This window comes from Amborella trichopoda, chromosome 11 (genome assembly GCF_054954075.1).
Source record: "Amborella trichopoda isolate Santa Cruz 75 chromosome 11, AtrichopodaSantaCruz75HAP2 v2.0, whole genome shotgun sequence".
NCBI classification, from domain to species: domain Eukaryota; kingdom Viridiplantae; phylum Streptophyta; class Magnoliopsida; order Amborellales; family Amborellaceae; genus Amborella; species Amborella trichopoda.
In genome coordinates, this window is record NC_142346.1 from 31,053,398 (window position 1) to 31,125,486 (window position 72,089).

The 72,089-nt window shown below is 37.0% G+C and overlaps 1 protein-coding gene and 1 pseudogene across 7 annotated transcripts; both read right to left on the bottom strand.

Moving 5' to 3' along the window:
- Positions 1 to 16,084: 16,084 nt before the first annotated feature.
- LOC18449065 (transcription factor bHLH81) lies at positions 16,085 to 21,273 on the bottom strand. 7 transcript variants are annotated; one of them, XR_016044302.1, is made up of 8 exons: positions 20,413 to 21,273; positions 19,798 to 19,980; positions 19,623 to 19,688; positions 18,973 to 19,041; positions 18,605 to 18,857; positions 17,704 to 17,781; positions 16,715 to 16,865; positions 16,085 to 16,622 (listed from the first exon to the last, which is right to left on the bottom strand). XR_016044302.1 is itself a non-coding variant. In XM_088851743.1 (6 exons), exons 1-5 carry the CDS (start codon positions 20,950 to 20,952, stop codon positions 17,710 to 17,712), a joined length of 930 nt encoding a protein of 309 aa, XP_088707869.1. In that variant the 5' UTR covers positions 20,953 to 21,273; the 3' UTR covers positions 16,085 to 16,865; positions 17,704 to 17,709. The 7 variants fall into 7 exon arrangements, 3 of the variants coding, with proteins under 3 accessions (XP_088707869.1, XP_088707870.1, XP_006859176.2); XR_016044300.1 differs by lacking the exon at positions 18,605 to 18,857; XR_016044301.1 differs by lacking the exon at positions 17,704 to 17,781.
- Positions 21,274 to 32,353: 11,080 nt separating this feature from the next.
- Positions 32,354 to 34,260, bottom strand: LOC148779845 (uncharacterized; annotated as a pseudogene).
- Positions 34,261 to 72,089: the final 37,829 nt, after the last annotated feature.

Below are 72,089 nucleotides of genomic sequence, written 5' to 3' on the forward strand. Positions count from 1 at the left end.
AGCCCAGAAGTACCGACCCAAAAATTTCTCTCTCCTTCCTCTCTCTCTCCCAAGACGTGACCCAACAATAGGCAAGATAAAAATTTCATTAAGAAAATGAAGGGCTTGTGTACAATGTTAGTATGTGGTATATATAGAATTTGCCCCAAACATTGGTAGATGATCGAAAGCAACCCTAATTGCTGGAAATTAAGATTAAATTGAATTAAAAAAAATTAAAAAATAGGATGCAAAATGGCAGATTTATCCCTTCCTAACAAAATGTGGAATTTCAAAACAATCCCTGTGTTGCCCTAGAACTTCCGTGGTCTTTCATGTATGATCCGGGGTTGTTCTGATGCCTGTTGGATCCAAAGATGATTGTTTTCATGTAGGGCTCGGCATGAAAATCGATTTGATACCAACTTCGAGCCATGGATCATGTTTTTAGGGCATGATCAAGTGACTTGAAATTTTAATGAATCTTGAAACTTCGGATCGATAGTGTGCTTGTTCCTTGATGTTTTTCGGTGATTTCTTCATTAGATCACACTGAACATGCTGTCATGATCGCGGGGCAATAAACGCAGCTCGATTCTGTGCCCGGACGAAGATTTTGTAACTTTAGAGTTTTGATTGTGTATAGGCAGAAATACATGGCTCTTTGATCTACTTACTGCGCTTTATAGCTCATCCATTTGACTTTCTTCAATGTAGAGTGATAACTCACAGTTGAGGAAGGACCGTCGAGTGATCGAGGCTGACCATTGGAGCCCTGAGTTTGGAGAGGAAGCTTCTTTTGATTGTCGGTTTAGATTGCAGTTTGGCCATATAGTTGTTTTGTTTTGATGTTATGTAACTGTTGTTGGGCCTTTGGTGCCTTGGACATATTTATAATAACTTTAGAGCTCTTGTATATATATTTTGGTTTTAATTTATTCCTCTTTTGTTAAGGTTGTGTTAGGATATTTTGTTTTCTTTCGTAGTTTGCTTTGATTCCTTCTTTTCAAAAGCGTTGAGCCACTCCCACCTGAGTGGCATTCGCTACCTCTGGTCGCAGTTCTGCACCTTGTTACCCTCCGACAAGTACGGTATGGGGGCAGAGGGTGGGGCTGTGACACAGTCTTTAATGGTACTAGCTCAACCCAACAACAAGTGATGCATTTCATGTCCTCATGTCAAGAGTTGGCATCAGATACTAAAATCCTCCTCCATTAATTCGTAGAGACGTTGAATGGACCAGCTTTCAAGTGGTATGCTTGCTTGCCGCCAAACTCCATCCATTCCTGGGATGAAATGGAACACTTGTTTTATAAGCGCTTCTATGAAGTCGAGAGAGAGGTTCAAGCCATAGAACTTCTCACCATGATGCAAGGTCCAAATAAATCGGTGGATAGGTTTGTCAAAAGCTAGAAAGATTTGGTTGTATATCAGAGCAACCCCATGCCTGAGATGGATGTAGTCCAGACCTACATCCAAAACATGCGACCAAAGATCTCCCTGCATGTCGAATCATCAAACCATGCGACCAAAAATCTCCGTGCATGTCGAAGCATCAACCTCGTACCTTCCCCAAAATGATCTCCAAGGCACTATGCATTGAAAGCCTTTTTAAGCACCACGACAATGCTCTATCACAACCCTTGAGTGGAGGGGAAAACCAAAATGCTGAAATAACCACTCCAACCCTCAAGGCAACCAGCAAACGGATGTCATAAGTGCATCAGTCACCGCCACTCCAAACAATCCTAAGCCACCTGCTGGCTAAACAAACCTTAGACGTCTCATGAGACCCCAAGGAGTGCCTCCGCAAAGGTCACAACAACCTCAAGCTTATAACGGAGTGCCTCCACCTCCAAACCTTTATCAAAGGGATTACTTTGAAGAAAAGAAGAACAAGAAGTATATCTTTGACAAGGATTGGGTCCCTATGATCTTTCAGATGTTTTGGAACAAGGGATGATCACACTTCCTGAAGCAAGAATACTGATGAGGCTCGCCTCGCAAACAACAAGAGGTACTGCCTCTACCATCACATGTTAGGCCATGTGGTTCAATAATACTTCACCCTCAAGGATCATATTGAAGATTTTATCCAAACGGGACAAATTCATCTAAAAGCATTTGAGGCAGTCAAGGCATCCCATGAGATCACCGTCGAGGAAGAAAACCCATGGGGTATTCGTCTAAGAGATCTATTCCCTAAGCTCATCCCCATCTTGTTTGACATGCTGATCGACCATGAGATGATTCACCCACATCCATCCAGACAGTAAAGACATAGAGCTCAAGGATGTGAGAACCTTTGGTGTCCATATCACCTTATGAGAGGTCATGATATATCCCAATGCTAGGGTTTCAAGGCCATTTCGGAAGATCTGGTGGCAAAAGGGCAGGTGGTAGTGACAACATCAAAACCCACATGCGAAGAACCCATTTTGGTAACTCACTTGTCAGCCCCTGATACTAGTGAGGTAACTTCGCCAGGTGAGGGTCCACCTCTAGAAACCTCCAATTTAGGTGAACCTTCCACATCTCAGCCCTGACAAGTCTACCATGGGCGCAGCTGAAAGAAAGCCCTCAAAAGAGAGGCAGTTTGTCAAGAAAACATGGCACCAAGGCCACACAAGCCCTGTAAACATGTCCTCACCAATAAGAAAGGGAAGGGTAAGCGAGCTCCAAGGATCACCCTCCAAAAGAGGAAGATGCCCCAACCCTCTGTTGAAGCAGTGTTCTTCTCACCAATACCACCGTTTTCGACTCTTCATGATTTCCTCTCACGAAAAGTTCTGTTGCCCGAAGACAACCAAATCAAGGACACAAAAACAAGTCAAGAAGTCATCCCTGAGATAGTGCTCACTCAATCCATTCACCATTCCTTAGAGGTCTAATAAAGGTGAGGACTTTAAAAGTACCCCATAGCGGTCCATGTAGGGTAAAAACCTTAAAGATCCCTTACACACGTCCAACAAGGATTATGACATTAAAAGATCCTCACTCACATCCAATGAGAGTGAAGACGTTAAAAGCCTCTTTGAGTCCAATGCATGTGAGGACCCCAAAAGCTACCTGGCTTGGTCAAACTCAAGTGGTGACCCTAAAATCTCCCCCCCTTCTCCTTCTATCCATGATTCTCCAAACCTTCCTTCTCTCACATCACCTCTTTCAAAACTTACCCTCGAATGCCCGGACTTTGAGGCTCTCTCACTGATGGGCTCAAACAATGCAATACCAATAAGTGGCATTGAAAGCAGTTGAAAAAGATGGTGGCACAAGTAGTCGGTTTCTGGAGCGTTGGTGATGCTTTAGCCTTCACTGCTAAAAAGAAGAAACCCCCTCCCCACTCTTGAAGAGCTAATCGAGTGCTTCCGAAACTTGAAGCCTAAAAAGTCTCGATGGCTCGCTAAAACTGACTTGGAGCAGTAGCGGAAAGACGTGAGAGAAGAGGGCTCCTCTTCTCATGAGGGATGCCACATGGTGTGGGTCAACCATGAAACGACAAATGTTAACTAGATTGACTTGAGGTTTTGGAAGAAACTCCAACCACTGTCCCTAAAGCTAATGTAGCTAAGATTTTTTAAGTACCCTAGTCCACCACTGATTCCATATCCAAACCCTCCATCTTCCCTACCTAAACATATACCCCTACTCAAATACCCGGGGCAACCACTAGTCCCGTACTCAAACTCATCACCAACCTTCTTCAGAAACCCTGAACCTTCTCAACTTACATCAAATCCCATCTTGCTTACACCTACACCCAGGAGCACATGACCCAGAGGATGACAAAGTCAAATATGATGTGATTGGACAACTAAGGATACCTTCGACCCTCCTAAGCATCTATGATGCTCTTATGTTGTCAGGTGATTTCTACATGACATTGATTCAAGCTCTATCTCGGCCTGAACTGCATGAAACTAAAATCGAGCGGGTTGAAGTGGATTCGGTAATTCTCAATAACTGCATGGTTGTCATCTTCTCAGACGACGACCTTTAGTTAGGTGAAAAATTCCATAACTGGCCTCTATTTTCGACCGGAGAATTGCATGCTCACCCGATTAACCGGATAATGCTTGTTGGTGTTTCTGCAGTGAACCTCATCCCAAATAGAATTCTTACCCTTATAGAGTTGGGGGGCCAATACCTCAAACCTTCAAGCATTAAAGTTCAAGGCTTCAACCATCAGGCAAGAAACTGACTAGCACCATCTACCTCCGTCTCAAGATTGGCGGTATGAATGCCCATGCCCAATTTCATGTAATCAAGACGGATACTTCTTTTAACATATTGCTCGATCGTCCTTAGCTTCATGACCATGGGGTGGTTCCATCTACACTCCATCAATGTTTTAAATACAGTCGGAACAAAAGGCAATACACGGTCTATGCTGATAAGAGAATATTTCCCAGTGCCTGATCGCACTATACAGATGCGAAGCATTACATCACTAATCCAGTGCGGCACCAAGAGCCCGATCCACCTTCGAAAACTGAAACCAGTCGCACCTTGAAGAGGGTTCCCACGAGAATGCCGAAGATGTGGCAAGAACGCTCACCAGTATGTTTAAGGAACATGACAGGAGTGGAAAATACTCCCCTTGACCCCCATTGATGAATATCCCCTACTCCCCCTTGAAGGTGTTGTCGCAGCACCATCAGGAGCAAACCTCATATTTTTCTTCCCCGTCTCAAGAGCCACACCTTGCAAATACCCGAGCGATGTAGACCATGAAGCATGAGGAGGTTATGGATGTCAGTGCTCTTACGCCAAAGGTCACTTACACCCCTGGCCACCGAAGATTCCTCCACCATCCAATCCCCTTGTTAAAAGCAGATGTGGCATGGCGAGCCGCTGCTGTCAAGGAAACCAACCATAAAATCCTGAATATCCCAATGTCTTACACATCTTAGTCCCTCTATGGGAGGAGGATGATGCTTACTTTGTGCTTAGATCCGTTTCTATGACAAGGTCCTGCAAATCCATACCCCCTTGCCTAAGGTGGATGTGGCTCACCAAGCCACAATTGCTAGCCCCTCGCCTCCGGCCAAAGTCTTCAACGATATCCCTCTCCCCAATATGCTCCTCAGTCTCAAGACTCTTAGCAACCCTCTATTTCTGAGATAAAGAGGCAAGATTAAGATCTTTTCGATCAACTAGGGATCATAAGAAAAGGGAAAGCTAAAGCGGAAGAAACTCCACCACTAGTCATCCCTTTCAGACCGAAAAGTTTGGTGAGCTTAAATCTTCTCAAAGATTAGCCTATGCAAGCACAACAATCCCACCCAGATAAAACCTCTAAAGTCCTCAAGCCCACCAAATTATGAGGAAAATAGACTATGAACCCAAGGCTAACCAAGGATTGAAGGATGGAAAAGGAATGATGACACCTTTTGCAGTCATTGAATCTACAACCTCTCAACACGCTAGTAAGAAGGCTTAGGTACACGGGGACTTCTTACCTCACTCCCCAACCACACATAGCCAACCAAACAGTCCATATGGTGTCTTCCCAAGATCTGCCACCTTCACCTTCTCAATCCCCTCCTCTAGAAACAGATATTTCCCAAGCCACCTTGGCTTCCCAAGATCTACCACCTTCACCTTCTCAATCTCCTCCTCTAGAAACAGATCTTGCCCAAGCCATCCTAACTTCCCAAGATCTGCCACCTTCAACTTTTCAATCTCCTCCTCTAGAAACAGATCTTACCCAAACCACCTAAACTCCCCAAGATCTGTCTCTTGCACCTTCCAAACCCCCTCTTTTGGAAGTAGATCTTGCTCAAGCCACTCAGGCTTCCCAAGATTTGCCGATTGCACCTTCTCAACCATCTTTCTGGAAATAGACCCTTCCCAAGCTGCCTGAGAGACAAAAACCTTCCTCACTTCCCAATCTACCACGACTCTATAGATATGGGAAATGGAAAAAGACTTGCAAAACCTTCATCAAAAGGTGGAATCAATGAGGAATCTCCTGACCACCTGTCCTTTGAGGAAGAGGAGGTAAAAGAAGCACCAGAAGTGTTGGAAGATGGTGACAAGCCACAACTGATGATTTGGAAGTGATAAACTTGGGGGACGAAAACGACCCAAGGCCAATCTTCATCTCGGTCGTTATGTCACCTGAAGAAAAAGAGGAGTACGCTACCTTCCTTCAACAAGATGTCTTCGCTTGGTACTATCGTGAGATGCCCGGTCTTAACCCTCAAGTTGCGATGCATGAGCTTGGTATGGACCCATCCTTTAAACTCGTGAAACAGAAATCAAGAAGGTTTCGAGCTGATCTTGAAATTCAAATTGATGCTGAGGTAACCAAGCATAAGGCAACTGCCTTCATCAAAGAGGTCAAATACTCAAAGTGGTTGGCCAATGTCATGCCAGTCAAGAAGAAGAATGGGCAAATCAGGGTTTCCATTGACTTTTGAGATTTGAATGCAACATGTTTAAAAGACTATTTCCCTCTTCCCTTCACCGAAATGCTCATTGATTCGACAGCGAACTGCCAAGCCTTCTCCTTCATGGATGGTTATTCAAGGTATAACCAAATAATGATGCCATCCGAAGATGAGGAAGCTACAACCTTTTTGACTCCTAAAGGGGTATATTGTTATACGGTGATGCCATGCGGGTTGAAAAATGTGAGTGCAACCTACCAGCATGCCATGACCACTGTCTTCGAAGACATGCTGCATGAAGATGTGGAATGTTATGTAGATGACTTTGTAGTGAAATCATATGAGAGGGGCGCCCATATCCAAGATCTTGAGCGGGTCTTTGAATGTCTTAGGCTTCATCAACTCAAGATGAACCCCCTTAAAGCTTGCCTTTGCCGTGCAGTCGAGGAAATTTTTGGGATTCATTGTCAAGTATCGAGGCTTTAAGATCGAACCTGTCAAAATCAAAGCCATTCAAGACATGCCACCACCAAGAAACCTTCGAGATCTCAGATTGCTCCAAGGCAGGCTTGCTTATATTCAGAGGTTCATTTCTAACCTATCAGGTCGGTGTAAACCTTTTATCCGCTTGTTAAAGAAAGACATACCTTTCAAATGAAATGAAGCATGTCATTTGGCCTTTGAAGATATCAAGGCGTACTTGTTGAGCCCTCCTGTACTTTCAAACCCTATTCTGGGGAAACGCTTCATTCTATATATGACCACCCTCATTGACTCGCTTGGGGCCTTGCTCGCGCAAAGTAATGAATATGGGAAATAGATAGCCTTGTACTACCTCAGTCGGAGGATGCAAGGGACCGAGGAGAATTACTCCCTCATTGAGAAAATGTGTTTGGCCTTGATCTTTGCTGTTGGCACATGAAGTTCAGATTATTTCATGAGTCGACCCCATTAAGTTTCTCATGACACCTCCCTACCTATCGGGCCATCTTGCGAAATGCTCATTACTCCTCATGGAGTTTGATATCACCTATGTGCCGCAAAAAGCTGTCAAAGGCCAAGCGCTAGCAAAATTTCTGGCAGCACACCCCGTACTGGTAGACTTCCCCTATCCGACGAACTTCTTGATGAATAAGCATTCTGCATCGACGAGCCATATTATTGGAAGATGTACTTTGTTGGGGGTCTTCCAGTCAGAACAAGGAGGTTCCAAAGGAGTGTTCTTTAACCCTCAAAATGGTATAGTTCCATTGTCCTTCTCTCTCATGGGAGTAAGCTCTCATAATGAAGTCGAGTACAAAGCACTTGTCATAGGCCTTGAAATTGCTTCTCATATCGGCTAGGAATGCTTGGCAATTCTTGGCAATTCTGAGTTGGTGATAAGATAGCTCAAGGGTGTGTATGATGTAAGGAAGGACTGTCTCAAGGTCTATTACAACACTACAACACCGCCATGTCCCTCATGACAGAACTTGAAGAAGTCTCCCTCGAGCATGTTCCGCGAGGGCTCAACTTAGAAGCAGATGCTCTTGCCAACCTTGGCGCGACCATCCAGATCCCTTTAAAGGAACCCATGCCCATATGGGTTACCGAATGGAGGCACATCAAGTTGATATATGGGATCGATGTCGACGATGAGTGGTATTTGTATCTAGAATGCCCTCCTTATCTGTTCGTGGCATTACTCATGGAAAGGGATGCCCTCGAAGCTGCAAAAGACATCGAACGACATCCCTCTTTTTAGCTCAATGAGAAAGATTTATAATCACATGACCCATTTTGCGTCTAGATAGAGCAAGTCACAGATTGGCGAGAACCCATATTTGACTTCCTCAAGCACAGTCATCTCCCCGAAGACTAGGTACAACACAATAATATACGAAGGATCTCTTCTAAGCATGTATTGCTTGAAGGTGACATCTTATAACGATGTTCTTTCGACAACATCCTACTCATGTGTGTTGATTTGAAAGAGGCGATCAAAGTGCATAGATAAATCCATGATGGGATTGGGTTATACGGGCCATCCATGATTGAAGATTCTTGGGCCTATGCTAAGAGATGCCAAGTTTGTCGAATACATGCAAGCTTCATCTACCAGGCACCTGAACCTCTCCATCCCAATGTCGCATCATGGCCCTTCTCACATTGGGGCATGGATATTTTAGGGCCTATTGACCCTCCTTCGGCCATGGGGCACATCTTAATCCTTGCCACTACAAATCTCTTCTCTTAATGGGCTGAAGTAATTCCTCTCAAGAAAGTTCCAGGAGTTACAGTGGCTAACTTTGTTTGCCACCACATTATCTATAGGTTTGGTGTCCCAGATCGGATCACTTCAAATATTGGGCCTCAATTTCGAAACCATTACATACCATTTGGCTAACCAGTTTAGCTTCGAATGGAAATACTCGACTATGTACCATCCTCGAGCTAATGGCCTAGCTGAAGCATTCAATAGTTGCCTCTATGATCCTCTGTGAAAGTCAGTCTCCAAGACAAAAAGGAATTGGCATGAGAAGCTTCCAGAAGTACTATGGGCTTACCGGATCACTATGTGTGGCTTGACTCATACAATTCCCTATTCCTTGGTATATGTGAGCGAAGCATTCCTACCACTCGAAGTTTAACTTCTTTCACTTCGAATAGCTATTCATCATCGCATGATGAAGAAGCAATGAGAAACCCTTCGCTACTAAGAGCTAGATGACCTTGATGAAAAGAGATTCAAAGCCCAACAAAGCCTTGAAGTTTACCAAGGCCAAATGAAGCATGCTTTTGACAAAGTAGTCCGGGTTTGATCCTTTACGTGTGGACAACAGGTCTTGGCAATAAGACGGCCAATCGTAACTCATGGTCAGCATAAATTGAAATTCGAACGAAAATGGGAAGGATCATTTGTGGCAAAAAAAGCCTTCCCCAATGGAGCTTATGTACTGGTTCATCCCAATAGAGACGAAGCAATGTCGCCAATTAATGGGCGACACTGGAAGAGGTATTACCTATGATCATCGATCCAAGTCACAAGACCCTAAACCTGCATGACATCAGTCCAAGCTATATGACCCTAAACTATAACACATGTCCCTGTAGTACGACATTAAACTATGTGGCACTTCATCTTGGTAAAGGACCTTAAAACACACTAGCATTACGGTCTTGGTCGCATGACCTTCAACACACCTCCATTACGGTCTCAACGGCATGACATGAAAATTGCCTCCTTAAAATTACGCACATGGAAAAAACCCGCAAGGGTGTCATGGGTAAAATTTCAAAAAAAAAAAATGATGACGGACATGGCAAAAACCCGCAAGGGTGTCATGGGAAAAAAATGTCAAAAGAAATAAAAGAAAGAAGAAAAATGACGGGGGTGGTAGCATCATTAGCCATCGTGAGTAAAAAAGTCAAAAAACAACCCACGGTGAAAACCCACAAGCACATCATGAGTAAAAAAAAATGAGAAAATAAAATAAAAGGCAAACATGGTGTAATAACTATGGGTAAAAGCACCACAAAAAAAATCTTACAAGGTCTTGTGAAAGCTAGAAATGACACATATCCTAAGGGCTTGAAGGCATCTCCGCCTCCTTCAAATAAGATGGAAGCTATTGTTGTAGTGTCTACCTCTTTCTCCTAAGAGAATGATATGATGCGACACTTTTAAGGATGATATAGCATTGAGTCAGGAGTTCAATAGTCTAGTTCCATGAGAAAATTCCTCGTAAATACAGAGAAATATCAATTTTAGTGACTGGGGTCATCCTGACTATTTTCTAACAGATGACACATAAGACTCTAGCTGCCGATGGATACGGATGATGGGTTAAGCCAACTCTAAATGATTTAAAACTTTTAAGTGACTGATAGAATGTCTCAAATATGATCCCCCAAGAGTTTTGGATCAATCCCCAAAATATCAAGTTTGGGGTTGTTGATCAAAGCATATCTTGACCGCCAATGAATATGGACAATTAGTTAAGTCAACTCCGAATGATGTCCAACTTGTATGATTCTTGGACTAGAGGCATGTGAGGCCTCATGAAATATATTTGCAAGGATACACCTCATTGTGATATCATATGGTGAGGTTTCCTTATGTGCCGCCTGTCACACTTTATCCTTGGCAAACGACGGATTCAAAAGACATATAGTACTACATCAAACTCTTCCAATATTGGGTGGGGAGGCATATCATGGCCTCAGGAGTATATGTATCCTAGAGCTTGTTTTTAATTGAGATGGCTTGATGGTTTCCTATCATCAATCGTTAACGAGAACGCACGTATGTGACCAACGATGGATTTAAAAAGTATATTGCACTGCATCAAATTCTTTCGATATCACATAAAGAGGATATATTGACCTTAAGATTATATGTATCCTAGAGTTTGTTTCGAATTGAGATGGTTTGATATATTTTATGACCGGTCATTAGCCAAGATGCACATTCTTGACAAAGATAAAAAAAAGTATATCGTACCGCATCAAATTCCTCCAATATCATGTGGAGAGGCGTATATCGGGTTAGGAATATACATATCCTAGAGTTTGTCTCGAATTGAAATGATTTGATATCGTTTATATCGATCGTTAGCTAAGATGCACATACTTGACTGACGACAGATAAAGAAAGTACGTTGTACCACATCAAATTCCTTCAATATCATATAGAGAGGAGTATATCGACCTTAAGAGTATATGTATCCCAAAGTTCATCTTGAATTGAGATGGTTTGACATATTTTGATATCTATGGTCACTGGCAAGGACATATATGGATTGACTGATGACCAGGACTCTCAAGGTATATTGAAGCCTTCATATGACAAATCCTAGACATATCATGTCTTGTATATCATATCAGAACCGTATATTTGCAAATATCTTCAAGAATCAATACCCAATTGGGTTTGCATAGTTTATCCAATGTCTGCTAAGATATAAATCTGACATTCGTTAAATATTTATCTCATGGTCACGCCCTCAAGTTCATTAGCACATCAAAGTGTACTTAGTTTCATATGATGACTAAAAATCCACCCAACACTGCGTCAGTTTGAGAAAGTGAGTGCAGTTCATAGTTTATATAGTAGAAAATGAAGTGCTTCAGCAATTTCACATTTTCCTTAACATAATTGGATCCAAATCCCATCAAAATAATTTAGTAATAATTATTTTGTGAGCCCTATTCTGGTGGGAATTGTTAGTTAAGTAGAAAGAAGGAAAGAGTGATAAAGAGGTGGTCACCAGAGGTCTAAAATATTAAGAGTTCAAGGAGGGAATATTTGGAGTCCTGGAAATAGGGGAGGTACATGATTTTCGAGGACATTATCCTAAATTTTAGGATTCTAAGAGGGAGTGTGTGGGTAAAGAAAGAGATAATTTTAATCTATGATAGTAATTGTTGTGTGACTGTTGGTTTAACCAAAGAGCTATAGAAGCTTGAAGCCAGACCCCTTTTCCCTAAAACCCATATGGTGCATGCAACTTAGTTCTCAATGTGCGAGCAACCTGGTGTCTGCGGGCTAGGCAGCTTTGTGTGCATGGCACAAGTAGCCTGGTGCTATGTCGCAGCTAGATGTGTGGTTGGTGCGTAGAGCAGGTTGACTAGCAGCATGATGTACATGGTGCAAGCCAAGTGGTGCGTGATGTGCCTTGATTGCTATGGGTCAAGCAACCCCTTAGTGCATCATGCAACATGTATGCCACTTTGATAGAGCAGAGCTACAACTGATGAAGGTTATGTTCTTTATGCTTACAACCATAGTTGAGAAGGGTGTGTGACCCTCTACATTGACCTGCACAAGAGGCTATGGTATGCAACACTAGGAGCATGGTGTATGCACAAACAGTTGGTAACTAAAGGCCCTTCATGGGAGGCCTTGAGCAGAGAACAATGTGAACTCGTGGCTAAGAGGTGGCTTGACCAGAAGGGACATGGTCAAGAGGTCCATGTGCAAGGCAGGTGTGTGAGATGGCTATATAGGTTCAAAATGTGTAACTGCCCAAGCATGAGCTTATGTAACAGCCATATGCCTTAATGCATGAGTAGTAAGGCATTTGTGTGAGTGGACCCTTGTAACTATCTCATGCAAGTGAATGACTAGTCAATCCTTAGAATAGTGAGATGAATGGCGTAATTGAACCCCTCCACTCAAGAGCAAGAGAGTGTGGATTGAGGGAGTTGGGAAGGTGGGTGTAATGGCCACCATGAGCAGTGGGCAGTTACGCCTTGCTAACATAAAATGTGGCACATGGACAGTCAATGTGTAACCGACCCAAGTGGTGGGCGGGTAAGTGGCTGACCCAAAATGCATGCTAGTCAAGTGGCCTCCATGCAGCCAATCATAGTGTGGTATCATTGTTGCATACAGTGTGCCATTTGAAATTTGAATGTAACCATGGGGGCTATAAGTACCCTTTTCCTGGCCTTAAGTAAGGAGAAAGTGGTTGTATATACATTGGGGTGAGGCCATTGGCTATTGTTGCTTTCGTGTGTACTTCCTTAGTTGTGTGATTGACTCTAATTCTTTCTTGTGTGTCGATGGGAAGGTTGGCTTAGCCTTAGTCAAGCAAAGACTAAGGCTTAGCACCTCATGTGGGTGTAGCAAGAAAGTTACCCCCCGTGACAGTTGGTATCAAAGCCTGAGGCTGGCACGATGCGACCATGGCTGGTGGTATGGCTGATATGCACGATCATGTTGTACACCTTGAGATGCAGTTGGAACAACTCACCCAAGGGGCCTAGTATGGCAGGTTACGGCAAAACCCTGCTATCATGGAGGCTTAGTTCAGTGCTTTAGAGGAGAAAGTGGAAGGGCATTGTGGCGCCTACGATACTCGGATGGGAAGGCTCGTGGATGACCTTAAGCCCTATACTGAAACCGTCAAGGCAAAGCTCATGACCCTAAAGGAAGACATGACACTTATCAAGAGGGCCTTGAGCAGCACTAGTCGCAGCCTGGACTCTCGAGCTGTGAGGGAGCCAGAGCCACGTATGTTCGAAAGACAACGGGACTCTAAGGTGTTGAAGAACTTCTTGTGGGACATGGAGCAATATTTCTATGGTATTCGTGCCCATGAAAAGGATAGAGTTGGCATCTATACAATGTACGTCACCAGAGATGGGGAACTCTGGTGGAGGATGAGGGTTGCACACTCTTCAAGGTCCAAGTTGAGCACTTGGGAGGCCTTGAAACAAGAACTAAAGGAGCAATTCTTGTCAAGCAATACGGCTTAGGTGGCTTGTGAGGCTTTAAGAAAGCTTCGTCATATGGGTTCAATGCTTATGTGAATAGGTACACATCGTTGATACTTGACATATGGGCAATGGTCGAGGATGATTGGTTGTTCAACTTTGCATCTGGGCTACGGGGTTGGGCCGAAGCCGAGTTGAGGAGGCAAGGCATGCGAGGCTTGCCTACTGCTATGGCGGCAACTGAGGGCCTAGTAGGCCTTGATCTTCGTGAGGCAGTGGAGGTAAACCATGAAGGTGGGCCATCGAGGGCGTTTGGCGAGAAGGTGGTGCACAAAAATAGAACTAGACTTGAGAAAGGGGTAGCCAAAGAGAAAGTGGCATCCCAGAAGGCCTTCTCGGGCTGTTTTATATGTGGAGGTAGTCATCGAGTGAGGGAATGCCCCGCAAAAACACACCCTCATTTTGGTTAACCTCGTGCAAGAGGACGAGGAGGCACCAGTGCAGTTCATAGCGGTTGATAAACACCATGCAACTGAGTTAGACCACGGCACAGGCTTGGGAAGAGGCTAGGTCATGCACGGACTCTAAGGAGTCAGTGATGACTCAAGTGCGGTAATCAAGAGAGGACCATCAGTGATGAAAGTGGGTCAGTGGGAGAAGTCCTCTGACTCAATGATGGACGAGGCATCTTCAGCTAATGGGAGGTGTGATAGGTTAAACCATCAATCTAGCCCTAGTTGTGCTAAGAAGAGAAGATTTGGTCACCAACACGCATATCACAGGCATTGGTTGACTTGCCATCAAGCTGGTGAGAGGTCATCCTCTTGATGTCGCAAAAGGCAACATGGGTCGTGGTGGCATCAACCGAACTAGCTATGCACCCGTGCACATGGTGTCAGCACTAGGACTAACCATCTGCATAAACGAGGGACTTAGTAGCAACAACGGACCTAACCAAGTAAATGAGCAAAAGACTTGGTAGCAGCAAAGGATCTGGCCAAGTGTGTGATGGGCTAAGCTGAGGCTTGGTCGAGTTAGCATGGGCGTTGTCTGAAGCTGTAGTTTTATGGGGACCCAGTGATGGACAAGCATACGATAAGGATGTTGGAGTACAAGAGGGGGAAGCTTGTCAAACCCCTTTTCCCTAAGCCCCATGTGGTGCATGCAGCTGGTGCTCGATGTGCAGCCAACCTTGTGCATGCAATGAAGCCAGCCTTGCACATGGCATAGGCAGCTTGGTGCGTATGTTGTAGCTAGATGTGCAGTCGGTGCGTAGAGCAGGTTGACTAGTAGCATGATGCACATGGTGCAAGCCAAGTGGTACGTGAAGTAGCTTGATGGCTAAGGGTCGAGCAACCCCTTGGGGCATCATGCAACACATAAGCCACTTTGGTAGAACGGAGCTACAACTCATGAAGGTCATGTTCTCTATGCTTACAATCATAGTTGAGAAGAGTGTATGACCCTCTCCCTTGACCTGCATGAGAGGCAATGGTGTTCAACACTAAGAACATGGTGCATACACATACAGTTGGCGGCTAAATACATTTGGTGGGAAGCCTTGGGTAGAGGACAATGAGGGTTGGTGGCTAAGAGGTGGCACAACCTAACCAGACATGGTCAAGGGGGCCATGTGCAAGAGGCGCGACACACTTGGCTAGGCAGGTGTGCCAGATGGCTATATGGGTTCAAAATGTGTAACTTCTCAAGCATGGGCCTATGTAATGACCATAAGCCTTAATGCATGAGTGGTAGTGCAAGTGTATGAGTGGACCTTTGTAGCCGTCACATGCAAATGCATAGCTAGTCAATTCTTAGAATAATGGGATGACTAGGCATAACTAACCCCTCCACTCAGGGGCCTAAGGGCATGGATTGAGGGAGTGGAGAAGGTGGACGTAAAGGCTACCATGAGTGGTAGGCAGTTACACCTTGCTGGCACATAACATGGGATATGGGTGATCAATGTGTAGCTGACCCAAGTGGTGGGCGACCAGGTGGCCGACCTAGAGTGCGGGGTGACCAAGTGGGCTCCACGCAACCAGTCATGATGGTGGCATGACCATTACATGCAGTGAGCCATTTGAAATTTGAATGCAACTGTGGGGGCTATAATTATCCCTTGCCCGACCCAAAGTGAGAGGATCGTGGTTGTGTACATATTACAATTGTATAATGGAACCCGTTGGGCTGAAGCCATTGGCTATTGGTGCTTTTGTATGTGTCCTTGTGTGCGTAATTGACACTTAACTCTTTCTTTTGAGTAGATGGGAAGGCTGGCTTAACCTTAGTCGAGCAAGGACTGAGGCTTGGCACCGCATGTGGGTGAAACAAGAGTTACTCCCATGAAACTTGGCTTGTAGGCTTCCTTTTAGATTTTAATTAAATTTTCAGATCTTTGCATTATTTTGTCCTATATCATGCATGAAACGCGTTAAAGAAGGTAAGGACCTTTCAGGACATGAACTTAGTTGGATCGCAACTTCACCACTAGTTTTGCCAATGAAGCGTTAGCCATGTAAGGACAGGTCCCTCTTTTAACCCTCTTAAAAGTTTTAAACACGCTCCACTCAGCACGGATATGTTTGCCAGATGTAGTGTCCACCAACGCATCTCTCGTGTTCCCTACCATGGTTACCCGAAGACAACGGGAACATACTTCTCTACAACCATGTTCGCTTGCACTAATTGCTCCTGAAGGCTACAGCTTCTGAGCATGACCCGATCAAATAGCAAAAAACTTGCCTCGTTCATTTGTCTTTGGTTCCTTTGTTAGCTTTCTCAATATTCCTCTCTACTTTCTTCTCTTCCATCTCCGAACGGTTACTTGATGACGCCTTGGCTTCTTCTTAGGGCATTCGACCAACCATCTGTGATCTCTTCACTGCAGAGTCGAGTCGAGTCTCTTCTTTGATGTGAATATGGGTTACAAGCTCCTCCAGTGTCAATGTGCCTGTAACACGCCAAAGAGCCTACACTGGTACCTTTGAAAGATTTTCTTCAAGCCATGAAATGAGCATCATTGCGGTTTTACTGCTCATTATTCTTCTGTGGAACCGATTAATCACAAAAGAACATAAGAAACCTTGTAAAAGTACAGTTAAGTAGAAGGTGGCCATGATTATCTTTGGCATTCTTACATCTACTTGTGAGTGGAAGGCCATATATATGGCATCTATATATGGTCTGCAATGAGCTTGGTCTGCAATGAGCTTTGTAAGGCTAGCCAAGTGTACCAAGCCGTTCGCATATGAATAAGTTCCTTCCATATAACTTGAAACAGTCTTCTCTCTGCATATGTAAAACGAGGTAGCTTATATGGCCATCACCAGTTCATTATCTTTGTTTGAGAGAACACTTTTCTAAAGAGAAGTAACCTTCTCCATCTTTTTTCCAAAAAAAGAAAGAACAGGGAGTTTCGCTTAATTTTATCGAGAATTAAAATTTTTACATTACATGTTTGACATAATAGAAGAAGTTTATAGAAAAATAACTTAAAAAAGAATTCTAAAATCAATTGGGAAAAAATGACAGTTGTTTTGTGTGTGTGTGTGTGTGTGTTATATTTATTGACACTAGCCCATATGATCAAGGTAATCACATCATAATAAGACTCATCAGATAATGGATCCCATTAAAACATGTCAATCAGATCACTTTCTCTCTGCCATCAAACCCATTGGTTCCATGGTGATAATCCCATGAACTGATTGCACCAAGATCATAGAAATTCTTCTCTTTAGTTATCTGATTTTTATATATGTATATTGTTTTTCCACTGGTTATTTGCTGAGAGCTACTGCAGGAAGTACAAATAATTGAAATTGAATTATCATAGAAAGAAACACTCAAGTATGAGATTGAGATATGTTAGTTATGGTTTCAAAAGCCTTAAAGAGCACCGGATCTCAATGTAAGTACACATGGGGCCACTGGGTCTCAATGTAAGGACACATGTCAGTGGGTTTAGAATTGCCAAGATCTAAAATCAGATTAAACTTAGTCTCCGTTCTGATAAAAATTTTACTTCTTGGACATACTAAGAGCTGCTTGCTTAGAGAAACTTCATTTCACAGTCAATTGACTAGGGTGCTAGGAATAGGTTTTGAGATGAAGAGTTCAGTCTGACCTGTAATCAGTGTTCACAAAAACTGGAATTGCCCTCCGACTTGCTACTGATGAACTGAGATGGATCAGCAACTCCAATCTGGCTCGCAGCATTCGAGTCGCATAACAAAAAACAACTCCCAACAATAAAAAAATAAAAATAGAAAAACTGGGAGAATAGGGGCGATTCATGGGAACTGACTCGTGCATTTCGAGTCCAATCAGCGATTTTTTAAAACACAACATGCAACTGAGATGATACAAAAACTTGCCATGGAGTTATAATTTGAAAGTTCCTGATGGATTTCAAGTCTTCAAAGTTTTCAAGGAGAACTAAAATATTTCTGATAACATCTACTACATGGATATAAACAATAAAAGTTGTCACCCTTTTATTGAAGTTTCATATTTTAACTCCCACATTCTTGGAAATGCTGACAAGACAATGTGGCAAATGGAAAATTATCAATATCACATAATGGAAAGTCGAAGACTTGATCACCAGTCCTGAGTAACATAAGATATCTAAGTATTTGACTCAGGATAGGGAAAGCAAAAATAAAAATTCTAAACTATTCAATTTATCATATATATATCCATATGTGCTCCTCTTAAGTAACATAGTGAAGTGACATGCCTTAGTTGTAAACAGTGGCCCTTGTTACAAGCTTCTAGCTAGGTGATTAGTTCAACAACCAGAATTGAACTGTGCCTAATGATTCATGACAAGAAAAATGATCAAATGCTGATCAGAAAGAATTTGAGTTACAAGGCTGATAAGTCCTACCAGTTTGATTTCTCAGAATTATCTAAAACACAAGGTAGCCAAGATTTACATAGGAATACACAAGAGACGCATCGAAGGTATCCACAGTGATCAGGAAAAAGATAAAAAAAAGTTCAGGATAAGATGATTTACATACACGACCATAGAATTCAGGGTTGTAAAAGCTCGATATGATGATATCTTCACAAAGAGAGCCCAATAAATTCCTGAAGAAACCAAATCATGGGGCCACAACGGCAACATGCAAAGTTCTTCTTGGCCTCAAAAAGTTACAAAACAATTACTGTCACATGAGGCCCTAACAAATCTCTTTTACATGACTAAACTGTTTTAGAATCAGGGGATGCTTTTGGAAAGCATTTGCATTTCAATTGCTTCTCTGAGAGTTCCTGCCATGGTAGGTACTTTGATCAAGAAAATAGTCCGCCAAATACAAGTTATATGAATGCACTGAACAAATATTTGTCTAAAGAAATCTAACTGCCTCTGTTTCTAAGGGATTACCTGAACCTGCTTTTGGAGGGACTTGACATATTCAATGGCCTCTTCCAACATGTCCGCAGTATTAGTTTGCTGTAAGGAACAGAAATAATTATGTGTTATCTCTAAACCATTGAATCTGAAGTCTAAAAGTACTTATTTCAGCCCTAGAAACTGTAATCAAAATCTTGGGCTTATAGTATAAGATGAGCAATTATGTACCCTGAACCAAGACCACAAGAACCCAAAATGCCTAACTAAAATCCAAATCAATGGAATAAATTTTTTTGATACATATGAAGTTGATGGACATGGTTCTAACCAATTTGCAAATTCATCATATACCATTGCTTTCAATAGCCCAACTCTTACACTGTGAGTGCAGTGCCGCATTCTATATACTAAATAGCACAATAGGAAAGAAAAAACTTCATGAGCTCTTTTTTTTCCCTGTTGTAAAATTTGCCTTAATAGAGGCACTGGCAAACACAGCCGCATTGACTACCAACACCAACATGATGAAAATATAGTAAAAAAAATGCATTTTAAGATCTCTCAAACAAAGCCTAGAAGAAACTCAAAAAATAGGAAAAGGATATTGTTTTTTATAGAATTGCATTTGCCTCATCGATAAAACAATTGCATTTGTGTCATTGATAGAAAATGAACTAAACCTTATCCATATTCGGGACAAGTTCTTGAAGCTTCTGAATCCTGTCACTGATACGAGTTCTCCGAACCTGACGCAGAGCACAAATACAACTTAGCACGTTTATAGCTACTTATTCCAAAGTGTGAAGAGTATCCTCAAGAATGAGAACATATATAAGTTGTGACCATGACGCTCACTCTCTCTGCAATACTTCGAGGGTGGGTTGCAAAGCCACGCTTTGCACGCACCCTAAAAGTAACAGTGTCTTCCGTGACCTTTTCCATGTCCAAATCCGAACTAATAGACCTCGATAACTGGTGCTGTTTTTCCAAATCTGCACTGATAGACCTCAACAAACGATTCTGGTTTTCTCCTCCTTTCTATAAAGAAAAAGTAGAACATATTCAGTAAATTGTCCACATTCAAATAAATCATTCATATTCGGTACAAGGGAAATTCAAAGCTTGGGCTTGATTGGTCATGGTGTTGATGATCACATCACTAGCTCTCAAGTTTGAACCCCAAAGCTGAAAACAAAAACAAAAAAAAAAATTTGCTCCTCCATTCTTCATACCATGAAAGCAAATTTTACAAGTTTACTCGCAAAGAGAGCATAATCCATTTTATAAGTTAACTCGCAAAGAAATCATTCAAATTCTTCATAAGTTTACTCACAAAGAGATCATTAATCAGTTCTATAGAGAGAAATATATCCAACTGCTTCCCCTCTTCACATACAGAGAACCAAAATTTATTTTACCCGAAGATAAATCATTTCAAATTCAGTGACCTCAGATGGAATAGTTCCATACCCATTGGGGTGGAAGGTTTGGCCTTGGCATCGAGCCCATCGACTGACCATCTGTTTCTATGATCCTCTTCTGCAAAGGAAAGTCTGAGAACGCAAGATCAGGTTGTATATTATTGAAATTCTTCCCAGAAGCCCCAGGGTTCAAGCCTGAGAAATAATCCCCAGGACCCATTGAACCAGTGAGCTGAGTGAAAAGCTCGGCAGGAGAACTGTTCTGCCTCTGAACGTTCGCGCTCGGTCCACTACCATGTACAAGCTCTGCGTAATCTTGAAGAATTCCATCCATGGCTGCAAGGCTTCTTGGTGAACCTTGAACCAGTTTTTCTAAGCTCTGAACATCTGGTTCTTCGACCAAGCTCTCTAGAAACGAGCATGGAGCTGAAGAGAAACGGGTCAGGCCTCTAGGCCCATTTGGGTCACCTCCAACTCTGTTTCTCGCTTCAATATTGAGAGATGGGAAGAAGAAACTTGAATTTGAGGGATCAATGGACATGGGCGGTTCTTCCTTTACTGATTGGCGTTGCAACATCTGCCTCAGCATCAATTTCTGAGTGTAAATCTTTATTCCCTGTTGTGTTTGTTGAAGACCAAGTTCATTGATTGGTGATCTAAACCAAACCCCCAGATATTTGAATCGGAATAGCCCAAATTTTTAGAGAGAGAAACTGAAGAGCTACCATTTCTTATCAAACGATGAGAGAGAGTGGGAATTGAAGAGGTTCACAGGAAGAATTGTAGACGGAGAACAGTGTGGTAGTATAATGGTGGGTTTTATCACTCCTGGTCTGCAACATAAGAGTATGGCTTGGTCAGGACCGCTCATTTGCTCTCTCTCTCTCTCTCTCTCTTTCTTTCTCTCCCATCCTTCTTTTTGCCTCTCTCTTTATCTTTAACTCTGGAAGGTTCAGTGCCCAGGGATTTTGGAGCGGGTTAAGAAAGCGACAGCATCTCTCTTGACAAATGACCAAAATGCTGCACTTCTGTACTAAAATAACGAACTTGTCCTGTATCTGATTAAGGATAAATTACAAAATCGCCCCTTCAAAAAGGAGGCTTTTTAACGCAACCTGCCCTAAGTCCAGTTTTTTTTTTAACTTTTATCTCAAATTGATTTTTTATTCTTTTTTAACAAATACCTACAAGTCAAAATTTTTATTTTTATTTTTTTTTATGGAAATATCCATAGTATCGGACTGCCCCTATTTTGTGCCAGATCGCATGTCCGAAGTAAAGACCGCCTCTATTTTGTGTCAGACCGCATGTTTTTCAGAAGCTCAAAATGCCGCACTAACCTTATTTTGTGCCGAACTGCATGCCCAAAACACTGGACCGTCCCTATTTTGTACCAAACCGCATGCTTTCTAGAAGCGAAATGTTGGACCGCCCCTATTTTATGTTGTACCGCATGTTTTCCTTAGGGTATTTTGGCCTTCATTTTTATTTTTATTTTTTACGTGGGGGTATTTGTTAAAAAGTTAAATTTGAGATAAAATTTGTTAAAAAATTGGTTAGGAGGAAAGTATGATTTTGAGAGATCTTTGTAATTTTCCCTTAATGGAATCGTCCCTTGGATATGTCTGTTGCCAAAATTTAAGGCCCAGGCCCAATCTCAAGCCCAAAAAACTAATTCCTTGTAAAGCGCATAATTTTTTATGGCAATACTAGAGATTTGGTAAACAAGAATCTAGTTTTCTTTGATTTGATGAAGAAAGCCTAATTTTTCTTTTTGTGGGTTTACAAAATCATATGAGCCTCCTTTCCTAAGAAATTAGAATGACAATGGGCTTTTGAGCATGGTGGAGCAAAGGAAGAGCCCATGGAGGATGGACCTAACGATTGAAAGGTAAGTGAACAGTAAAGTTTGGGTGGATTGCTTGGAGTTTGCTGCTTTTTGGGCTTAACTTGGTTAGGAATCACTATCACTTTGTACTTCTATTTTGGCAAAGCCTCAAACATGGGATCCTCGGCCCGATGGGCCTCACAATCGGATCTTTATTCTTATGTCAATTTGATGCACACTATGTCCATTTGGGGCCGGGGCTATTAATTGGTCGGGGCCGGTTTGTGTCGAAGCCTACCCAGGCCTTATTGGATTTGCCCAAAATGGCTGCCCCAAACCCAAACTTAACCCTCTAGGCTAACTTAGTGCGTTCCGGACCATGGATGGGTGACCTGATTGATATGGGAGGGATGGAGCTTTAAAGGACTCGTGGTTCACAATTGAAACCTAATTTCTTGATGAACCCATCACCACAACTCAAACCTTGTTTCTTGATTTGATTCATCATCGTCGTTATACGAGCTTTATCCCAACTATTTGGGTTCAACTACATTAATCATGTTCTATCACTCCGTTCTATCAAAGGTCATACCCTCAGATATAGGGTTAGGATTCATGTAAAGATGTAACAAAAGTTTCATGTTGCTACCAACATAACACAACTCTCCTCCTTTCTCATTTAAGCTTGGGACTGGCGGCGGCGGAGTTTGTGCCTCAATCTATTGAACTTGCTTAAATGTGGGTCTAAACTAAGATCTAGTAATCAACGCATCTATCAAAATTTTTTCACACACTTGGCCTCAGCCTACCCCAAAGGGCTTTTTAGCCAACGAAGGTTCCAATAACTTAGTTTTTCATCTGTACTTTAGCTCACTGTGTTTCCCGTTACTTTGTACTTTAGCTCACTGTGTTTCCCTTTACTCTTTCTTTTATTCTTTTGCCAAAATTTTTACTTCAGCTTGCCTTTCTTTATAAGTGTGACTTCAACAATTAAGTTAGAAGGTATTTCATAAAATCGTAGCTGCATTCAACCGCATAAAAAATTATTTACAAAAATAATTAAGGGCCAGTTTGGATGTCAAATAAAAAAACCTTCACATTAAAAAAAATTGTAATTTTTTTCAACTTTATTAATAAATATTATCATTTTTTTATTTGTTGGGGGCTGTTTGGATAGAATGAACATATTAAAATAAGTTTCGCGAAGGGACAGGGCGCTGAAGCAGGGGTTGGGGGGGAGGCATATTTGCACTCCTCTCACAATAACATATGCTCTCTCTTCATACAAGTCCTACTAGCTCCATTTAAGAGAGAGAGAGAGAAAATGGTTGCCTCACTGGAAGCTGGTGCTGTAGTTACGCACGCAGCCAAGCATGGTGGTGGAGTAGAAATGAGTTGCAACTGACATCTAGAGAGAGAAAATTGCACCATGGCCAAAGCCCAAACCCTAGTTTCTGCAACTCTTCTTCCTCATCCATTTTCTTCCATTTCGGACCATACAATTCTTCTTTCTCAAGCCATTTTCTTCCATTTTTGCAACTCTTCTTCATCTATTTTTGCAATTGAAGTCAGGCTTAGAATAAAAAAAAAGGAACGCCGGTTCAAGGATTTGGGGTTTTTTTACAAAGATTGATGGTTTTTTACAAAGATGGAATTTGGGCGTTTTTACAACCAAGGTGGATGTTTTTTTTACAGAGATGAGATTTGGGGTTTTCGGTTCTTTCAGTGTTGAAGCTTGGAGCAAAAGATGGATGTTTTTTAACAGAGATGGGATTTGGGGTTTTTGGCTCTTTCGGTGTTGAAGCTTGGAGCAAAAGACAGATGGCTTTGACAAAAGATGGGATTTGTGGTGATTGGTTTTTGGTGACTCAAGTTTAGAGAGAGAAAGTAGAGAGATGGGGTTTGGGTTTTTGGGCATTTCTGTTGTTCATGAACTGGTGAGAGACGGCCCATCTGAAAAAATTCAAGTCTGACTTGAATTTTTTTTTATTATAACTTTTTTTTTTGAAATTAAAGGATTTTTTATTTCAATATAAAAATATTGTAAGTTTAGGTGGTTGTCTAAATGGGTCAAATCTATTTCACAATATTTTTGGATTCAATTTTGAGTACATCCAAACTGGCGTTAAGGTATTTCATAAAATCGAGGCTGCATTCAACCACATCAAACAAATATTCACAAAAATAATTAAATCCATTGTCAAAATATTCCTACAACTTCATTGTCTCCAACCTCATTGCAATACATTTTCTCAACGGTTCATTCTAAAGGTTTCCTAAAACCTCCAGATCTTCTCCAAATCTTCCTAGAACCTCCTAATCTCCAACTCGAGCTCCAAATTTCAAGCAAAGGAGAAAATGATTTTGAATGGTATTTTCCGAAGATATATCTAAGTTTTTTTCTAACTGATATTTTATAAAAAGGAGCAGTTGGCATATAGATGCATCCGTAGCTGTAGAGGTAAGGTGCACATTCAAATTTTATCATGGTATATAATTTTGATGTAAAATGTTCTTAGGATTATCTCAAAATCTATTTTTATATCTAACTATAAAATTTTAAATCTAAAAAATAGTTAAAATCAAGTAGATCTATAAATATATGAAAATCTTGAAAATGGACAATGTAGATAATATGCTGTAAAATGCACTATTTCTGAGATTTAAAATCTTTTTATTTTTCGTGGTCAGACATCTCGATGTCGAGATTATCAAAGGGTTTTTCAACATAAAAACTACTTTTCTGATGGATTTTTGAGGTGCATCTCTAGTTCTACATTATTAGGTTGCATCCTTATGTAAACTTTTTCCTTTATAAAAAACCTCGCACAAGCGAAGGAAAACTATGGGATGCATTCTGTGTGTTAAGTGAATTTCAGGGAACAGCAAGGGCATGGTGGTGATTTCATAAAAGGATGCTGCCTTTCTACAATTGGAGAAGGGTAACTCGGCATTTCTGGACTGATGGAAGGGCATATTAGGAAGAAAATACATTACTTTTCCACATTATCAGGCGTGGGAATTGCAGCGTGATAGGAGCCAAAAGAAATTGGAAAGCTGCCTCCGTTGGCGTTGACTTGTCATTGCCCCGCCAAACTTGTCTTTTTATCTCGGCTCGGCTCAAAGCTAGCGCGCACTAATTTGCCCTTTTAACTAGAAAAATAATAACAAAGAAGTAATAGGAACCGCCATTACCTCGTAATAGGTCTTTTTTTCTCTTGAGAAAATTACAAAATACACTTTAAAATGAACTATCTATATAATTTTTTCTCACACTTTTTTCCCCCAAACAATATTTTCTCACAAAACCCCCCAAGGTAAAAAGTTTTTAATTTTTGGAAGGAAATAGCCTTCCCGTACAAACAAAATCAATTCGCGATCCGAAGTACAGTACTGTCGGAGTGGAATGTTGAGAAGCACTGCCAGAGCAACGGTGCTACATTGACGAAGTGCTATGGCTCCAGATACTTCATTGCTGGAGCAAACTGCCGGAAAGCATATTTTTCAGTGCCAGAGCGCATTCTTAGACTGCCGAAGCGCTGTGGGTCAGACAAACGACTACCGGAGCACACACTGGTACTGCCGGAGAGCCCATTCAGAATGCCGAAGCACAGTCCTCCATTGCCGTAGCGCTGTGGCTACAGAGGCTTCATTACAGGATCGGACTGCCGGAGCACAGTTCTCAGTATGCCAGAGCGCAGCGGATCAAACAAAGCATTGTCGAAGCACACATTGTTACTGCTGGAGAGTGCATTCAAATTGCCAAAGTGCACTTCTCCATTGCCGGAACGGTGTGGCTCTAGACGCTTCATTGCAGGAGCGTGTAGTAGCACTGCCAGAGCGCGTTATCGGTACATGGGGAAGACATCAGTGCCAGAGCGTACATTGTGACTGCCCAAGCGAGTGTCTTTACTTTCGGAGCGCAATTCTCCATTGCCGAAGCATTGTGGCTCCAGAGGCTTCGTTGTCGGAGCGCACTACCGGAGCGTGTAGTTTCACTGCCGGGGCGTGCTATCATAATGCCGGAGTGCTCTGGGTCTGTCAAAGCACTGCCGAAGTGTACATTGGTACTGCCGGAGCGAGTGTCTTTACTGCCAGAGAGAGTGTCTTTATTGTCGGAGCATAGTCCTCTATTGCCGGAGCACGTCGGCTCTAGAGACTACATTGCTGGAGCGGACTACCGGAGTGTGTAGTTGCACTTCTAGAGCACGTAGTTGCACTGCAGAAGCATTTAGTAATGGTGCCCAATCCATCCAAATGACAAATGGTGGAGATTAGATGTTGGAAACCATGAAATATCACAAAGAGAAAAAGGAAAAATTGGTTTTCAGCAAGCTGTGAACATGAACCTTTGTGCACCTTCACCACCTTTGTTCAATCACTCCTGCAACCCCAAGAACCACCGAACCAAAAACCCTAATTTTAAAATCCACCCAAATTTCTCTCTATTCAAGAAATCCCCCATTAAAGCACCACCTCATAAATCTCAAGCTTTGAAAGGGCCTCTTTCAGTAACATATGCTATGGGCCTTGCTTCTTCTATGCAACTATGCACCTCAAAAGGCCTGTACGATCATGGTGTACAATCATGGAATGGCAACTCATGCTCTAATAATCAAAATTCTCTTGACTCCAAGTAGAAATATTTTAAAAAAGCTCCTCTTTTTCTATTGTAAAATGGGTTTCCTATCTTATGCACACAAGTTGTTTGATGAACTAGCTGATAAAGATTCTAGAGTATGTTGTATCCTAATCAATGGACAAGCTCGACATGGAGGCGAGCTCAAAGCGCTTCACCTATTCTCCAACATCTTGGCCTCTAGCATAGAAGCCAATAGCTTCTCTCTAGCGCTTGTGTTTAATGGCTTGTGTAGCTATCAAAGCTTTAAATTATGACCTTCAGATTCATTGGTGTGTGATAAAAATGGCTGCAAATTATGATGCTTGTGTGAATAGTGCATTAATTGTTTTCTATAGGAAATGCGGGTTGATATCAGAATCTCGGAGAATTTTTTATGAGATTTTGGAGAGAGATACAATGTCATGGATTGTGATGATAGCATGTTATGCAGAGAGAACTTATGTGAATGAAGCTTGGGAGCTCATGGTGGAGATGCAATTGCAAGGTGTTGACCCACCTCCCATACAGTTACAACTATGATAAGAGGTGTTGAACCCACCTCCCATGCAATTGCAAGGTGATAACAAGTTTGGAGAGATAGCAGCTCAACTTCTTTTTAAATTGGAGCCAGAGTGATCAGCCTCTTATGCATTGCTGTTGAAGGTCTTTGTTATGTGTAGATGATGGGATGATGCAGTGGCTATGAGGAAGAAAATGAATTGTCAAGGAATCAGGAAAGAAGCAGGGTGTAGCTGGATTGAGATTGAGAGTGAGATCCATGAATTTGTGGCAGGGGATAGGTCACATCCAAGAATAGTAAAGATCAAGTCCCTCTTGAAGGGATTGGATTCAAGCCTTACGAGCTTCATTCAAGAGGAGCACAAGAGCATAAAGGTTGAAAATTTCAAATTAAAATAACTTGGACTGTTGGCACACTTGGAGTAGGAGTGCACTCTAAAGGGAAATCTAAATTATAAGCTAAAATGGTATAAAAGGAATGGGGCATAGATGGTTGTAAGAGATGGTTTGCAAGTTGCTCTGTGGGATGGGATCATTGTTGAATCTTGCTCTCTATATCGATAAGCTTAATAAAAGCTTGTGGGATCCAATAGCAAAATGAAAAGGGGTTACAAGTTTTTGCTGAAAGTATCATGCTTTTCAAGCCCACTCTAGACTACCTATTACATAGTCCATGCCCTTGTATCAATTGCTTACAAGTGTTGCCAGGAAGTTTGAAAGCATGCAAAGTGAGCTACTTTAGACTTCATATGCTAACAAAATAAATACAATGACCACTTCTAAAGTCTTCATTTCTCCTTAAAAGCTTGCAAAGCAAGAAATTAGAACAATGGGATGACGTCTAAGGAAATGCTTGTTTCTCTATCATTCACCTGTGTTCTAAGGAAATGCTATAAGGAAACACAAATTAAAGTCAATACAAATTCTTTACATGTTTATGAGCTTGTCCTGGCCATTTAAAGGCTATGTTTGATTATCACAGTGCGAGAAATCCCAAGTAAACATGAGCCATATTATTGTATAATTTAACATCTTTTCACTAGGTTATCATTTACTTCAACTTGCTTAGAGATTCTAGGTGTTTTGAGATGTTCAAAATTTTGAATTTCAGAGACAACATCAGAGCAATTTTGCGAGATATACCTGAAGATGCAATTGCTCCAGCGCTCAAGCATGTTACCAAGATTTACTACAAATGCTCTGAAATAGAGAGAGAGAGAGAGAGAGAGAGAGAGAGAGAGAGAGAGAGAGAGAGAGAATCATAATTTTGTCACTCAAAAAAAAATGAAACGCCAAATGCCACAATCCTACAACTACATATGACCACGATCACGATGATGCCAAATGTGGCATCATTGTATCAGTTGCCAAGGTGAGTAACCATCTTAATGCAACGTTCAACACATTGGTCATGGCAAAAAGCATTAAGAGTAGTGATCATATTGTCACACGGGGTATTGGTGGAGGTTTGCGAGGCTAGCCTTCGATTTATGGCAAGTCTCCAACTGTTAATTTAGAGAGGAGTGTGTAGTTCAAATTCCTGATTCCTCAAGTTTGGGGAACCTAAAGGTTACAAGTTTGTTACTTTGTTAGTTGTTGGAAACTTGGGAAAGTATTTCTAGCCCAAGAGTAGAATTGGGAACGGTCTTAACCAAGTTTTCCATTTACATCCTTCTATCATGCTCTGACCAGTTACTAGCATTGGGATGTGCTCAGACCAGTTACTAGCATTGGCAAGTTTTTGACCTTGGGCTGATTGGCCCATCCGTCATTTGTTGCATCAGAGATCCAGCTATCATATTTCTTATAACGTAGAGAGGAGATCGATGATCACATCATCTACTATAAGTTTCTAAGAACAATATGAAAGATTCTAGACCATCCTTATGGTCTCTTTATAGTAAAATAGGTGATGCTCAGACGATGCCTCCACTTTCAAAATCTGCAACATGAAGATCAAGCAAATACATCTGAAATTTGAAATTGGGTCTCATACTTAAGTTTCAACTCTAAAGCAATATAATAAGGTCACAATTTATTTCAACTCTCAAGCAATATAATAAGAGCTTTCACTATGAATAGAGAAGAAGACATGCACATTGCTTCATGGGCAAGTACAGTAACTCCAACATCAAACTCGGAGTACAGTAACTCACACATCAAACTCGAAGTACACTATCTAGGCACATTGCTTCATGGGCTTACCCCACAAATGAGATTCATTAAATTAATAGAAATAGGGGTAACAAATGCATAGGTTCACTCGATGAGAACGATGCATGCAAATCAAATCACAGAGGCCAAGGTCTATAAACCATAGAACACAAAAGTTACCTTTTGCATGATATCTTAATCAAGATAATCAACATAAATGAACAAGAAGAGGAAACTTTGAGGAAAAAAATAGCTTAAAGAGGAAAATAAGATCAGAGTAGACAAGATAAAATCGAAAAGAACCCGCATCATTTAACCAAGTTACATTGTCAAAAAAATATACAATCTCCAAAAAAAGAAGAAAAAGGTCACTTTCTCTGCCTCAATGCTTTTATTAGCCAACTAAGAAAATTATTTCCCCTCACATCAGGTTCCTTGTTGGCATTCCCATCTCTTCACGACCGCAAATTCCACCTTGACTCCTCTTGTAACACCGACAGTTGAAAGTGATCAGCTTTTTTCTTTGTTCTTCTCTCATTTTCATGTTGCCTATCACCATCATCATTGCCTTCAACATCCTCTTCTCCATCATCATCCTGTTCTCCATCATCATACTCATCTCCGTCATCATCTTCTTCTCTGTCATCATAGTCAACTTCTCCATCATCATCCTCTTCTTCTCTTTCACTTTCACTTTGTACTTCTCTACCCATAGTTTGCGCTGTCTCCTCGGCACATGTCTCTACAGAAGTGATATTCAATAGAAGATTATGAGCCGCCAGTACATAACGTATGGATTCCTCGGCTGATACTTCATTATTAAGTGCAGCTTGTAGCAACTCTATACAGGTATATCGCGGCAAGTAGAAAATAAAAAAAACAAAGTTGACCATTAGATATCTTTTTTATAATTTTAAGATATATTAAGACGATAAAATAAGAATAAATAGTATACCAGTCTATTATCGTGGGATTGGCCTGCTGAGGGTTGTACATGGGATTGGCCTGCAGAAGTTGGTACATGAGATTGAGATTGCGATTGCGATGAGGGACAAAATGGGGTTTTTCTTCCTTGTGTAAATATGTTGTACCAGGCCATGTACTCTGATGTAGGTACTCCACCAGATTTATCTACGGCTTCCTTAACAACATTAAGTTCTTGTGCTTTCCAATCTGTTATCTACCTACCCAATTCTACAGTCCAATTTGTGGGGTGTAAACTAACCTTCTCTCTCTTATCCCACTTGGGTGGCTTAAGAATACCTTGCAACTTCCAAAATTGTCGCAACATGTGATCTGGCATATAATACTTTGCAATGTTGAAACTGATGAGGTATGATCGACAGATGAAGTACTCTATAATTTCATGCAATGCCTCATATGGTTGCCAGGTCACCTACAAAAATAAGCATGAGATGTTATCAAATAACTGACCACAGATCGATTATCTACTAGATTATAAGCACATAAGCCAATAAGTAACCATATCAAACGCGATGTTATCAAATGGGATGCTTTTGTGGCGTGCTTGTTGCTTCCACATACAAGCCTTAGGCATTTCTGGACCTATGACCAATGTAGGCTTGGTGGCTAAAGCTTGAAGATACTCATAGATCCAACATTGTAGAAGAAGTAAAAAATAAGAAGCCAAAGATAGTGAGAAATTGTAATATTCTGAAATTAAATAATAAAGAGAGTGAGAAATACCTGTAGTAAGGTCGCTGACCTACTAAAATGAATATTTTCCCCAACGGCACCGGCAACTTTAGACAAGGAACGATACAAAAACACAAGCGCCGCAGCACCCTATGCATACTTCCATGCCTCATCAAAACCTTGAAACAATTGAAAGTATATTGCAAGCATCGATCCTTTAGATGAGTCGGCAAATAAAGGAGATATGCTCGTGTGTGTTGTATGAGTTGTAATTTGGTCGGCTTTTTTGGTAGTTGGGCAAATCGACTCCTCAACCATGTATGTGTGAGATGCATCGGGGTGACATCTTTAGGGCAATCTCCCATATACTCCTTGATGAACGCAACATAGTCTTAAGGCTTGACGCCGGTTACAGGCTCACCTCTTACGGGTATCCTTAATATTTGCCACACATCATATAGTGTTGGAGCCATTTCACCAATGCTTAGAAATGCAGTATTCGTATCCTTGCACCATTTCCCTATAAATGCCCTCACCAGATTGCAATCGATATGCGATACCCCAATATCCATCAATTGGCTCAACCCGGTCTTTGAATTAGAGGTATCTGTCATTTATCGATCTTTCATTTTATTAGGGCTTGAGTTGATTCGTCAATACGAAGTACATTTCTCTCTTAAAATGAATAATAACAATAAATTGCAATAGTCATTAACATAATAACTTAATCAATGTAAATCATTAACTAAAACAAATAGACCATCATACCTCTTGCCTTTGACCTAATGAAGAGGATGGCTCCCCAGTGTCTCTTAATTGTTTCGGGTCTTGCATTGCTAATTCTATTTTCATAATTGACATAAAAAAATAACTACAAATAGCAAATCTAATAAAAAAAGAGATATAACAGTTGCAGATCTAATATATATGTGCTAATCTCGCTAAATAAATTAAAGTGGAACAAACACTATAAACAAATCAATAGCATATCCGATAAAAAAGAGAGAGAAAAGTGGCATATCCAATATATGTACTAGTAAAAATATATGTAATGACAAAATTTCTCACAAGTGGGTGCTACAATTTAAAAAGACAGAACAAAGAAGATAACTACAAAAATTGGCAAAAATATATGTAATGACAAAATTTCCCACAAGTGGGTCCTACAATTTAAAAAGACAGAACAAAGAAGATAACAAAAAAAAAATGCCTTCAAGTGGGTGCTTTACAAGTTGCTCTATTGTGACCAGTTCCTTTACACCTACTACAGTGAATAGGTCGTACTGGTACTTTCTGTGACTCGATACGCTTCTTTTTAGGTCGGCCAGGGGGCCGTGTTGAATGAGGTGGAAATACTCTTATTCCATCTGGAGGAAGTTGTCCATGCATACGCCTAGATAGATCGATCAAGGTAATTGGCACGATAGGTTCGAAATATGTTTCACGAAACTTTGCAACTATGAAATAGTTTTCACAATAGTCAATGAGATCCTTATTCATCCATTGAAGGCTTTTACAATCATGTTTGCAGGGCAAGCCCGTTATTTGCCAACCTCGGCATTCATATTCTTGTGCAATTATATCTACCTTATAATTCATGCGATCACCCCTTGCTTCAAATACTGCTCCACTTGATATAGTGACGCTAACAGAAAGGGATTGCTTTATAATCAATTTAAGTTCGTTTTGAGCGTGCGGGGTAAGTGTTGTAGTCCATGTTTCAACTTCCAAGTTGCGGGTGGCAATTAGTTTCATGATTGGTCTTTTAATCAAGTCAACACATTGGAGAATTAGCATGTTTCATGCTTCTAGAATCCAGTTGTTATATGACTCAGCCACATTGGTTGTTACTTGATTATATCGTTTACCCCTGAAGAGTGATGTAGCCCAACGGTTTGGCGATGCTTTCACAAACCACTTGAATGCGTCCTCAGAAATTGACCTAATTTCATTCATCTTCTCAAAATACTCTTGCGGCCTGTATGCTCTACATGCTTCGACAAAATATTTAACAACTGCCTTCTTTTATTAAGTATGTCTTTTGCTTCCTTTTTGAAATTCCCCGCTAAATGACGCTCACAAAAGGCATGATGGGCATTCTCAAAAACATGACAAACAGTATCAACTAAGCCAGGATGTCTATTAGACAAAAAAATAATTTCACGATTTATCCCAATAGCAATCTTTAGAGATTTCATAAACCATACCCAGTTGTGGGTACTTTCGGCATCCACAATAGAGAACGTAACAAGAAATATTTGTTCTTCCCCATCGAGTGAGTTAGCAGCAAGTAAAGTTCCAAGGTATCGTGTCTTCACTGATGTCCCATCGAGAAATATAAGTGGACGACATCCACTTATAAAGCCATGTATTCAGCCATAAAAACTTATGAACATTCAACGAAATCTATCATCTTGTCATACTTGTCCTGTCGCATAACTACCAGGATTTGTCTCCATCACATGATTTATATATGCGGGTAACTGGTTGTATGCCTTCTCTTGCGAACCATGTATATCTTTGATGGCCGTTTCTTTCCCTCACTAAGCCTTGCAATAGGGTATTTGTAGCCCATAATCTCAAGATAAATCATTCATGATTTTTTTAGCCTTATGATGTGCAATGTCACTTAATTTATCCTTGATTAAAGATGTAATAAATTTTTGTGATGTTGTTTGTTGTACATCATTGCTTATCCCAATATTACACGAGTGTTCTCTTTTCCATGTTTTGATGTTAAAAAAATTCGTCATGCATAATTTCGAAGCATATATTTTCCATTTGCATCCATCACCCTTGCATTTTGCCCTTATGCAGTACACCTCATTTTTAACAAGACGATATGTGAAATGGTGTGCTATAGCAAACTTGCTAAGGGCTTTTCGAAAGCCATCTAGAGACTCAAATTGTTGCCTTATATCGGTAAGTGCATCCTCCCATGAACTAAGCAACCTTGGTGCATTACTTTGTTCGGAACCAGAGAGCAACATATTAGATTTAAGAGGGGGTCTGACCTCTTCGAATGCCTTATTATTACGTGAAGTACTTCCACCCCTTTGTTCACTCCCATCAAATACATAAACGAAGAGATTATTCTCTCTTTCATGTGCATTCAACATCCTCTCAATATCATCGTCAATGAATACATTCACAAAAAATCTTCTATTTCTTAGGACAAAATAACCTCAATGATACCAACTGTATATCTAGCGAGAAACGCTCTACTACGTATTTTCGCAGGTCATCTAACCTAGTTCTACTTTTAATCATTAAATTTACATGCATCACCACCAATATAATTTAAAGTCCCATCGACATTTGATTGGACTTTTTCCCTAAAAATACAATAAATCAATCTGCTATCTCTCTCTCTTTTTTTTCCTACACAAGATTTGTAATAATTTACACTCCACAGATAAACAAACACAATTATTATCTGAATACTAAACTAATAACTTTGGGACAAAACTAGTATATCATGAAGAAATAGGAAATTGAGAAAGGTTATAATTTTATGGATCTCCATCCCCAAATAAGTGGCAATGCAAATTGCTCAGATAAATGATTAACATGATAAGGAGCAATTGTGGAAAATAGAAACCAACAAAGAGCAAGTGGGTTATCATTAAATTTGATGTTTTTTACTACCCAATTGCTTCTTTCACCATTTATTCATTGGTAACATCTCAATACAAACACAATACACACAAAGCATGAACATGATTTATCAAACAAAAGAACTTGAATAAAGGATAAATATCCAAAGGTAACGGGTAATAATAAACTAGAAAATATATAAAATTTACAAATAAATGAACAATGCTACCTTGCATTAAATCAATAACATGATGATTTGGATATAACATGTACACTAGAAATAAATGTTTATTTTCAAATGGATGAGGATTTTACGTTCCAACATGGACATGCCTTTGCAGAATTCAGATTTCAAGCCCTCCATTTAAATAAAATAAAATTTGTAGATATATCAATCTGCAACTATAAAATAGCCCAAAAAATGTAAGTAATTTGACCTAAATCATTTTGATGAAGTATGAAATGCTAGAACATATAATAGCAGAAACACCAAACCCATTAAAAAATGCTTAGATTGGTGGACATGAAGATAAGGAGATCAATCAAAATCATACATCAACAAACGAGATAAATAAACAGTGTATCAAGAATTCGTAGCCCAAACCATGCTGCAATTTCAGATGTACAATGCAGTAAAGCATTGAGATAATACCTAATTGTATTGAACAAATCTCAATAAAAAAGGAAAAATTGAACAAAATCATGAAAATATCCACAACGATATGTTAATGTTTAAATAGAAAGGCCGAACTAAGCTACATTCATCATACAAGAAATCATTCTGATTTTTAATTTCTTTTTCGAAGATGTTGAGCTAACACTAATATGGGATTGCACAAATTAATAAGATGCAAAAAAAATAAAATCAAGAGAACGAGGAACAGCCATGTATGTGAAAGAGGCAAAACCCCTAGAGAAAGGGAGAGAGCTAGGGCCTTCTCTGTGTGGTAGAGAGGTTGCCCCAATGTTCCTTCGAAGAGAGAGAGAGAGAGAGAGAGAGAGAGAGAGAGAGGGACAGAGAGATGGAGAGGGAACATGAAAGGTGGGAAATCGGGCCGGAGAGAGATTGAGAGGGACCTCGGGTTGAAGAGAGAGTGAGAGATGGGTCGTGGGTGAGAACGAACTTTGGGTAAAAAGCCTTTTTTTCCTGCGTGAGTAAAAAGATAGGAAAATAAGAGAGAGAGAGAGAGAGAAAGAAACAAGATAAATAGAAAATGGGAATTAGGAGAGAGACGACGTGTGAGAGGAAAGGAGGGTATTTTAGTCTTATTTGATGGTAAGTTTTGGTTGGGGGGTTTTTGAGAGAAAAGGTTATTTGGAAGAAAAAAGTGTGAGAAAAAATTAAAGTGGGGGTAATTTGCATAGATAGTTCATTTGAAGGGGTTTTTTGTAATTTTCCCTTTTTTCTTTTTCTTTTTTTTATATGTATAGAATGATAATATTATTTTTTGAATGGGGTTGGCATGTTTCCATCCGTATATTGTAGAAATACGGACTTGGCAATAAATATATTTTTAGAGAAAATGTACATGATAAGACTATTTATTTTTTATACAAGAATGTCACAATTATTGTCAACAATTGGATGTGAAATGGATGGTGGTAATGTGTCACTAATCAAAGTCTAAAATAATTTTTCTTGAAAGCTGTGATACATTTTAATATGCTAGATTTCACATCCAATGGCTAAGAAAAGTTGTAACCTTCTTGTATTAAAATTAAATGGTCTCATAGTATAAAATTTTTGTACAAAACAATAAATGGTCTTATAGTATATAATTTTTACCAGGAAAGTTGTGACCTTCTTGTACAAGAAAAGTTTGATCATAATTTTTAGAGAATATATATTTTTTAACATGGAGATAAAAAAAAATGAATGAAAAATAAAAATATTAATTATATTCAAAAAGGAGAAAATATCTTCTTATCCCCTATTTTTTACTTCTATATCTTATGAGACCCAAATATTGAAAATAATACTTTTAAGCAAAAGTTCTACATCTTTTCTATCTTACAACCCCTAGACCCCTTTGACCATGAATTTTTTACCCCAAGAATTTTTATTTTTTTTCTGTTAACGTTTTCTCTCACAACTCCATCTCTCTCTAAAACCCAAAGTTGCAGAGAAGTTTCCCTCTCTGTATCATCTCTCTCTCCTCTCTCTCTCTAAAAATTCCCCTCTATTCTTCAAACAAAGTTATGCCAAACTGATACGGCCAGTCTCATACTGTGATATGTCTTTACAAGGAGAGTCGACGTAGAGAGGGGAGATAATTTTTAAAGAGAAAGGAGAGAGAGATTGGGTTTTAGAGAGATATGGAGTTGAGAGAGAGATGATGATTTGAGAGAGGGTGTCTTTTTAGTGTTTCTTTGGGTGCTACATTCATGGTCAAAGGGGTCCAGTGGGTTGTACGATAGAAAAGATTGTGACCTTTTGCTTACAAGTAATATTTTCAATCCTTGGGTTTCATGAGATATAGAAGTCAAAAATAATGGATAAAGAGATATTTTCCCTTAAAAAAACATTTTGACTGTTGGTTACAATTGATGGACCACCTATTTGCATCCATCTTGAAGATGGATGCTTTATACCACTCGTCCGCATATTGTAGAAATGCGATCTAGTCCGCATAAAACAATTGTTCTTATTTTTTATAAAAAGATGTCACAATCATTATGATCACAAAGTCTAAAATTAAATTTCTCGAATATCGTGATACACTTCAATCTATTAAATTTCACATCCTATTGTTAAAAATAATTGTGACCTCCTTGTACTGAAAGTAAATGACCTCTATCACACCCCAAGTTTTATAGCACTAAAATTCAAGATATGAGACAGTTTATTCTTAAGGAACAAAACAAATTCTAAAAATTTTACTCTATATATTGGTCAAAACAAATTTTCCCTTCACAAGTTTTTAGACTTGTACAAAGTCTAATTCACAACTTATAATAACATGAGGATTTATATATATACAACTTTGATAGAGCAAAAGTTACAAATACGAATTTATCCATGACTACAAACTTCTTCTAAACTACTCTTGTTGCACAAACGAATAATATGGCTACGATTACTCTGAAAAATTTCACAATAGCTTGATGAGTTTGGCTACTCAGTAAGTGACCATTATTATCCTTACAAATCATGGTTAAAAAGTGTAAATATTTTCTAAAAGAATGTATATTAAGCAAAATTTCTACGTATTGATTTTATGCATTCTAATACATGCTATTAGACCGATCCATTTCTAATCTTACACATCCTATATTCCTTATTAGACGAAGAAAATAAGCATGATACATAAACCATATGCACACGATTTATATCAAGATCAACATTAAGTATCGGATATAATCAAATAAGAATTCACAACAACAAAAGTCTTAACCTTGGGTACAAGGTTAGAACTTCTACCATCCCGCTAGGAGAAGCACCACCAATGGATAAATCTGTTGCGTAGTGCCTGGGGTTTTTGATAGACACTGGCCTTGCAAGACACAGCTCTCTCATTTGCCCTTCAGGTGAGAGAGCATTACACTACCAAAAGGGTCTCACTGAATAGTGCCTCATATATGGGGGTGTGACCTTCCAAACACACACACTCCTAACTCTGATCTTATCGTAGAGAGTTAGAGAAAAATGACAGCTGCCAGCACAAATATCTCATCAGATCAAAACATATGTATGTTTCCATGTGCCCATATCTTATCGAAAGCATGTTACCATGCACATATATCATATCAGAAGTATGTTACCATGTACACAAATGTTATCAGAAGCATTTATCATACTCACATATCTTATATGTAATTACAATAAATATCAACATGCTTATGCTATACATTTAGTCACAAGAGACATCACTATGTCATATTATCAAACGACATTATTATGTCAATTGCAGGTTATATATCAATGCAGTAGATATCATGAAACAATAGTATCATATTTTAAAAATATCATTGAAATTATTAACATGAGTTCACATGAGGCAATGTATAGCAATCACTTGCATATAACCCCACACGACACTTGTACATAACACTTGTGCCTAACATTTGCACATAACACTTCCACATAGCACTTGTACATCGTACTTGCACATAACACTTGCACATACACATAACACTTGTAGTATCTTCAAAGAATCATGTTACAGAAACACGTAAAACTTAGAGCACAGAATCACAAATTTTTTAACAATTGTTTTATAGGAAAAGCAAGGCCACTTCCACATAACACTTACAATGTCTAAAATTTATGCTGAAAATATTAAAATTAAATACAAAAATATCTGTGAATATTACAGAAATAACAACTTTTCCAATAATGATTTTACATGAAAAATGAAGTCACTTACTTATTTGTCACTCTGAGATGGATATATTATTACCATTACCAGAGTAGAACTGGAATCAAGGCTGTTTAGCTGAAGGTATAAGAAGAAAAGCAAAAGAGTTTCTATAGGAAAATGAGCATAAAAATAGGTTCATATAAGATAGTAAAAAATACTATAGAATTATTTTTATGAGAACGTTTTGAGAACATTATCATGATGAGAGCATACTATAACATGTGAGGATAACATAGTATAACATGTAATATAAAAATTAAATAAAAATTATAATGAATATTATAACACTAAACAGTGCAACTAATATGCATACAAACAATGTATAAATGAAAATTTGATAATAAATTAAATAATATAATAATGTAATAATAACACATATAGTAATACGTATGTAAAAACCATTCATAACATTATAATAAACTTAACAAATTAGCTAATTGAACTCCATAATACAAAATTAAGTGTAGCATATATAACTGAATAAGTCATGTGTAATAAATTAAAATTGATCCACTTAATATTATAATGCTAACTTTGTTACTTATTATTGTGAGAACATTATTAAAATAATAATATTATTATAAGAAAGTAATGAGGATATTATGAGTGAAAGAAAAAACTATTTTTTTATAAGAATATCATTATTATGAGAGTATTATTAAAATTACAATATCATTATGAGATAATACTTCATGAGAATATTATTAAAATAATATTATTATTATGAGAAAATAATGAATATATTATGAGGGAGAGAGAGAAAGAAATAAAATGTATAATTAAAATAAGAGAGATAGATACTTATGTAGAGAGCAATGGAACTTGATGAGCTTAATCTTTTGCTCATTCGGGGAAGGAATGTTTTTTTAAGTGAGGGAGGACACTCCCCATCTTGACACATGTCAAAACATGTGTCCTCCTTTCTTATTTTTTATTTTTTGTTAATTATTTCATGATGCCACATCACCTCTTCTTATTCTCTCATATTGCCACCTCACCTTATATTATTACTTCATGATGCCATATTATATCTTCATATTTTAATTAAATATTTTTCTTAAAAATCAATGGAAAAGAAGAGTGTAGAAAAAGCGTGGTCCCATGGTGTATTAACAATATAATGAACCATTAGTCAAAATTATTTATTTATGTAAGTATTTTGTTTCAATTTTATATTATTATTATTACTATTACTATTATGATTATTATTATGATTATTATTATTACTATTATTATTATTATTATTATTATTATTATTATTATTATTATTATTATTATTATTATTATTATTATTATTATTAGTATTATTATTATTATTATTATTATTATTATTATTATTATTATTATTACTACTACTATTACTATTGCTATTGCTATTGCTATTGCTATTGCTATTATTATTATTATTATTATTATTATTATTATTATTATTATTATTATTATTCAGTTTCAAAAAAATTAAGGTCATCACATTCTCACCCCTTATAGAAATTTAGTGCTCTAAATTTTTCATACCTGATTGCTGAAAAAGAAAAGGGTATTTTCCCAGATCTCATCTTTCTGTTCAACTCCTACCTCGAATGGTATTGCTACAATATACGGACTAAAGGAATGTCCTCGTTACAATACTTGTACGTTCCTATCCAATATTTAAATTAGTCGCTCAATAAAGGTCAAGTCCTATAAAGTCAGTGACACGAGCCCTTGGCATATCTTCTAAGGTTTGGATGGTCCTCTCTAATTGTCCAACAGTCTCAGGGTGAAATGCAGTGCTAAAGGTGAGTCTCATTCCCAAAGCTGACCATAGACTAGCCCAAAATCTAGAGGTAAATCGAGTATTCCTGTCGGACATAATACTGACCGAAACTTCATGAAACCTCACTATCTCTTTGATACAATTGGGTCAGTCAGTCCAAAGTCTAGATCATGCGGATCGACAAGAAGTGGGTAGGCTTGGTCAGTCGGTCCACAATGACCCAAATGCTGTCATGCTCTGAACTCGTTCTGGGCAAGTCGGAAACAAAATCCATGGAAATGTGCTCAAATTTCTATTCTGGCACAGGTAAGGGCTGCAATAACCCAGTAGGCTTCTGATACTCAGTTTTTACTTGCTGGCATGTTAAGCATTTAGACACAAATAGTGCCACCTCCCTTTTCATATAATTCCACCATAAGGTTTTCTTCAGGTCCTGATACATCTTAGTGCTTCAAGGATGTATGGTGTAATGAGAGTGATGTGCTTCTTCCAAGATAGCTTTCTTTACGCTTTCATCATTCGAGATGCATATCTAACTTATGAATCTCAACAAGTCGTCATTACTTATAGAGAATTCGTCTCTCTTTCTCAATTTTATCTTTGCTACAATTTTTATGAGCTGAGGGTCCTTCTTTTGTGCCAGACGAAACTTTGGAACTAGTTGGGGTTTCGCCCTAATGCTAATCCATTATTTCTTTGAATAACTTCATCTCTCTTGTCATCAGATGAGCCACTGATGCCATGGGTTTCCTGCTCAAAGCATTTGCTACTACATTAGTCTTGCCCGGGTGATATTAGATGGCACAATCATAATCGTTTAACAAGCCCATCCATCTTCTTTGCCTCATGTTCAACTCCTTTTGGGAGAACAAGTACATGAGGCTTTTATGGTCCATTAACACCTCAAATTTGGCTCCATAGAGATAGTGTCTCCAGATTTTTCAGGGCAAATACTACAACCGCAGGCTCCAAATCATGTGTTGCATAATTCTGCTCATAAGGCTTCAACTGTCTTGAGGCATAGGCAATGGACCTTCCCTCACGGCATAATTACACATCCGAGTCCTTTGTGAGAGGCATCGATGCAAACTGTAAAATTCTCATTTCCTATAGGTAAGATCAGTATCGAAGATGTGGTTAGTCTCCTTTTTAGCTCTTAGCAGCTCTTTTTTTAGTCATTTGACTATATAAACTTCACATTCTTCTGGGTCAGTCAAGTCAGAGGGAGCGCTATCTTTTAAAATCCTTCTATGAAGTGCCTGTAATATCCTCATAACCCCAGGAAATTACAAACCTCTGTAATGTTTGTCGGTTTTTCCCACTTGATCACGACGTCATTCTTAGAAGGGTCAACAATGATTCCCTCTTTAAAAACAACATGCCCAAGAAAAGGCTACACTAGAAAGCCAAAACTCAAACTTGCTCAACTTGGCATATAACGTTTCTGACTTCAGAGTCTAAAGCATTTCCCTCAGGTACTGCTCATGCTCCTCTTGACCCTTTGAATACACCAAAATATCATCAATGAAGAAGGCCACCACAATTCTATCCAAGAAGGGTCTGAATATTCTATTCAACAGGTCCATGAAAACAGCCGGGGCATTGGTCAACCCGACCGGCATCACCATATCGAGTTCTGAGTGTAGTCTTGGGAACACTTCCCTCCTTGACACGCATTTGATGATAATCTGTTCGGATATCAATTTTAGAGAACACTTGAGCCTCTTGAAGTTGGTCGAGGAGGTCATCAATTCTAAGAAGAGGGTACTTGTTTTTCATTGTTACTTGATTCAACTGCATATAATCAATGCAAAGTTTCATGGACCCATCCTTTTTCTTTACAAAAAGGATGGTGTGTGAACATTCAATAGTGGCATGGTGTGTGAACAACCAGTCCATGCCCAAAATAACATCAAAGTCCTGAATATCTAAGAATAAAATACCTCACACTATTAGAACACCGTATCAATTACCAAAGAGTTCCCCATAGGTGTACACACTTCTAAAGTATAGTCAAGAGGTAAAGGTTCAACATTTAAATGACATGTAAAATATGGTGCAACAAAAGAATGAGACGAATCTGTCAGACTTCTAGTCTCTTCCATTTATTAGGCTTTTCTGCCCTTTCATGCCCCGAAAATACTGGTGGTGCAAATATCTTGAATCTTTCAAATAACCCACCATCTACATGATTTGGGGCATGGATAGCCGGGGATGACATACGATTTCATGACTTGAGTCATGGCCCCGAGTGTCTTAAAGAATTCCCCGAAAACCTCAGTGTTCCCATCATTCTTGTTCGAATTGCTACCACGAGTCCTTGACATCTTGACCTAAAACAGGAACATCCAAACACTAGTTACTAGTCTATCCCTATTCAACCTAAGGGTCCTTCAAAGATTCTAGGCCAAGAATCCTATCCTGATGCTCTGATGCCATAATTGTCACACCCCATGTTTTATAACACTAAAATTCTTGAGATGTAACAATTTATTCTTAAGGAACAAAACAAATTCTAAATTTTCCATTCACAAGCTTTCAGACTCTTATAAAGTCTAATTCACAACTTATAATAACATGAGGATTTATATATATATATATATATATACACATATACAACTTTGATAGAACAAAAGCTACAAAGGTGAATTTATCCATGATTAGAAACTTCTTCCAAACTACTCATGCTACACATACGAACAATACGTCTGCGGTTACTCTGAAAAATTTCACAATAGCTTGATGAGTTTGGCTATTCAGTAAGTGACCATAATTATCTTTACAAATCATGGTTAGAAAGTATAAATATTTTCTAAAAGAATGTATATTAAGTAGAATTTCGACGTATTGATTTTATGCATTCCAATACATGCTATTAGACATTCATTTCTTATCTTACACTTATCATTTATTCCTTATTAATCGAAGAAAATAAACATGATATATAAATCATATGCACACGATTCATATCAAGATCAACATTAAGAATCATATATAATCAAACAAGCATTCACAACAATAGAAGCCATGTAGTAGAAACACTTTCGGGTACAAGGTTAGAATTTCTACCATCCCGTTGGGAGAAGCACCACCAATGGGTAAATCCGTTGTGTAGTGCCTCACACACGCACATAACCACAGTGCGTGTTGGGGTTTTTGATAGACACTGGCCTTGCAAGACATGACCCTCTCATTTGCCCTTCTAGCAATAGAGCGTTACACTACCAAAGGGATCCCAATGAGTAGTTCCTCACATAAGTTTTGGAGGTGCGACTTTCCAAATACATACACTTCTCTCATCTTATCATAGAGAGTTAGGGAAAATCAGAACTGCCAACACAAATATTTCATCAGATCATAATAAATGCATGTTTCCATGCGCCCATATCTTATCGAAAGCATGTTATCATGCACACATATCTTATCAGAAGTATGTTACCATACACACATATCTCATTAGAAGCATGTTACCATGTACACATATCTTATATGAAATCACAAGAAACATCAACATGCTTATGCTATACATATAGTCACAAGAGACATCATTATGTCATATTATCATGCATATAAATTCAAAAGACATTATTATGTCAATTGCAGTCTATATATCAATGTAGTAGATATTAGGAAACAATAAGATTATATTTTCAAAATATCCTTGAAATTATTAACATGATTTCACATGAAGCAGTTTATAGCATTTACTTGCACATAACCCTTGGACAAAACACTTGCACATAACACTTGCACCTAACATGTGCACATAATGCATGCACGTAACACTTGCACACAACACTTGCACAGAACACTTGCACAAAGCACATACACTTGCACATACAGATAACACTTACAGTATTTTCAAATAATCACGTTACAGAAAAACGTAATACTTATAGCGTAGAAACCCAAATTTTTTAACTATTGTTTTTAAGAAAAAACAAAGCCACTTGCACATAACACTTACAATATCTAAAATTTATGCTAGAAATATTACAATTAAATGTAGAAATATCTCTAGGAATATTACAAATATATCAACTTTTCCTATAATGATTTTACTGGAAAAATGAAGCACTTACTTATTTGTCACTATGAGTTGGATATGTTATTATCGTTGCCAGAGTAGAACTGGAATCAAGAATGTTTAGCTGAAGGTATGTTATTATTTGTATGATAACGTTTTGAGAACATTATCATGATAAGAGCATACTATAACATGTGAGGTTAACATAGTATCACATGTAATATAAAAATTTTAAAAAAATTATAATGAATATTATGATATTAAACAGTGCAAATAACATGTATATAAATAATATATAAATGAAAATTTGATAATAAATTAAATAATATATTAATATAATGATGACACATATGGTAATACATATGTAAAAACCATTCATAACATTATAATAAAATTATCAAATTAGCTAATTGAACTCCATAATACAAAATTAAGTATATCATATATAACTAATTAGGTCATGTGTAATAAATTAAAATTGATACTCTTAAGATTGTAATGCTAACTGTATTATTTATTATTGTGAGAATATTATTAAAATAATAATATTATTATAAGAAAGTAATGAGGATATATGAGTGAAAGAAAATACTATTTTTTATAAGAATATCATTATTATGAGAATAATGAGAGTATTATTAAAATCATAATATTATTATGAGAGAATACTTCATGAGAATATTATTAAAATAATAATATTATTATGAGGGAGAGAGAAAAAATAAAACGTATAATTGAAATAAGAGAGAGAAAGAGACTTACGAGAAAGAGAGATAGAACTTGATGAGCTTCATCATTTGCTCATGAGTGGGGAAGGAATGTTTTTTAAGTGAGGGAGGACACTCCCCAACTTGACACATGTCAAAGCATGCATCCTCCGTTATTCATTTTTTTTTTTTGTTAATTATTTCATGATGCCACATTATACCTTAATATTTTAATTAAATATTTCTCTTAAAAATTGGTAGAAAAGAAGGGTGTAGAGAAAGAGTGGTCTCATGGTGCATTAATCACTGGTTGAAAATCATTTTAAACTGTCATACTATTATATAAATATTACTTGTGAATGCATATATATATATATCAAGTCAATTTTTTTTTTATTAAAAAGAAAAACATTCTGTCTTGAAGGTATTTATAAAAGTCGGAGAAAAATTATTAGGCACTGTTTTTTTTTTAAATACTTATATGCCTTGACCCATATTTCTAGTTATTTAGAATCCTCGATTACATAAGACTTTCAACCATAAGGAATATTGTAGGAATTCCATCGTGATGGGCTTCCCTGACACATAGTGTGTTGATTAGATAACTTGGTTTGTATGTATTTACTACCAAGATGTCTGATGTGGTTGAACCTTTGTGGTTCATGAAGGTTTTTGCATATTGTGAAACCAACGGGTATTGAATTACATATTGCATGAAACTTGATTTGCTACCTCATGATATATGCATAAGAATGTTGAGAATATATATGTTGTTTGTACAATAATTGAGTGGGAGCTGCTACAGTCCCACGGTTTTTTTTTAGCTGCTGGGATATTCAGATATACAGGTGCAAGCTATCTCACATATCCAGATGATCCGAAGTCTACATCTGGATATATGTCTATGCTTGGAGGGGGCGCAATTTCTTGAAAATCAAAGAAACAGGATGTGACGAAATTGTCCACCATGAAGGTAGAGTACGTGGCGTGTTGTTTGGTGATCGAGGAGGCCGTATGGATTAAGAAATTTCTTAATCGACTTGACTTTTACCTCATGCATTGTGAGGCAGTAAGAATTTTAACGACAACACGGTGACGATATGCATGTCAAAGGAGCCACGATTCCATAAGAACTCTAAGCATATAAAATCATGTTTTTATCACCTAAGGAATGAGGTGAGATTGAGAAAGATCGAGATCCAGATAAACTAAATATTTCAGTGGGACCTGCTAGTATTTTGCATGCCAAATGTAACAACAAACTATAATGTTGTTCACCCATGGAACCCAAATGTTTGGTGCTGATTGTATGGCTACAAAAGGGAACAACCTATTTGAAGAACTCTTTTGAGCTCATGAACATACGACGCCATGCGATCAGGGTACGTGATGGTCTTTTGTGACAACAGGTCTATGATTCGCGATACGATGTGAAAGATGAGCTACGACCATTTTTGGGATGAGATCCGAACAGCAGAGAGAAAAATGTGTTGCTTCTATAAATCTTTTTTGTGAAAAGATTGATGGCAAAAGCCATGATTAATGCATTGAGAGAATAAGTAAAAATGCTTGAGAGATATTATAATTGGGAGAGAGAGATGAAAATAAGAGAAAGTGAGAAAGAGAGAATGTAAGACATTCAAAGGCCAAGTGGGAGATGTTGGGTTTATGTGGCCTTTAAAGGCCTTATGAGTGCTTGTAAAATAAAATAATATAGTGGAACATGAACTCAATGGGAGTGTAGTCCCTCATGGACCATACTAAGGGTCCATACTAAGTGTGGTATGTAGAAGCAAGTGTGGTATGTAGTCCACAGTTGAAATTGGAGTGCCCCATGATTGTTGATTCCTAAACCATATTGATCATTTTTCCATCAAATTAATTTAATTGTGTTTGTTTTATGATGAAAATTATTTTAAGATTATTATTTGAATTTTTATGATCCCTTGGATATTTTATTTATAATTTTTGGATTGATAAATTAAAGATATTGATTTACAATTGTTTAAATATTCAAATAATATTTTAAAATATTTTTATTAATTTTAAATATATAAAAATATTATGGGGGCCCATTGTGCATATGGGCCCACCATATTTTTAGAAGGTGGGGCCTATGAGTGCCTCCCTTGGGTGGCACGTCCCACCCTTATTCTCTTTCTTGTTTTTTGGTGATATGGCATGTGCTCATATGGTTGGAAGATATCGACTAAATATTGACTTGATATATCTTTGAAAGATTTTATGAAAAGATTGAGTAGACTTGTGCTATTTTATGGTATGCACAATATTTTGATTAGATTTTATTTATTTAATTTCTATTAATGAGAAAATGGTTTAAGAAATGGGGATAATGGTTCATACACATTTCATAATGTTGATGACCTATTTATAGAATGGATGGCTCAGATCTTTTACCCCACAAGTCACCCTTGATCGACGGTTTATGTTCAATCTCACAAGAAGAGGCAAGCCAAAGAAAACCCTAAGAAATCCTAATCTTATTCAAAGCTTATAAAAAGGGATTGTCTCTACTAAAAAATCCCTACACCTTATCTTTCTATCTCTTTCTCTTAAAAAAGTTTATCTCCCTCATATTTGATGTCTCTCCCCCACATTGTGAAAGAACCTAAGGGTTTAGGTTATGGAGTTCTTCTCTCCTATCTCTCAAATATGGATTTATGGCTAAGGGTCTTAGGGTTTAGCAAAAAGAAAATCCATCTATCTCAAACTAGGTTTTGTAAGATAATTCACCTAGGGTTTGAGTTTGTGATCAAAGGGGTTTATGTTCCATTAGTGTGGCTTGACTGAAATTTGTTTTCTCAGTTCGAGATTGAAGCTAGACCGTTGATCCCGTGCCATCGGATGGTGGTGACTCGGTGTGAGGTATAATAAGCCCGGTTGAGGTAATCTCTGGTACTCTTCCTTTTGTTTCTTGCAATCTTATCGTTTGTTCTCAAGTATAGTGCATAGTTGTTTCAATGGCGTCAAGTTGTTAAGATCTTGGTTTTATTGTTATGTTGATTTTATTTTAAAATTTATCTTATTATAATAAAGACCACATATAAGCGATCTTTTGCCAAAAGAAAGGGGTGAAGAAAAATAATAATAATAATAATAATGTATTCCCTTGTAAATGATCACATAGGTCTTTCTTTCACCGTGGTTGGTTCCTCCCCTCAAAGTTGACATAGCCCCTGTAGTGAATTAAAACTGGAGAATTGATTTAGAACCAGTAAGCAAAATCCACGCCTTCTTCCCTCTGGATTCTAAACAAAACTTTCCTTGGAAAAGTACTTGGATCCAAACTTCCTATCCAGTTCAAACAAGATCAGATCAATTGATGACTAGTTAGTTGACTAGTCAGAGGTTCTGATGTTAATCACTGTTGGCTGGGATTTGGCACCCAAACTATATAATCTAAAACAATTCGAAAATTTTTTTGCAAACGAATGATCCCTCAATCTTACATTGTTAAGATCTATGGGTTGGATGGTGCTAAGAAATTGTAGGGTACCAAACTTACAGCAAAGCATTTGAAGCCTCTTTATACTAGTGTTTAACAACTTGGCTCGGGAACTCGAATTGGGTGCTTACTGAGTTCGAGTCGGTTGACTCTGCAAGCAGGCCCAGCCGACTCAGCCAGTATTTAAAAAACAACAAAAGGAGTAAAAAAGAGTAAAAATAGCCCAAAAATACAGGAAAATACATAAAATTTAAATATTCGTAATCAGAATTTGGATTTCATAACGTATGAGGTAATTCAAAATCAGAATAAACAAAGTAAAATAAAAAATTTCTCGTTTTGATTCAAAAAATTGTCACGGCTTTTGAGATCAATGTTATACGGACATTTGGGGATAAATTCGACTTTTGAGATCAATGTTATACGGACATTTGGGGATAGCTTTGAACCAATGGTTTAAAAAACGGATCGGTGACCTGGATCGGGCTTCCAAAAAACTGATCCGGATCGACGAATCGGCGATCCGGATCGGGTGAATCGGTCAGAATAAAGCTTAAAAAAAATTCGAAAAAATTATTAAAATTCATTATAAATATTGTTTTTTAGGAATTCAATAAAAAATGAGGGTACTCCATTAAGAATTTTCATGTTTTTGAATAAATATGCGAATATTGATATGTTCTTTCCCTGCATGAACCGCCATTCAGCATTTAATTTACAGTATTTTGTGCTCATCCCTACACTGATGCTGTTGGGACTCGATATGTGAATAATATGGCTGGGATAGGGTGGCCTCAGAATCATCATCTCTCTCATTTTCTCTTTGAATAATATGGATTAAAAAAAAAAAATAACAAATTTTCAAAAAAATCGATCATGGATTAAAAAAAAAATCACAAATTTTCAAAAAATTCTATCATGGATTACAAAAAAAAATTAGATCATGGATTAAAAAAAAAAAATCACAAATTTTCAAAAAATTCAATCATGGATTACATAAAATTCGATCATGGATTACATAAAATTCGATCATGGATTACAAAAAAAAACAAACAAAAAAAAACAAAAAATTCAATCGTGGATTACAAAAAAAAAAAAAAACAGTCCGATCATGGATTACAAAAAATTCAATCATGGATTACAAAAAACTCTATCACGGGTTACAAAAAAAGCAAACAACAAAAAATTCAATCATGGATTACAAAAAAAAAAACAAACATTTCGATCATGGATTACAAAAAAAAAACAAACATTTCGATCATGTATTACAAAACATTCGATCATGGATTACAAAAAATTCTGTCATGGGTTACAAAAAAAAAAAAAAAAAAAAAAAAAAGCGATCATGGATTACAAGAAAAGAAAACAAACATTTCGATCATGGATTACAAAAAATTCTATTATGGGTTACAAAAAACCAAAAATTTCGATCATGGATTACAAAAAAACAAAAACAATTCGATCATGGATTACAAAAAAATCGATCAAGTATTACAAAAAAATCTATCATGGATTACAAAACAAAAAAAAAAAAAAAAAACTAATCCGTACGGACTCGCCGATTCCGTACAGTGAATCGGTGAGTCACTGTGCGGAATCGTCCGGTTCTCTCTAGAACAGGACGATTTCAGATTTTTCAACCGATCCGGTCCCTTTTCGCGAATTCCGAGTCCAACCGGGCGAGTCCGGTTCGACTCGACGTTTTTTAAAACGCTGCTTTGAACTAATTTGGTGGAACAAAGGGGTGAGGAATGAAAGATTTTAGGGGTTGCAAAAACTCGTGAAATTTCAAATTAGATCAATTCGAACAAGGGCTTCAATCGTATAATCATGATATATATTTGTTGGAGGGGTCTTAAAACATCACTTTGAAACAAATTTCAAAAATTTTGGGGGACAATTTAAGGAGAAATCAAAATAGAGGGAGGGTTTGAGCTTCAAAATGGCAAGTTCATATTTATAAGATCTCGCCCTAAAATGGTTTTGATCCCAAATATTTGTTGGTGCACATGGAAGTGTTAGGATCTAAGGACCTTCTTTATGCAAAAATATGAACCCGTAATATCGGGATCCCGCCAGGATAATTTATGTAGATCTTAGAAACAAAATCGGCAAAAATATAGAACCATAATACGAGAAAGGAAGCATAAGACTCACAAATTACAAGAACACAAAGATTTATATGGTTTACTTTAAAAGGATAACATCGACTAGCATGACAAATGAAATCTACCCTATTGATGAGAGTAACATTATAGATTTTGGGATACAATGTTATCTCCCTAACCTTCAACAAAATCCAGTCGAACAACGCTTTTAGACCGCTTCTACCGATCAATATCACCCACTGATCTTCATCTCTATTTCACAGCTAAACTATTGTCTAGGAAGAAAATCTTGAGAGCAAATAAGATAGATGCTCGATAAAATGCACACAACTCAAAATCTCTATGGGATCATTTCTCTACAAGAAATCAGTCTTTCACATTGCAAGAGGCACCATAATAGTATTTCCCTCTCTATAGGAAATTTCATTTCACTCGATGTCAAGGCCCTACCTCTCAATGCACAGAGACCCATTGCTTTTTCTTTAGATGAAGCCACATTATCCATAAGATGACCCTAAATAGAGCACACTTAACTTTTCACTCTCATTCCACCATCTCATTGACCCTAACTCCCTGATCCATATGGAAAAAAATGGGAACTATAATGTACAAAATATATAAAAAAAAAAAAAATAGCCCAAAAAAAAAAAAAAACTTTTCTCCGAGATAGAATATCAAAAAAACAGTGCAACACTATATTTTGAAACATTATAAAAATAAGAGAAAATTATATACAAAATTGGGTTTATATATTTCAAAATAATTTTTTATATTTTGTACATTATAGTTACCTTTTTTATATACATCAGATTAATATCAAATTTGGTATGTTCATACTTTGCATTATCATATACCTATTAAAAATATTTAAAAAATTATTAATATAACTAATATTATCAAACTACCCCTATATTATTTAGAAGTAGTTTGGTCATTTATTTATTTTAAACTATTTTTAATATTTTTATATGTATATAATCATAAGAAGTATAAACATACCAAATTTGAGGGTGATTTTACAAATAAAAAATAAAATAAAATTAAAAGCCAAATGATATTATACTTCATTGAGTGTATACTCCCGTTTACTCCCTCTGGTAAAACCCATCACAAATTAAATTTACGAACCCAAATTTTGGAATTATAACCTCTTTGACCCATCGATTAGCCTAGATGAAAATATTTATTAATTGCAATGTCTAAATCCTTGAAAAAAAATAATGTCTCAAAATTGAATAATGACCATCTAATTTTTAGGGAGTGAGATCTAAGTATTAGAAAACTCAAATTTCAAACTTTTTTCATCTATAAATAATCTTCTAATTATTGGCTATGTGGCCTTTCAAGGCCTTAAAGCCAATAGTCTTACCATCAGTGGGAGTTAGAGAGAGACTGAATCTGGATGCTCGGAGAATTGGGGCCCAGATTCATATACCCCGAGTATTTGAGGCATTGAGAGTATACGTTTTGAAAGTGTGAACTCTCAGGGAGATGTGAGGGCCACCTCCCAGTCAGGACTATATTAATTAGAATGTCTCATAGTTGATGTGCTAAGCCAGGGCCTGGAGAACCCAATCGAGAATAATAAAACCCGAGTATTTAAAAAAGTATTTACCCTGTATGAAATGGTCGGCTCATGGGACATGAGCCTGTATCCTGACACGAGACCGTTCTATGGCATGTGCACCCACAGTAGTATGGGGAAGCCACTCTTCTATAGTATTATCCGACTTAGAAGAGCTTGTGTGCATGTGCTTTGAGAGGACCCCTGTATTTGAGTAGGAACATGTCCCACAAGGGTGCACCAGTAATCCATTGAACCCTTGGAGACGAGAAGCTCTAGCTCAACGACTTTGATGTGACCAATTATGTGTCCCTGCCATAGATTATAGAGCATAGGTCCGTTGGGTTAGCTTGAGACACCAGTGGAACATCGTTCAGGTTAGCGCAATTGAAGACTCCGACTAGTGTCATAAGTCTAAAGATCTCATTTACCTTTGGCTCCATATTAATCTAAAATTGATAAGAAAATATTTTATATTGATGAAAAATTATGTAATAATATTGAAAAATTATGTAATAATATTGAAAAATTATTTAGAAAATTTTTGGGATTTTTGGAGATTTTTTCAATTTTTTTAAAATAATAATGATTTTCAAATTTGTTTAACATAAATACCAAACAAGGACATTCTATGGGTATGCCACATGGATCCCAAGTGGCCATAGGGATTCCACATGGCAGCCCCACCTCCCCACGTGTGGATGACATCATGTTGACATCATATCTATGTGGAGACCTATTTGTCATTAATTATTTTGTTGGTATTATGTTATAACATGTTATCTTGTTATTTAAAGTGCTATTTATTGTTGTGACTTAAGTTTGTTTTAAGCCACATGTTTTTTTTTTTGCTCATATGTGTCATTTTTGGCATGTGTGAAAGCATGAAATTTTGGGAATTAATTTAATTCATATTATTATCCACGTATGATTTTGTAGCATGTGAATATATCTTATGTGGCACCACCTTATGGGCTTGACCCATATGAAACTTTAGTGTTGTTAAAATCCTATTGGTAGTGTCATAAGATATTTTATTCACATGTATGGATGTCTCATATTACCTTTATGTCCATGTCTGTATTTTATTGACTCTCACAAATTATTCAAAAACCATGGGCATAAGTGTAAATATGAATTTGGACTTAATGGGAAATAAAACATGGAGCTAAGGGTTTCAAGGTAAAATGACTATAAACCTAGGTTTTAAGGAGTGAAAGGTGTCAAAATCTCATCCATTGATCTTGGTGATAAGATATAGATGAGTGGCTTGGATAAAAGCCTCTCATGTGCCATTGATCTAAGGCATCAAGGATCAAGATCAAATCCATCTTTATGATCAAAGTATAAAAGTAACTTATGGGATCAATTATAACCCTAACTTGAGTATTCACTTAAAAAAAGAGAGAGCCCTTGACAAAAATGTGATCACCCATGAGACTATCTTCTTCCTTGAGCTTTCATTTGAAACCCTTCTATGGAGTAGTCCATCATTTATATGATCAAGCCCATACTATTGCTTCATTAAGGTATTGATTTTTCTTCTCATATTTTTAATTCTTACCTCATTTCTATTATCAAAGCTTGCTGTAATTTTTAATTTACAGTAGCTGTCTTCATTTTTTGTCATGAAAAATTGATATTTGAAGAGTCCCAAAGCAATAGTGTAGTCCATACACATAGTATAAGTAGACTAGCTTGCTTACTCCATGATCTTGAGCAGTTTCAACTTGATTTATTGATCTTATTTCTCTGGGATTTTTACTGTGAATATACTACTGATGAGAGGTTTATTTCATCATATTTGAACATAAGAAATAATCCATTGAGTTCCCTTTTTAATGTTAAAAAGTTTGTGTGGTCCCTTATTGTAACAATCCTAAAATTTCAAAAAAAAAAAAAAAAAATAGAAAAAAAAAGAGAAAAAAAAAGGAGAAAAGATACATTTAAATAGATGATGGTCTGTTTGAGTATAATGGTCCTTAGGGACCATCACTATTTTCAAAATTGTTTACTTGGTTTAAACTTTTGCTTGCTGCTTGCCACGTCCTTTAGTGGACGTGGTTTTCATATGTTAAAAACAGACTCTTAACGCGACACCTCAGGTATGAGGTAGTGCTTAATAAAATAATATAATAATACGTTATAAGAATTTAAATAGGGGAGGTGAGCACTCCCACCCTAGAAAATTTTGAGATCTCTCTCTCTCTCTGGTCGAAACACAGTGAACTCCTCTCTCGAACCGAATTTTTTATCGGAAGCTCCCTCTCAAATATTTGTGGGTAAGTGACATCGTCTTCCTGAAAAATAGTCTGTTTTTAATAAATAGTGATATTTCAGTCTAGGATATTTATTTTATAAGTTTTGTGTGTAAGTGACCTCATTGTCTCGAAAAATAATTCATTTTTTTTTAAAATAAAATGAAATAATTATTTCTGCTTATTATCATGAATTTTAGGCGCGACAAATTTTATGCGCACGTGACCTCATTATCTTGAAAAATAATCTTTTTAATACAAATTGTGATATTTTATCTATGTTAGAAATTTTGAATGCTGTAAATTAAAAAAATAAATTTATTTATTTTTCTTGTCTATTGTTAGAAATAAATGTGATATTTCTGCTTTTAGTAAAATTGTGATATTTCTTTCTACTGTTTTGAATATTTAGACATTGTAAAATTCATGTGCAAATGACTGCCTTATTACTTAAAAATTGACATTTTTGCAATTGATTATAGTATTGTTGTGAAATGTTTATTGTGGATTGATATCCCATAAATTGTGATAATTCCGTATTCTTGAATTTCTATAAGAGTTTTTCTATACATATTAAATTGGCAATTATGCTAGAATGCCTTTACAAACTGCTACCTTTCTAAATTTGAGCTAAAAATATTTGATTGGTTATTTTTGAAATGTTATAGAGAGTGACTGTTATTAATGGTTTAAGTGAAATTCATATTAATGATTTCAGTGATATGTTGAGTACATGATATTGCTGCTTTCGAATGTTAAAGAGATTTAGAAATAATTTAAGTATGCAAGTGGACTCATCCGGTTCGTCGGTGAGGTATAAGTGGACCTATCTGGGACGCCGGTAGGGATTAAGTGGACTCATCCGGTACGCCGGTGAGGTATAAGTGGACCTGCAGGGATTAAGTGGACCTATCTGGGACACCGATAGGGATTAAGTGGACCCATCAGAACGCTGATGGGGTATATAGGTGACCTACTTGGGACGCCAGTAGGGTATTTTGTGAAATCCTTTGAATTATGCACTACCGTTAAAAGTGTTATAAGCATTTCAATTACTCAGATTATACTTAATTACACATTTATTGAAAGTGAAACTGTTGATGCATTTCTGTTAATAGATCTCATTTTGGAAATATTGATATCTTTCAATCATGATTATTTTTAGGATTATGATGATCACTTACTGAGTAGCCAAACTCATCAAACTATGGTAAACATTTTTTTAGAATAACTGCGGATTCATTTTGAGTGCTAGTCAAGATCAACCTTGGAAGATATTGTTGTTGTGCTAGCTTTCTTTTATTACTTTGTAAGACCTCGCCACTGTAAATTTGTCCTATCAATAGATGTATATATGTTTCGTCTGTCACATCTCAGGAATAACAGCATTGTAAATTCTTGGGGTGTGTCAAATTATGGTATCAGAGCAATAGGTTTAAGATTCTTAAGAATGGAAATTTAAAAAGAATGTACTTAAAATCACATTTATTGTGTGTACAGACCGGGACAAAGTCAAGATCCAGAATAGCTGAGGCTAATATGGAAGGAATTCACAAAGCCTTGAAAAATATGGTTACTCTAATACAACATCAGATGGAAAACAACAATCCACCCAGGCAGTCAGTTACAGGAAATGGTGGGAGTAATATCGAACAATTTAAGAAATTAAACCAACCTTCTTTTAAGGGTGTTGTAAACCCACTGGAAGCCGAGGGATAGATTATGCAATTGGAAAAAATATTCGAGGTTATGGAATGTCCTGATGACAGGAAGATGGCCTTGGCAGTTTTTATGTTAAAAGGTGAGGCACAACACTGGTGGCGAATGGCAAAAGGAGTATTGGTCAAAGAAAATAAAAACTTGACTTGGGAAGTATTTCTAGAGGCATTTAATGAAAATTATTTCGCAGATTTTATTCGAGACCAAAAAGAAATGGAATTTCTAGAATTAATCCAAGGAAATAGGACAGTAGCACAGTACGAGGCCAAGTTTACTGAATTGGCCAGGTTTGCACCACATATGATTAACAATGAGGCAAGAAAGGTGAAAAAATTTGAAAGGGGTCTCAGGCCAACTATTAGAAGCAGAATATCAGTCTTGAAATTAAGAACTTATGCTGAAATAGTGGATCGTGCCCAAATTGTCGAAAAAGATTTTGAAGATTACCAAAAGACGAAAAATCAGAACAGTCATGTTAGACTTACATCATCTAATCGACAACAGTTTGAAAGGCCAAACAAGAAACCAAGGCCATCGCCATTTCAAAACCCAATAGAACCATGTAGAAAATGTGGGAAAAATCATGGATCAAGCCCTTGTTATTGGAATACCGGAGCCTGTTTTAAAAGTGGAAAATTGGGACACCAGATTAGACAATGTCTTAGCTTACAGACACAACAGCTTCCAAAGCAGGGAGAGATAACTCCAAAGCCTCAGATGAAGGGAAGAGTATTTACGATTACCGAGCAAGACGCTCAGGCCTCAAAATCAGTGATCCAAGGAACGCTTACTATCTTCCAAAAAGTAGCTCATGTTTTGATTGATCCTAGATCTACTCATTCATTTGTGTCACAACACTTTGCATGCCACTTAAAGGTAGAACCAGAACAATTAGAATACATTCTAGAGCTAGCCACACCGATGGGAGATTCAATTAACACCAATATAATGTACAAATCATGTATAATAAAGATAGAAGAAAAGGAACTATTGGTTAATTTAATACTCCTCGAAATTCAAGATTTTGATGTAATCTTAGGCATGGATTGGCTTTCTGCATACCATGCAAGTATTGATTGTTATAAGAAAATTGTTACCTTTAGTATTCCGAATCAACCAGTATTTTACTTCAATGGTGTCAAAGAAGACTCCCCATCATATTTAATCTCTAGTATTCGAGCTAATCGCCTCCTTCGAAAAGGGTGTCAAGGCTTTCTTGCCTATATCAAAGAAGATAGGAAGGAAGAAATAAATTTGGATACCACTCCGGTTATCCGAGAATTTCTCGACGTTTTTCCAGAAGAATTGCCAGGATTACCGCCTGACAGGGAAATTGAATTCTCCATTGAATTATTGCCAGGCGTAACACAAATTTCTAAGGCACCTTACAGAATGGCTCCTGCAGAACTTAAGGAACTGAAACAACAATTAGAAGAATTATTAGATAAAGGTTTTATCAGGCCCAGTGTGTCACCTTGGGGTGCTCCAGTACTGTTTGTCAAAAAGAGAGATGGGACTATGAGATTGTGTATTGATTATAGACAGTTGAACCAAGTGACAGTGAAAAATAAGTATCCATTCCCTAGAATTGATGATTTATTTGATCAACTACAAGGATCACAAGTGTTTTCAAAAATTGATCTTAGATCTGGATACCATCAGCTTAAGATTAAAAGTAAAGATGTTCCCAAGACAGCTTTCAGAACAAGGTATGGCCATTATGAATTTTTAGTCATGCCTTTTGGATTAACCAATTCACCGGCTGCATTTATGGATTTGATGAATCGAATCTTTAGGCCCTTTTCGGATAAATTTATTGTGGTATTCATTGATGATATTTTAATTTATTCCAAGAATCAGAAGGGACATGAGCAGCATGTAAGAATGGTATTGCAAATATTAAGAGAAAAGAAATTGTATGCCAAACTTAGTAAGTGTGAATTTTGGCTTGAACAAGTGACATTTTTAGGACATGTTATATCAAAAGAAGGCCTATCAGTTGATCCTTCAAAGGTTGAAGCCGTTGTTAATTGGAAACAACCAAATAATGTGACTGAAGTTCGAAGCTTTTTGGGATTGGCAGGATATTACAAAAAATTTGTAGAAGGATTTCCTCGAATCGCAACCCCATTGACTCGATTGACACAGAAAAATGTCAAATTTGAGTGGACAAGTGAATGTGAGGAGAGTTTTCAAGAACTAAAAGTTCGATTAACTTCAGCACCTATTTTAACTATTACTGAGGGGAGTGGGGGATTTGTGATTTATAGTGATGCTTCACATAAAGGTTTGGGCTGTGTATTAATGCAATATGGGAAAGTGGTGACATATGCATCCAGACAATTGAAAGAATATGAGAAAAAATATCCAATTCATGATTTGGAGCTGGCTGCAATAGTATTCGCTTTGAAAATATGGAGGCATTATTTATATGGTGAGCAATTCGTAATATACACGGATCATAAGAGTTTGAAATACCTTTTCTCTCAGAAGGATTTAAATATGCGGCAGATAAGATGGATGGATTTCTTAAAAGATTATGATTGTACAATCCATTATCGTTCAGGAAAAGCTAACGTTGTGGCCGACGCTCTAAGTAGAAAATCTATGGGAGTCTTAGCTCATCTAATGATCCAAGAAATGCGATTGTTAGAGGAAATAGTGGATTGGCATCCAACTCTGTCTATTAATTGTGTGGTAAGTATGATTGCCAACATTAAGGCAGAACCCCAATTAATCCAACAGATTCGATTGGCACAAAAGAAAGACCCTCCGCTTATAACAATTATAGAAGAGGTGAAGCAAGGAAAGAGAGATGAATTCTCTATATGTAGTGAGGATTTGCTAAGATTCAAAGGTCGGGTTTGTGTCCCGAATGATGAGAGTGTAAAGAAAGCTATCTTAGAAGAAGCATATCATTCTCGTTATACGATACATCCCGGATGTATTAAAATGTATCAGGACCTGAAGAAAACCTTTTGGTGGAATAATATGAAAAAAGAGGTAGCACTATTTGTTTCTAAATGCCTAACATGCCAACAAGTAAAAGCTGAACATCAAAGGCCCGCTGGGTTGTTGCAGCCTTTACCCGTGCCAGAATGGAAGTGGGAGCACATCTCTATGGATTTTGTCTCTGGCTTGCCTAGAACAAATTCAAGACATGATAGCATTTGGGTCATTGTGGACCGGTTGACCAAAGCTGCCCACTTTCTACCGATTTGCATGACGTACACTTTGGATCGACTGGCTCAGTTGTACATTAAGGAAATAGTGCGGTTGCATGGAGTTCCTGTCAGTATTGTATCGGACAGGGATACTCGGTTTACTTCTAAATTTTGGGCTAGACTACAGTCAGCCATGGGGACGAGACTCACCTTTAGTACTGCCTTTCACCCCCAAACTGATGGACAACCGGAGAGGACCATCCAAACCTTGGAAGATATGTTGAGGGCTTGTGTTATTGACCTTACAGGAAGCTGGGATGACCATTTACCCCTGATTGAGTTTGCTTATAATAATAGCTTCCAAGTCAGTATTCAGATGGCACCATATGAAGCCCTGTATGGAAGAAAATGCAGGTCACCCATATGTTGGGACGAGGTTGGTGAAAGAAAGCTTTTGGGGCCAGAAATTGTCCAGATAACCACAGATAAAATAGCATTAATTCGTGAAAGGCTCAGGACAGCTCAGTGTCGGCAAAAGAGTTATGCCGATAACCGAAGGAGAGATCTTGAATTTGAGGAAGGTGATCGAGTTTTCTTCAAAATCTCACCAATAAAGGACATTATGAGATTCGGCAAGAAAGGAAAGTTGAGCCCACGTTACATCGGACCATTTGAAATCCTGAAAAGAATCGGAGGTGTCGCTTATAGACTTGCCTTACCACCCGAATTGGCAAACGTCCATAAAGTCTTTCATGTATCTTCACTACGAAAATATCAACCCGACCCATCCCATATCTTAAAATATGAACCTTTACCTATCAGGAAGGACCTATCCTTCATTGAGCAGCCAATTTTGATACTGGATAGAAGGGTGCAAGTGTTGCGTAACAGAGAGATTCCTTTGGTCTGTGTATTATGACAATACCATTCAAGAGATGAGTCGACTTTGGAACGAGAAGACGAAATCAGAGAAAAATACCCCTATCTTTTTCAGTAATCAGGTACACAAATTTAGAGGACTAAATTTCTTTAAGGGGGGAAGAATGTAACAATCCTAAAATTTCAAAAAAAAAAAAAAAAAAGAGAAAAAAAAAAGAGAAAAGATACTTTTAAATAGGTAATGGTCTGTTTGAGTATGATAGTCCTTGGGGACCATCACTATTTTCAAAATTTTTTACTTGGTTTAAACTTTTGCTTGCTGATTGCCACGTCCTTTAGTGGACGGTTTTCATATGTTAAAAACAGACTCTTAACGCGACACCTCAGGTATGAGGTAGAGCCTAATAAAATAATATAATAATACGTTATAAGAATTTAAATAGGGCAGGTGAGCACTCCCACCCTAGAAAATTTTGAGATCTCTCTCTCTCTCTGGTCGAAACACAGTGAACTCCTCTCTCAAACCGAATTTTTTATCGGAAGCTCCCTCTCAAATATTTGTGGGTAAGTGACATCGTCTTCCTGAAAAATAGTCTGTTTTTAATAAATAGTGATATTTCCGTCTAGGATATTTATTTTATAAGTTTTGTGCGTAAGTGACCTCATTGTCTCGAAAAATAATCCATTCTTTTTAAAAATAAAATGAAATAATTATTTCTGCTTATTATCATGAATTTTAGGAGCGATAAATTTTATGCGCACGTGACCTCATTATCTTGAAAAATAATCTTTTTAATACAAATTGTGATATTTTATCTATGTTAGAAATTTTGAATGCTGTAAATTAAAAAAATAAATTTATTTATTTTTCTTGTCTATTGTTAGAAATAAATGTGATATTTCTGCTTTTAGTAAAATTGTGATATTTCTTTCTACTGTTTTGAATATTTAGACATTGTAAAATTCATGTGCAAATGGCTGCCTTATTATTTAAAAATTGGCATTTTTGCAATTGATTATAGTATTGTTGTGAAATGTTTATTGTGGATTGATATCCCATAAATTGTGATAATTCCGTATTCTTGAATTTCTATAAGAGTTTTTCTATACATATTAAATTGGCAATTATGCTAGAATGCCTTTACAAACTGCTACCTTTCTAAATTTGAGCTCAAAATATTTGATTGGTTATTTTTGAAATGTTATAGAGAGTGACTGTTATTAATGGTTTAAGTGAAATTCATATTAATGATTTCAGTGATATGTTGAGTACATGATATTGCTGCTTTCGAATGTTAAAGAGATTTAGAAATAATTTAAGTATGCAAGTGGACTCATCCGGTTCGTCGGTGAGGTATAAGTGGACCTATCTGGGACGCCGGTAGGGATTAAGTGGACTCATCCGGTACGCCGGTGAGGTATAAGTGGACCTGCAGGGATTAAGTGGACCTATCTGGGACACCGATAGGGATTAAGTGGACCCATCAGAACGCTGATGGGGTATATAGGTGACCTACTTGGGACGACAGTAGGGTATTTTGTGAAATCCTTTGAATTATGCACTACCGTTAAAAGTGTTATAAGCATTTCAATTACTCAGATTATACTTAATTACGCATTTATTGAAAGTGAAACTGTTGATGCATTTCTGTTAATAGATCTCATTTTGGAAAATATTGATATCTTTCAATCATGATTATTTTTAGGATTATGATGATCACTTACTGAGTAGCCAAACTCATCAAACTATGGTAAACATTTTTTCAGGATAACTGCGGATTCATTTTGAGTGCTAGTCAAGATCAACCTTGGAAGATATTGTGGTTGTGCTAGCTTTCTTTTGTTACTTTGTAAGACCTCGCCGCTGTAAATTTGTCTTATCAATAGATGTATATATGTTTTGTCTGTCACATCTCAGGAATAACAGTATTATAAATTCTTGGGGTGTGTCACTTATGAACCACATGGTGTAGTTTCACCCTAACTTCCTTATTTTGTGTAGTATCTCTCTCAAACTTTGAAGGGTTATTTTGATACATGTCTCTCTCATGATTTGATCTCCATTAAGTGAAATAAATGTGATCATTTGCTTCCTATGGGATTGATCTTCTTGAGTTATTATTGTCACCCGTGCCTTAGACAATAGGACAAAATCAAGTCCTCAAAAGGCTCTTTCGTGGCCCGGGCACAAAGGATTCGAACCATGGTTTCCCCATGCGTGTTTTCATATTAATTTGATGTATTGACAATTATTAAATGGATTCATGATTGGTTAAATTGAGTACGTTGTGTGAATATTGAGATTGTTTTTTAATTTTGCGGTATGAGCTTTAATGCTATGCATTATTGTTTATGCGAATTAGTCCATTGAGTTCCCTTTTTAATGTTGAAAAGTTCGTGTGGTCCCTTATGAACCACATGGTGTAGTTTCACCCTAACTTCTTTATTTTGTGTAGTATCTCTCTCAAACTTTGAAGGGTTATTTTGATACATGTCTCTCTCATGATTTGATCTCTATTAAGTGAATAAATGTGATCATTTGCTTCCTATTGGATTGATCTTCTTGAGTTATTATTATCACCCGTGCCTTAGACAATGGGACAGAATTAAGTCCTCAAAAGGCTCTTTCGTGGCCTGGGCACAAGGGGTTCGAACCATGGTTTCTCCATGTGTGTTTTCATGTTAATTTGATGTATTTACAATTATTAAATGGATTCATGATTGGTTAAATTGAGTACGTTGTGTGAATATTGAGATTGTTTTTTAATTTTGCGGTATGAGCTTTAATGCTATGCATTATTGTTTATGCGAATTGAAATCTTATTGAATTATTATGATCAAGTGTATGATGTGTATGAGATATTATGATATATGATGAGGATGAAGAATGAAGATGAAATTATTTTTTTATAATTTTGATATAATGAGGAATTGCGACTGCAAGTCATGCAATATGTTGTAGAGATGTACAATGTGAATATTTGAATATTGTATTCAGTTTAATTAAATTTTGAGTAAGGGATTTGTAAGACCTATTAGGGTTGAATTTTATTATTCAAATGTGTATAAACCATGTTTGTAGGCTGGATTATATGTATTATGGTTTTGTATTGAGATATTCATCCATTTAAACTCTTGAGTTTTTATACAATGGAATTTTTTGAAAAGATTACATTTCTAACCCATTGGTCTTATACCACCACCAACACTAATGATCTTAGGTGGCTCCCAAAATTTCAGTTTGAAAAATCTTCCAAAGTAGATCTTCTAATTGAGGCCTAATTGAGGCAGTAAATATAAATTATGCTCCTAAGGGAATATAGTATCGATACTTAAACTAAAAAACACTTTTCAAAAAGAAAATGGACTGTAAAATATGATGTACAATAGACTATTTTGAAATATAAAAAAGGGAAAATATACAATCAGACTATTTTATTTTAGTACATGGTGGTCACAATCGCTCTTGTACCATTAAATTTCAAATCCGATGGTTGTAAGTGTCATTGACCGGACTCAAAATTTCGAAAAGAAAAATTTTACATACTTCGTGACATACCTACAACTATCTAATTTAACTTCGAATTGCTAGGAGTAGTGTAGGAAAATCGGGCCGTTCAAATTCTAACCATCGGGTAGACCCGGTTAGATCGGAACTAGCCTGTTCCAGTTTCTACCGGTTTTGGTGAATCGGCCAGGTATTTACAAAAAAATCAGACAATTATATAAAGATAAAAAAATAAGGGATTTTATTTGTAATGCATTTTTTTTAATGTTTTTCATCATTTTGGCAAATATTGAAAGAAAAGTTAGCTACTAATATTTATTTTTATATTTTCCCATCTTTGTTAAAAAAATTCAAAAATACTCCTAGGCACAAATCTAGTCTTTAAAATCCATTTTTCATTAATTTTTAATTGATGTGTTTTAATTAATCATGTTCTAAATATATTTTTTATATTTTATTAAATTTTTTTATTTTTTTATTTTTTTATTTTATATTTTTTTTTTACCATCCAAGACTTATCTGGTTAGGTTGATTGAACTAGCCAATTTATCTATGGCGATTGAACCGCTTCTAGCCCCATTTGTCCGATTAACCGTTCGGATTCGATTTTTCCGACTCGTTAATAATAACTTGTAACTTTGTACGAAAGACAAACGGCCCTTTTATAGACCTTTTCATATAAAAAACAAAACAAGGGTTATTTCTAAATTTCCCCAAAAATAATTCTTTGGAAAAACATGACCTAATTACTCTCGGCTCTTCCCAACTGAAGCTGGTGAAGCAGACGAGGCTAGGGCCGCACGGCTTTTTGTCGTTTACGGCGCGTCAGCGTGACGCAGGAGAGAGTGCCCCATCGGGCAATAGGAAACCTTCCACGTGTGATAGTCGAGGCGCCACGTATTCGCGTGCCACAACAAAAGCCTGGCCATCGAAGTAACTTAATTACATTACATAGTCGATTATGGCTTAATTAATTAAGAGGACTTAACCACACGTCTACTTTTGACTGCCAGCCTTGAAACGAGCCACGTCGTTATATAAAACATGGAAGGTTGCTATTGGTGGAACAAGGCCTGCATTCCATTCACGCATGATTAGTGTGAAGTCATTTTCTAATTTAGTATTAGGAATAATAATAATAGTAATCAAGTTTTATTATAGTTAGAAAATTTTAAATTTTTTTAATACTGACTAGTTGGGGTTTGTGAGATGGCGAATATCATAATTCCAAAGATGGTGGAGAGACCTCTTTTGATCCAAGGAGTTGTTGCTCCCCCATGTTTAGAGGATTTGATTATTAATTTTTCATGTTATTAATGGGCCTCCACCCACAAATCCCCATGTTTAGAGGCTTTGATTATTGATTTTTCTTGTTAATTAATGGGCTTCCACCCACAAATCCAACTATAGGCAACAACATTTTTCAAATGAAATGCTTTTAAAATTGGGAATAGCCCCCTAATGGTCAAGAAACACTATCGATTCAATCGATCCCGATTGATTATTTCCCCAGACATATTCGATATGGATCGATGATCTTCTCGATACCGGTGATAATAAAAGGAAAAAAAAAGGGAGATATGGACAATTCTTCGAGGTTCTGAGCCATATTGAGGACTTCTATTTGATCCACTAATATTCAAAACTATAGTTAGAAAGTCTCCATTTAAACATGATTTTTTCAAATGATCGTCAATTAAAAACTCTGAGTTTTTTAAAAGATATTAAAAAAAGAGAAATAATTCTATAAGACTCTCTCCCACCCATATGTGTAACCATTAAATTTGGTACGGATCTCTAAAAAAGTCAAGTCTGACACCCATGTGATAACTTTTTTAGGAATTCATGTCAAATTTAATGGTGATCCTTTAGGGTCCTACACACATGGGTGGTGGAGGGTCCTATAGGATCATAACTATTTATCTCTTTATTGATTTAATATCTTAATATTTTAGTTTAGAGATAAGCATATTTAAGAGTGAAAATAAATTAAGAATCTTGATTTAACAAAAATTTTCATAAACACCAATATGTTCCCTTAAAAAAAGTATAATATTCTCTCTAAAAAATAATCTAGCAAAATAGCCATATATTTTAAAATAATATTTAGAGTTAGAGGAAGAGTAATCAAATGAAAAATATACTTTTCTCTTAACATAGAGCATCATTATAAAAAGCAAAAGAAAAATTCAATGACAACTAAAGAATTACGCAACTAGGAATTCAGGGTGACCTTCGAATAGGATTTGCTTTTACTTTCTTTATACATGCAGAGGTTTAATTAACTTTATATTTGTATTTGTATTTTTAATTTCATTAATGTATACAACATAATAGGTTGGATAGAACACTATTTTGCATTTATGTGTTTTTATGTTTTAGTTAATTGCAACTAAAGTTTTTTTTCCCACGATAATCCAATACCTTGGGTTCGGCTCTTGTTGTTTGTTATCCTAGTTCTTATGTTTAGTGTTATTGTTGTTTTTGCATTGTATGCTCCCAATAAGCCTATGATATGTTTGTGACATGACAATAGAGTAAGCATTGTTGTTGTATTTTATTGAAAGTTTAGACAAAATTTCGTTAATTATGATTCTAATGATACTAGGTAAGGACATAACATTTATAGTTCAATGGTCAATTTTATATTGTGTTATCTTTACATATTCGATTTTTTCAATTTTTTTTTTTCCAAATTAGAGATATTCACAATTCTCTAACTAACTAATTTTTGTCTATCCATATTTTTGTCCCACTTTTTGCCTTCGACTTTTTAGAGCAAAATCGATTTATTACGATATTTTGGTTTGCCAATAAATTGTTATATAGAAGATACACACGAACATACGTTGAAATACTTGAAAAAGGATAAAACAATAAACTATTAAAAAAATAAATATACTTTTTTTAAATAAATTTCCTCAAAAATTAAAGAACAATTTCTCTTTTTCCCTTATCATGTCCCATTCCATTTTCCGTTTCTTTGTTTTTTCTTGTTCCGGCCTAGGTCGGTGGTGGGATTCGAACAGCCACGTAACCCTGTATCAATTGATTCATAGACGGCAACGCCTAATTATGGCACAAAAGACTAAGATTTTGCGTATTGGCGAGTGAACGTGGCGTCATCCGTCTCCAACTTTTGGGGTGGCCACGTGCTCAAGAGGATGGTAACATTCACCGGGGGTGACAACGGTTCGGATCGGGGCTCGATCAGATTAGATTGGGATTTGGATTTGAAGAGTATATGCCGGATCTAGGTCCAAACTGGATCTTGAATATTCGGATCTAAATCCTGATCCGAATAATATATCTAAACGTTGGATCTAAATCTAGATCCGGATTACTCTAATATAAGTATTCTTTAAAATTATCTATATATATATATATATATATATATATGGAAGATGCTACGGTACATCTATTCGTGTACCGCTACAGTAAACGTCGAACGGCCCAGATCGAATATGGGTCAATCTGACGATCATGGATGTCCGTTAGTGTTTTATTTTTCATTTTTTTTATACAAATCGGAATGATATGAAATTTAGAGCGTGTATTTATCAAAAATAGGGGAATCTACGAAAAATATCGAAAACATATTTTATATGAAATAAATTGACCAAAATACCCCCGAAAGTTTCAGGGGTATTTTGATAATTTATTTTTTACAAATTATGTTTTTTTTCTATTTTTATTAGGTGCGCCTCACTAAGATGTTCACACGCTCCAAATTTTAGATTATTCCGATTTGTAAAAAAAAACTTAAAATTCAAATACTCTCAGACAACCGTGACCGTCAGATCGGCCCAAATTAAATCTGAGCCATTGGATGTTTACTGTAGTGGCACGCATATGGGCATACAGGAAATTTTTCATATATATATAAAATTTCCTATTTAAAAGAATGGGTTGGATCTGGATCTAGATCTAGATTTGGATCAGATCCACCTGCACTCCGATCCGATCCGACTTTCAATTCAGACCTAACTTTTGGATCCTGATCCAGATTTTGGATCCAAATTTTGGGTCCATATCCAGATCCGAATAGGTCCAAAATCCATATCAAGTCAATACTCCTAAAATTCAACATCTTATTCGTAAGGGTGGCAAAGGGCTAGGCCTGTGCCTACCATCTTGGCCATTACCCGTCCCCTATCCCTATAGGGCCGGCCTAGGCCCCATTGGAGCCAAGCTGAGACAAAAAGGAAATGGATAAAAAATAAAAGGAAATATAAGAAAAAATCGAACTGGGCCATCATTAGCCCTAGCTTGGCCCTTGAGCCACAATTTCAATTCCAAGTACTATTTTATTTAGAGCCAGGCCAATTAGACTGTGGATGGGCTGGGTGGCTAATTGCCAGCCTACATTATTCTATTATCGTAGTGATTAAAATCATAATTGAGATTACATTATTCACTACAAATTTACTTGAGATTTTATACCATAAGGTCAAGTTTTTTGGTATAAGAAGATCAAAATTAATCTTCCTAGTCAGAAAATTTTTAGATTCTGCACTCCGTCAATGGCACACCCCTGGCAACCTCATTTCACTGTATACTTTCTCGTAATTATCGGATATGAATTTTTTTCGTAATTATTTGATATGAATTTGGTATTGCTATATTTGCATATGTACTTTTGTTATATCATCCAAAACGTAGTTGACTTTGTCAAAATGTAGCTTGGACTGGTGAGACTGTGTTGATACGTATGACTAGGAGGCCTTACGTGTATTAGCCTACAACATGGGAATCCAATATAAATCCAACGGTTATATGGTCTGATGTCCATGTGAAAATTGGAGTCATATGGTCCAACGTCTATATGAACGTTGGATATCCCTAAGATCAGGGAACCCCTCGTTTTTTGAGACACTTGTTGGAGATCAGGAACCCTTCGCATTCTCAGAGACCCATTGGAGAAATACAACGGTTACCCCTTTTTCTCTCTATAAATGGGAAGCGAGAGAGAGGATGTGGACAATAAGGAAAAAGCGCACTCTTTCTCTTTAAAAAGTGAAGGGATAAAAAATTCGGGCTCTACGATCACCAGCCTCACGACACCCCTTCTTTGATCTTGAGTTTAGTCTCTTCCACGCTTTATCAATTTTTACTATCATTGATATCAAAGCATCCAGGTTCCATCTGCCCTATTTTTTTTACTCTGAATTTTTTTAACAATAGAGCTTAAGTGATTTGTTTGTTACAATCTATGCCCAATTTATTTTTTGTGTATAAAATAGTGCTTAAAATATCACCTGCTGCTATCTTATCTTGGTTCACAATGTTAATTAATTAAAGGATAAGTATGCATGCACTCCGTTTGTATTAAGCAATTTCAAATCACCTCTCTCCCATTTTTTATGTCTGCACGCCCTTTATCTGATAAGTTGTGATAGGGATATATGATACTATATGATAACATCCATAAAAATAGGGGTTTGGGATTGGAACTCTTTGCAACATCCACAAAAATAGGGGTTTGGGATTGGAACTCTCTACAATATCCACAAAAATAGAGGAAGCTCTGCTGCCTACTAGTTGTTGTGCATATCTTCATTAAAAACAGATAACATCTGTGTTAATCTTTATCTCCTACTTCTAAGTGTTGATTTTAGTGCGGGTCCATTATTTTTCATTGTCTCTGTCCTGTGGTCCCTAATGAGATAACAAAGGACCTAAAGAATTCGATTTTGCTCTTTTTTTTTTTATTGATGATATATATATATATATATATATATATATATATATATATATATATATATATATATATATATATATATATATATATATATATATATATATATATATATATATATATATAAGGGAAAGAAGAAGGGGGTTGAATACATATTTTGCTATTTTATTGCCTTATATCTTGTTGATATTTCTATTAAGAAAATATTATGAAAGACTTATTTTGCTGATATTTGAATACAATTAATGCACCTACAACCTTGGTGTGATAATAGAAATTGATTTGTCTTCTCAAGTGAATCAAATACTTGATATTTGCTCTTTTATTATAAGGGCTCTTGCAGTCTTGATAAATAATATAAGGGGAACTTTATATTATAATTGTAGTACTTACTTATAGATTAAGAGATTGCTTATATTAATTTTTTTAAAGGCATCACTTAATAACTGATATTGTTTTATGAAATAATTGCAGCTCTTTTTGTACAAGTATTGACTGCATATTAAATTTTTGGTGCTTTGTGTAGCTTCTTTAGAACTTAGTATTAGGTTGCTCACAGAAAACTTTGCAAATGGCTAGTAGAATTGTAATAGCTGAACTTTTTAAAGTTGAAAAATTGAACGATTTTGGGATGTGGAAGTGGAAGATGGAATATCTCCTAATCCAAGATATAATTATATATGTACTAAAAGATGATCCACCAGTAGTTGGTAATAAACCAACTGAAGAAGAAAATAAAAGGTTAGAAAATTTTTTAGAGGATGATCTCATAGTAAAAACTTCTATGTTAACTTTTATGCAAGATGACCTTATTAAGGTTTTTGAGCATCATGAAACATCAAAGAAAATGCTAGAGGCAATAAAAACTAAATATGACTCAACCTTTGAAATATACCTCCAATTTCCATTAGAGCAATATAACTCATCTAAAATGAAGGAGGGTAATAATGTAGTGGAACATGTAAACAAGATATTCGTTATGGCTAAGGACTTAGCCATTACTGGGAATGAAGTCCCCGAGCTCATGTAAGTTTCAACTATCTTAAATAGACTTCCACCTTAATGGAGGATGGTAACAATTGTACTTAGGTTGAATGCAAAATCTCTTACATTAGGGAGCCTACTTATGCAACTAGCCTTAAAGCAAGAGCACATGAACAAAGACAAAAGAAGTGAGCTCATGCTTGCTCAAGGATCTCCCAAATCTAGCCAACCCAAGCCTAACAATCAAAAATTTCAATTGAAATTTAATAAAAGGAACAATTGGTTAAAAAACAGAGGAACTAAGCCCTACAACCAAGAATCTAAGCTAGGACCACCAAAATGCTTCTTATGTGGTTAGTCAGGTAACTTTAAGAACCACTACCCACATAATAAAAACCCGCAAAATGAAGAGGTGTGAAGTTGTTTGTGTGGTTCCAGACATCAAAGGATGGTAGGTAGACTCAGGTGCTAATCGGCATATCACAAGTTCAAAAAGCATCTTCAAGGATTTCAAACAAATAAAAGCTAGGGAGAAATGCATTTACATGGGAAACAACATCTATTCTGATATATTAGGTGTAGGAACTTGCAAGAGGGACAAATGACCTTGTATTAACTGATGTATATTTTTTCCTTTGTATGAGACGAAATATTGTATTTGTCCCCATGCTCATTACAAAGGATTTTGAAGTCTGCTTCCGACCATTGAAAGTATCAATCGAAAGCTTGGATAAATTTATACTTGGGGACACTTGGTTGATGACTACAACTTATTCTTTCTTCATGTAAATGAGAAAGCTGATAATACAATTTCAACTTATTCTGGGTATGTTGATTGTGTAATGGTTATCGATGCATATACTTGGCATCTTAGGCTTGGCCACATAGGAAAAGACAAAATAAATAGTTTAATAAAAAAAGGTCTTATTTCAAGTCTAAATAATGTCGAATTTCCAACCTGTCAGCACTTCTTATCAGGAAAAATGACTAGAAATTATTCAATAAAGGGGAGAGAGCTGATGAGTTATTGAATGTGGTCTACTCAGATATTTGTGGGCTCCTCAATATTAAAACTTATAGAGGGATGTCATACTTCATCATTTTTATTGATGATTTTTCTAAATTTGGATATGTTTATCTAATCCACCATAA

What these genes read in the sequence shown, in the direction of transcription:
- LOC18449065 (XM_088851743.1), bottom strand. Translation starts at nt 20,952, where the DNA reads ATGCTGAGGCAGATGTTGCAACGCCAATCAGTAAAGGAAGAACCGCCC. An exon ending in CTCGAAGTATTGCAGAGAGA is followed by an intron (nt 19,689 to 19,797) that starts GTGAGCGTCATG and finishes GCTCTGCGTCAG; the next exon opens with GTTCGGAGAACTCGTATCAG. An exon ending in TTGTCCCGAATATGGATAAG is followed by an intron (nt 19,042 to 19,622) that starts GTTTAGTTCATT and finishes TGTTCCTTACAG; the next exon opens with CAAACTAATACTGCGGACAT.